Source organism: Impatiens glandulifera, chromosome 9 (genome assembly GCF_907164915.1).
Source record: "Impatiens glandulifera chromosome 9, dImpGla2.1, whole genome shotgun sequence".
Classification (NCBI taxonomy): Eukaryota; Viridiplantae; Streptophyta; class Magnoliopsida; order Ericales; family Balsaminaceae; genus Impatiens; species Impatiens glandulifera.
Window position 1 is genome coordinate 7,865,213 of NC_061870.1, and position 72,089 is coordinate 7,937,301.

The window sequence follows — 72,089 nt, forward strand, 5'->3', positions numbered from 1 at the left end:
ACTTCAGCAATCTCACCAAGGACAAAATCAAAATGATAAACGGTCTGTTGGAAGGAAAAGAGGTCAACTGGACAAGATCAGTGTTCGGTAACCTCATGGACATGGTGAGACCGGATTCAGCCCGGTCGTGGGGATATGCCGTGCAACTCGGTAAGATCTTCCTCCACTTGAAGCTCAACGTCGGTCCCGGTGTTGAGTTATTAAAACGTTGCCTCATTAGATCGAGGCAATTTCTTCCAAGAACGCAGACGGCCTCCAGTTCCACAGGTGGCCGAAAGAAGAAAGCCGCAAAGAAAGATGCCCCGGCAAAAGCAAAGACCGGAGGAAAGAGGAAAGAAAAGATAACTTTCGTAGACCCACCACAACAAGCGGAAGATGAGGAGTGGGCCCCTGAGGAAACCGACACGGAGAGGACCGAAGATAGAACGGCCCATGACGACGATCATTCGGCTCGGAGTCCGAACGATGCCGAACAAAGCGCTAATCCTGAGACCACCGAGGGTGAAGAAGGGGTTGATACAGGAGCCAATGATGAAGGCTTCGACAAGGAAGAGGCCGACGAAGCCGAGGCCGAAAGATTAGCCCAGAATATCTTTCAGGGCATTAACAAGCGAGACGAGGACGTCATAGACTTATATTTGGAGTGGCATGAGTACCGGTTCAGTACAAAGTATAAAGATATCCTACCGAACTTCCCGCAACAGGATTGCATCGCCAGATTGGAGGAAGTAGAGGACATGATCTTACGCCTCACAAAATCCAATACGATTCAGGAGGTACAATGCCGAACTTGTCTACTGATACCGAGAAGTCATCTTCGGAAACTAAGAAGGCGCATCCGGAAAATTAAGGAGGAATATGCCGAAGGGGGATCGGTGTGTACCGTAGCGCCGCGAGTATTAACAAAGCTTGAAAAAGGCAAACTGGAAATACGTCAAGAGATAGAGCGGCTGGAAGCAATATGCGATCAAAAACAAGTTCCGGTATATACCGCTCCGGTAATCGAAGAATTTCCACTTGACTGTCCAACACCTCCAAGGGAGGAAGTTGAGGCACCGATATCAGAGGGTGTTGAGGCACCGGCACCAGAAGATGTTGAAGCACCAGAGGAGGTTGGGGGACCGATGCTAGAAGATGTTGAAGTACAGATTTTGGAAATTGCGGTAACGAACTTGGAGGATGCGGCAACATTAAAACTTCCAAATGAGAATGCTGCACCGATAGACTCGGGTGAGAGAGCCGATCCAGATCCCACCGAGCAATCAACACCTCCTCCACCACCGGAAGTCACCGCTTCAGTCCCTTCTAAAGAATGGATTGATGACCGACTTCAAAAGTTTGAAGCATCAGTTTCGGAGCGGGTTGAGGACCGACTTCAGCAGCTTGACGCATCCATATCAGAGCGGATCAGTGACCGCGTACAAGTACACGAAGTATCCAAGTTTCAACCGCTCAAGGATAGATGCGAGAACATATTTGATTCGGCACTGAAGTTCACCGACGCGACAAAGCAGCTTCTGGACCAACATCAAGCACGCCTAGCAGAACTCAGCACCGGACTGTGGGAAGAGGCCGGTGAGCGCGAAAAATGGGCTCAGCGAACCGCAACTCTGGAAAGTATAACCTCGGACTTAAAGAAGGACTTCGAACAAGTCGACACGACAATGAACCGGGTCTCAGAACTCGAAAAGTCGAACGAGGATCTCGTGGCCGAAGTAAAGGCACTTACTGCACAGATGGCCGAAATTCTGAAAGCCAAGGAGAATGCGGACGCCGCGGCTATAGAGGCTGATGCTCAGGTTGCTAAAAGGGTCCAGGATGCGCTGGACGCCGACGCTAGTAAAGATAAAGAGGCGCCGCGATCGTCTCAACTAACCGAAGCGGAATTGGAAGCCGAAAGAATAAGAAGAGCAGAGGTCTTATATCCAGGGTATGCTGAGAAAGTGGCCAGTCTGGCTGCGGAGGATGCCGCACGACTGGAAAGAGAATCACGAAGGCTGGAGGGCTTTGCAAAGGAACACGAGAAGAAGAAGAAAGCGGCCGCCCCCGTTTCCGCACCGAAGAAGAGACAGAGGCCGGCTCCTAAGAAAGTTCAGATTGCGGAGATGTTCAATGAAATCTCGGAACCAATCACTGCGGGTACTTCGCAGCAAGCCGACCCAGTCGAAGACGAAGTCGAAGAACAGCTGCGGTCCCGATCTAAAAGACAAAGATCCTCCCAACAGACCAGGCAACCGCAACCGATACCGAAGAAAAAGAAGAGTGCCTATGAATTCACAGACTCTGAATAGGGACCATCCTTCCTTTTCTTATTTGCCTTAGTATTTATATATGCTTTGTCTTTTCCGGTCATCTATAAATATATAAAGTTATTTTTGAATCCGGCCTTATTTTGCATTTCTACTTGGTTTTGATAATTTTAAATAAAATAATCAAAAAGGGAGAAATTGTTAGATAAAAGATAAAGACTCTTCCAAAACTCCTCCCTCAAAATTTTTCGAAAAATTCTCTAAGTCTTTTTCAAAAACCGGCCAAACAAAACAACCGGCCTACGGTTGCAAACTTACATGATTTTGATAATTTTAAATAAAATAATCAAAAAGGGAGAAATTGTTAGATAAATTCAGACCGGTTCAAATAAACCTAACTTAAACAAACTTCCCATGCAGGAACAAGGAACCGGACCGGATGAACAAAAGAAAAACCAACTGAAGAAACCGAACCGGTCAAGTCACCATACCGATCAAAAGCATTCTGAACGTGACCGCACAAAGGATCGGCCAAAGCTCAAAACCGGAACCATCAAACAGCCGATCATCCACAAGACAAGAATAACCGGAAGAAGTCCGGTTACTTCACTATCAAAAGACATTCGGCCAAGTCAAGTGGCCGATCAGTACAAGAAGACATTTCGGGTATCTATTGAGAATGATACCAAAGGAACAGACTGAATACTTCCATATCCATGCAAGTCTGAGGAAAGACTGTAGGCTGCAGAAAACCGTACTACCGAATCCTTCTACTTCGGGATAAGCCAGAAAGGAAATCTTCAAAGTACAGACAACTGTCCAAACAGACAGTGCCTACATCAAGTAAAAGACAAATCCGGCAGGTTTGCCTTACAGACCGGCAGGTCTGAAACAGGATACCAGGTCTGAGATTGACCGTCAGGTCTGAGGAGACGACCGGCAGGTCTGAGACACTGAATCACTGCACCTCTGATCAGCCAATCAGATTCAAGGCAGTGAAATATGACCGTTGGCATATTTCACCTATAAAAGGAGGCAGTTGAAGAAGAGTAAATGTGTGATACTGGGGACAAACATTGGGACATCTAAGAGCATTTACTACAAGTGATAACAGTGTACTATTCTAGAAAGCCTAAGTGTTGAAAGTTAAAGTGTGTTCTACAATTTCGGTGTAAATTGTAAGAGTGTTATCGAGCAGGAAATAAGTCTCGATCGGATTGTACTTGTATTCCTTAGTGAATATCCTTCTCGCGGTTTCGAGAGGAAGGGGTGACGTAGGAGTTTTATCTCCGAACATCCATAAAACCTTTTGTGTTATTTACTTTCTGTTGGCTTCACTACATAACCGACTAACTAACCTATACCGCTCCAAACCGAATCTATACTAACCATACCGAACATCCAGATTACCGAAACCGACCCACCATCTCCAAACCTTCATCATCCGAAACCGACTCCGCCTATCATACAAGTGTGCGCTTCAACTTGAAAGCAAACCTCTTCCGCGCTTGAACCTAGTTCAAGGGTTTGTGACAGGTTGTGTAGTATTGAAACCCCGGTGTTAATCTCTAACCGGATTAACCACCACCCTACGAGTGAGAACCGCTAACCGGTCCAACCCCCGGTCCACCAGCGGCGACCTAGATCCTAACAATCTTCTCAACTGTATAACCGGTGTTTGCTGATTTACCTCTGGGGCCACGCTCTCAACGATTTCATCTTCAACAACACATTGTTCTTCTTCGACAATCGGTATATATTCAGCTGAAAATTCTCTCAAATCGACTGTACCAGTCTCTTTCAACTTGGAATCACCACCTGATGTCTTCCCAACACAATCTTTGTAGAGAACCTGTTCATTGAAGATAACATTTCTGCTACGAATGATCTTCCGATTTTGATTATCCCGGAAACGATAACCAAACTCGATATCACCATAACCAATGAAAAAACATTTATTAGACTTTGGATCAAGCTTGCTCCTATCACATTCATTAATATGAACATATGATAAACATCCAAACACTTTCAAATAAGAAAGGTTTACCTTTTTATTGCTCCAAGCTTCTTCAGGAATTCTGAATTCAAGAGGAACAGAGGGTCCCCTGTTTATCAAATAGGCAACAGTATTAATAGCTTCTGCCCAGAAGGTTTTAGGCAGCCCTGCATGCAATCTCATGCTTCTAGCACGCTCGTTCAATGTTCGATTCATTCTTTCAGCTACTCCATTCTCTTGAGGCGTTCGGGGAACAGTCTTCACCATACTGATCTCATTCTCAGCACAATACTCTTTGAAATCTGAATTGATATATTCACCTCCGTTGTCGGATCTCAAGCACTTAACTTTCTAATTTGTTTCATTTTCAATCAAGGCCTTCCACTTCTTGAAAATAACAAATACTTCAGACGTGTGCTTCATAAAGTAAACTCATACTTTTCTTGTTGAATCATCTATAAAAGTCACATAGTAGTATGATCCGCCAATAGAAGAAACAGGTGCAGGTCCCCACACATTAGTGTGTACCAACTCTAGTCTTTCTTTCTTGAGCTCCTTCCCAGTTTTTAAGAAACTCACCCGTTTTTGTTTTCCAAGAACGCAGGTTTCACATAACTGATGTTCAACAGACTTCAGTTCTGGAATCGGCCCATTCTTCAAAAGAATTTTCATCCTTTTTTCGCTCATATGGCCCAACCTGCAATGCCACAGCTCACTGTTCTTCGACTCATCAACTACAGCAGCCACTGATTCTCTGCAAGTTGAAGTCGTATATAACGTTCCAGTTTTGTGACCTCGAGCAACAACAATTGCTCCTTTAGTCACCTTCCATGCACCATTTCCACAACTGAAATTGCGACCTTCTTCATCAAGTTGTGTAACAGAGATCAAATTGCGCATTAAACTTGCAATGTGTCTCACCTTATTAATCTTCCAAACAGAACCATTTGCCATCTTCAATTTGATGTCACCAATGCCAACAATATCCAGTGGCTCACCATCTGCGAGATAAACTTTCCCACAGTTTCCAGCCACATAATTCTCCATTAATTCTTTGTGAGCAGTGGTGTGGAAAGACGCTCCTGAGTCCAAAACCCATGAATCTATCGGGCTATCAACAGACAGAAGTAACGCATCAGTGACAGATTCTGTAACAACGTTGGCTGCATCATTTTTATCATCACCATTTTTCTTCGGTGCTTTGCAGTTCCTCTTTAAATGACCCTGTTTACCGCAATTCCAACACTCAAATGTCCGCCCAAACTTGGACTGACTCCTCCTGCTCCTTGACATAGATCTGCTCTTACATCGGTTGAAATTTCTATCATTACCTCTTCCCCTGTTTTCCACATTCAGAGCAGAACCTTTGAATGTTTCACTAGAATCAATTTTACGAACCTCTTCAGCAAGAATACGATCTCTAACTTCAACAAATTTCAGTTTAACATTTCCAACTGAATTACTAATTGCTGCCCTCATAGGTTCCCAGCTATTTGGTAGAGATGCTAACAAAATTAGGGCACTAACTTCATCCCCAAAATCAATCTCAACAGATAGCAATTGATTCACAATTGTATTGAATTCATTCAAATGAGTAGTGACAGAAGTACCATCAACCATTCTTAAGTAAAAGAGTCTTTTCATTAAGTGTACCTTGTTGTTAGCAGATGGTTTCTCATACATATCAGAAAGAGCTTTCATCAGACCCATGGTGATCTTTTCCTTTGCTACATTGTGAGCAACTGTCTTGGCTAGCGTCAATCGGACAACTCCCAAAACCTGTCTATCAAGGAGTTTCCATTCAGCTTCATCCATCTTCTCTAGTTTCTCACTCAAAGGAACATGAAGCTTCTTTCCATAGAGATCATCTTCAATCTGCATTCTCCAGAAGGCATAATCTGTCCCATCAAATCTTCCAATCCCATGTCCTATCCTATTCTCACTTGCCATTATTTCCAATTCTCAGATCTAGCCTAGCTGCTCTGATACCAGTTGTTAGGATTTGTATCTCCCAAATCCTACCAGCTTGAAAACAATCTGTAAAAACACAAGAAAGAAGAACACAATAACACACAGATTTATAGTGGTTCACTCAAATTGAGCTACATCCACTTCAGCCACCACCAGATTTACTATGAAGAAGAAAAAGGAATACAGAGTTTTTGCCTCACACTTTATCTCTCTAGAATTCTGTCTACCAATGTAAACCCTTAATAATTACATATTTATAGGGTAAACATTCAGGTAATAAACCTAAATAACTTTGGTCAGGCCCAAGCCCAAAACCAAAAAAGATAAACCCAATAAACTCTAATTAACAATGTAGAGTTTATTATAAGTGTAGGCTCCATAACTCAACAATTAAGTGTCTATAAGTACAAACCATTGTCCTAGGTGATGCCCACCGACCAGGGAACATAATCATATTGTCTTCAAAAGTATACAAGACACATTATTGGATGTAGCATATAATTCTTTTAATTACCTATAAAAAATTATCGTTAAGGAACGACAATTTGGATGTAGCATATAATTATCTTTTAATTAGATTCTTTTAATTACCTATACAATTTGTTATTAAAACTCTATCTCTTGATAGTTAGAAAGCCTATCTCTCGATAAGTATTAAAACTCTATCCCTTGATAGGTACAAAACCCTATATCTTTCCCCTCAATTTCATAACAAAGATAAGTATTTATGTTGATAGTACTACGATCATTCATATATAATCGCTCGAACATGTTACTCGTTAAGTAACTCATGTGAACAAGTTTTTTTAATTTATTTATTTGGTTTGGTTTATTTAATTTGTCAGTTTATTTATATTTATATTTATTATATTATATTTTATTTATTTAAATAGTTCGCAATTTAATCATTTTAGAATTCGGTTGATACAACACCATTTTTTAAATGAATTTTTTTTATTTTAATCCCGTGTAATGAGCCCGTATAGGAATTTTAGAAATTAATTTCGTTGGCTCAGAATTATTTAAAATTATAAATTGGGGTAAAAAAATTAGTGTCTACAATTACATGTATTATCATTTAAATATTGTTTATACAATTTTTAAAATAGAAAAAACTTGTGGAGGTTTAGGATCTAAAAAATAATTGGTTAAAATAAAACGTTATAAAAATAATGTTTTAAAAGCCAATATTTTATAAAGTAGAGATCGTTTTTAATTGGTACAAATGATATAACACGAAAGCCCTTTTCAAATATCTTCAAACTACGATTCAAAAAAAACTTTAATTAAAAATACGTTTGTATATACATATATTTTTTTTTATTGATATCTATATATATATATATATATATATATATATATATATATATATATAATGATGCTTAGTTTTTAAAGTGTCCGGATTGTCGGATCGAGAGCTGTGATTAATTTGGATATATGTAAGAGTAAATGGATACTTGGGTCGGATTGTGGGCTGACCCGCCCATAAACTTAAAACGGTTAAAAATAAAATTAAAAATGCTATAAGTATGGTTCGAACTTGCAACCTAACAAAACAAGTACAACCTTTTAACCAACTAGGCTAATAACACTTTATAAATTCAACCCAAAATTTGATAAACGCGTCACATTTTAACAATATAAGTTCAACTTTTTAACTAACTAATCTATATATATATAATGATGCTTAATTTTTAAAGTGTCCGGATTGCCGGGTCGAGAGCTGTGGTTAATTTGGATATATGTGAGAGTAAATGGATACTTAGGTCGAATTGTGGGTTGAACCGCCCATAAACTTAAAACGGTTAAAAATAAAATTAAAAATGCTATAAGTATGGTTCGAACTTGCAACCTAACAAAACAAATATAACCTTTTAACCAACTAGGCTAATAACAATTTATATTTTAAATTCAACCCAAATTTTGATAAACGCGTGACATTTTAACAATCTAAGTTCAATTTTTTAACTAACTAATCTATATATATATTAATGCTTAATTTTTAAAGTGTCTGGATTGCCGGGTCGAGAGCTGTGGTTAATTTGGATATATGTGAGAGTAAATGGATACTTGGGTCGGATTGTGGGTTGACCCGCCCATAAGAATTTTACCGTAATATTTTTTCACGGTTTTTTATATTATTACTCGTGTAAATGCACGGGATACATGTTAGTTAAACTAAAAATAAAAAATTGAGAATACTTTATCAAATAAATAATATTTTAAATTAAATTAAGTAAAGATTTTCTTATCAAATTTTTATTTAATTAATTCAAATCTAAATAATTGTTTAAATTTAATAATTTTAAATTAATATTATATCTAAAAATTATAACATTTTCCTTCATCTTTCCTATTATTTTATCTTTATCTTAGTGATGCAAATAGCCTAGTCGTAATGAAGTTCAAAGTAGAAGTGGTGATATAGTGCTTCCTTTCACAAGTTGAATACAACCAACCTACTTAACCATAGTGAACTTGTAGATGGAATCTTGAAACTGTCACTGCCGGCCGGCTGTTTTCGTTACATCCCAACAATCCCCTACACATTCGGCCTTTAACTGCACTACCTCTGCCATGGCTACTCGCCTAGCAGCTATCATACGCAACTCTTTAAACGATGACGATTTCCTCCTCCTTAAGCAAACGCCCCCGCCTAAGTTCGGTGACGACGAGTATGATTCCTACGTGGATTCCGATATCTGGGATTTGCCTTCTACACAATTGTCCCTGCTAGAAGGGCGATCCACATCTACAATCTCGATTCAAGGCCAGGAGTTGTGTTCCGACAAGCTTAATTTGAACATATTTGACTTCAATCTGTCTCTCAACCAGGTATTATTGCGACCGCCCACCATAAATAATTTTCGATATCGGAACTAAAGTTGTTCTTTTCTTTTGTTTTTGTTTAGGTTTTGACTCAAACAGGATTGTTGACCTTAACAGGAGTTGAGTGGAAATTCTATATGTTGGTAGAGGAACCTGAATTCGGGCCAGGATTACCCTTGCAAACAGTTTTTATTACCGGAAGATTGGCTCCTGGAAATGAAGATTTTGAAGGTTTTTGACTGTACACATGTCTTTCTCATGTTTGACTGATTAGTGATAATATTATGGGAATATGCTTGCTCAATCAGATAAAAACTGCATAACTATTTATAGTCTTCAGCTTTTGCATGTACTCTGTGTAATGACATATTATTATAACGTGTAGGATTATGCAAATGGGTGTCAATCCAGAGTTGTCTGAGCTCTCTTCTTCAAGTAGAACCAGGCAGTGAGCGTGTTGGACCTTTGGTTGTCACTGGTCTTCTGAATCACACAATCAAATCTGGAATGTGGAAAGTGCCTAACACCTTAAATTTTCAGGTTCGTTCTTCTTTTTCACCAGTTACCTTCTGGCTCTCAATGTTGTTTGAACATAAAGAATCAATCAGTAAATGGGTAAAGAAAATTTTACAAAGTATGGTGAATATAGGGATAAACAAACAAATAGGCTCCAATGATTGGACATTCTTCGTTTCCTACCATTTGCAATATAAAATCCACATTCCCTTTCTGTTAACCAAGAAAAGACCCTCCTACTGTGCGATTTTGTATAGGAATGCATTATTGGCGTGTGTTTTTGCAGGAGAAATTTTCTATTATCACTGGGAACTACTAATCTTTGCATCTTGGGAAATAAAATATCCTTGTCTTATTATCTCATTGCAGGAATATCCACCTGGTGTGAAAGTCATACCTATGAAAAGCAGAACAGGAAAACCATTCCATACTACTAATTTAGTTGTATTTGCTCCAGATCGTGTTCCTCATATGTCTGGAGATAATGGTTTTGTTGCTTCAGGAGATGCATTAATAGTCGATCCAGGTTGCCTAACTCAATTCCATGAACAGGTAAAACTAAAAATGCTCAACAACATAAGCTGACCAAAGTAGTTTGTACTAAGAGTCTTAAATTTATTTGAATTTAAGAGGTCGAAATCTTAAATTTGATTCTCACTAAGAGAACCTTGATTCTAGTGTCATAACATTGGGATGTTGTGCGAGCCTCTTCTAGAGAAAAAAAACATGGGTCTCAAAAAAAGAAAAGGTAAAAACACAGCAGTGTATTATAGCTCTAATGCTTATTCTTTTCCCTAAAAAAGCTAAAGCTTATTCGAATCCTCAGTCTTTGTTAATGGACAATTAGCTCCTTGGGTCTCTTCCATACAAGTTAGTTAGATAGTTTTTGGTTGAAAATAATAGGGTGAATAAGCAATGATGTTTCATAAATCATGTTGGCCTCTTGGTTGGATTTTTTTTTTTTAAATTCTCACGTGTTCTTATGTTTTGTTTTTGCTGAACAAAATAATAGCTTCAGGAGATAATAGTTTCTTTGCCTAGAAAGCTACTTGTCTTCATCACTCATCACCACAACGATCATGTGGATGGTAAGTTCTTCATTATGACATGTTTCATATGCCAATTGTTATTTGATTATGGTTTGAACAATTATGATCTTGTAAGGAATGGTTTTGTGCAGGCCTTTCAGTGATCCAAAAGAACAATCCTGATGCCATACTTTTAGCCCATGAAAATACCATGCAGCGCATTAAAAAAGGTTTGAGTATCTTTACATTATCTATAGAAACAATAATCACCATGATCTAACCCTTCTTACTCTGGTTTTAATGTGGAGCTTTACTTTTTATTTTTTATATTTAAATTCATTGTGGTGCTTTTCTCTTTCACCTAGACTTCTGCTTCTGCTTACTAAGAACATCATGCAGATAGTTGGTCCAATGGATACACGAAGGTTACTGGTGATGATGAAATATGTGTTGGTGATCAGCGATTGAAAGCTATTTTTGCTCCGGTAATTTCTTTTCCAAGGTTGCTTATGTTATACTCTGTTAGAAAAAATATTGATGTGGCATCACAAAGCAGCCATATCAACCAAACAACGACTCAACGAGTTTAATTAAATTTATTATTATACTTTTTATATTTAAATAAATTAACTAGGAAAAGGATAGATATTTACTTTTTAATTAGGACTATTATAAATAATTTTTTAAAAATTCATTCTAATAAAATTATTTTCTTCAACTCCTCCTCTTATTCAAGGTTCTGATTAATTTTATACTTCATCTTGGTATGAGAGCCTCTTGGAAAATTCCAATACTTGTCCATGTTGTTGAAGTTCCAAATTCTCCCCGTTATTAGAGGATGCACTCTTCTCAAACATATTCGGTGAAGAAAATCCTCCGTCAACATTCATCAATTCAATTGTAACACATGGAATATTCACACAAGTCAACAACCCAACATTCCAAGGATGAGAAATACATGATTAAAGATTCTTGGATGACTAATTTCTACTGTACCAGAGAACGTGTTTTCTCAATTTGCAAGTGAAGTGTGCGACACAAAAAAAAAATTGTGTAGCGATAGAAATAACAATTTCCATCCAATAAACGACAAAACTCTTACATTTATGACATCATATTCAAATCCAGAAGTGAGTAAGTTCAACCACTAGAACCTACCTGCAAGTCTTAATCAAACTCTTGCTCCTGCAAGTCTTAATCAAACTCTTCCATTTCGCTCCGAAACGCATCTTGCCAAGGATAAGAAGAAGAAAATCCCAGTTAACGTGATCAAAAGCTTTCTCAGATGCAACCTCTCCCCTTCCTGCAGTGGATAGAATCAATGTATTCGTTGGCGATGAAGGTCGCGTCTATAATCTGTCTGCCTTGCACGAAAACCATTTGGTTTGGAGAGATATGATTTGTCAGGGTAACCTTAAATCTATTTGCAAGAGTTTTTGCCAGAATTTTGTAGAAGCTAAGTATTTGAGCTCCCTTGCCCCTTGAATCTTCTTCACGAGGAGAATAAAACTAGAATTCTAACACTTCACAAAGGAGACCGTTGTTTGAAAGTGCCTAAAGGAATTGAGAAAGTCATTTTTTAAAATGTCCCAGAATTCTGTAATGAAAGCAATTGTGTATCTGTCTGGTCCGGGGACTGTCTCCATCACAGCTAGCAATGGCCTCCCAAATTTCCAAAATAGTAGTCTTTTTAGATAGAGTTTTTTTTTTCTCATTGCTAATCTTCATGTATTCCACCCCTCCAAGAGTTGGTCTATCCCTATATTATTTCGTGAGGAGGTCCTGGTAGAAAGTGAGAATAAAGTCCTTAATGGCGATATTAGAAATCTAGTTTGTCTTCCTACGAGAGTTTGTAAAATTATAGAAAAATTTGGTGTTCCCTCCTTGAACCAAATACAGCGGAATCTTTGTCTAGCATTGTCTTTTTCCACTTATACAGGAAATCTAGTCTTTCCATCAGATTGGTCTTACTCTATGTTGCACGGATACGGGTATCGGATACGGCGATACGGCAAATTTTGAAAGTATAGGATACGATACGTTTAGGATACAACAAATTATATATATATATATATATGAATCATCTGAGATACACTTGGTAATACACTATTAAATTTATTTCAATATTAAATTATCATGATTCATATTATATATATATATATTAATAGTGTATCTCTACAACACTTCTTCAGCAATATAATATATATATATATATATTAAATGAAGATAGATAGGGAAAAGATGATTAGGCGGGGATCTCGACCGTCTGCGGCGGGCGGCGGATCTCGATTGACGGCGGCGGAAGAGGACTAATGGAGAAGAGTTAAAATAATATGTTATCAGTTTAGAGTTTTACTTAGGAGGCGGCCGAGAAGAGGTAAAAAGGGTTAATATTGATACCTTAAATTTTTTTTTTATTCAGTTTCATACTTAAACTTTTTTTTGTTAAACTTTTACCCAAAACGTATCCGATACACGTATCGGAGCCGTATCCAAACCGTATCGAATTGGTCAACTCTACCTAAAGTCAACGATACGTGTTTTTCCGTATCCCATACGCGTATCGCCGTATCATATCCGTATCCGATACTCCAAATTTTTTTTTGGAGTACCGTGCAACATAGGTCTTACTAGTAGCCTCTACATCTGTGAGAGTACGGTCCTCTTCCAACCTGTCAATAAGGTCATAATCATTCGAAACATTAGCAACCGAAGTTGACTTTCCTTCATTCCTTGATAAAAAATTTAAGATTTTTAAACTTTTGTGAAAGTATATAAGATGGTCTCTCTAAAATCGCTTGTTGAGCATCCCATAACATCCCCGCTTCAAACACAAAGATGTAATCAAAGAGGAGCGTTTTCAAATCTGAAGGGTGGATGGAAATGCCACAGGTAAAGATACTAGGCTTATGATTAGAGAGACGCCTATGTGTTCTGGAAAATTGATTCTTTAATCAGAGTTGTAAAGGAATCTATCAATACGGGACATGCTTCCATTGATATTATCCCTCCTACGAGTGAATTTAGCTCCTTCCAGAATGGGGTCGATGAGAAATGAGTTATTAATGAATGAGTTGAACAAATCCATCTCTCGAGTGAATCCGTTCGAGTTTCTCCTTTCACTTTCGCCACAGATGCACCAATGAAGGGCCCAAAGCGATATCAACTCCTTCAGCTCTTTATTGAAACATGTTTTTTTTTTTATTATAGTCCACTAGTCCATAAACAACGCTAAAAGCCCATATGTTGCCACTAGAGAGGCAACAAAATTTAATGAATATAGTTTTCCATAAACAACGCTAAAAGCTCCTTCAAGACTTTCTTTTTCCTATTTTGTATTTGTTCTTATATTTTCGGAATTTAGTTTCTCTAGTTATTAGCTATGTTGCACGGATACGGATACAAGTATCGTATCCGATACAGATTCGGTGATACGACAATTTTGAAAATATATGATACGATACATTTAGAATACACAAATTATATATATTTTTTAATATTAAAATAAATAAAATTATAACTTCATATTTCTTATGCATACATATATAATACTAATACTGTTTATTAAATATATATATATATATAACCCAATAGAAGTAGTTAAATAGGATAAAAGTAGACCAAATCATATACTGATTTGTATCCGTATAAGAAATAGGCAGTTAAATAGTCTCATAGGAAAACACTATATCATGATATAGAAATATCATGAAAACTAGAAAGTGAAGTACTGATTTGTATCCGTATAAGAAATAGGCAGTTAAATAGTCTCATAGGAAAACACTATATCATGATATAGAAATATCATGAAAACTAGAAAGTGAAGTCTGTACCAAAGACAGACAAGGCTATCGATCGCGGGAGGCAGCGACTTTCGATTGCATGCAGAACTTGTCGATCGCAGGCGGCGACAGAGGCAGCTGTTGATCGAGTACGGCGACAGAGGCAGCTGTTGATCGAGTACGGCGGCAGACTTTGATAAATGACGATGGTAGAATGAGAGAGAACAAAAGAAATGGGTTACTGCAAGGGAGAAATGGAGGTATCTGGTTCAAAATAATTGAATTGAAGTCCTTCAAATAATATATTTTTTAAAATATACCCCAAAACGGATTCAGAAACGTATCCAAGCCGTATCCAAACCGTATCAGATCGGTCAAACTTACAAAAAAAAAGTCAACGATACTTGTTTTACCGTATCCGTGCTACACAGGTTATTATTTATAAATAGGATAATTCAATTATAGTGTATTATTAGTTATAAATAGGATAATTCAATTATAGTGTAATCAATTCATCAATAATATTCATAATATCAATTAATAATATTAAGAACAAAGAGACGTATTGCTCTTTGTCTTGTCTTTCTTTATTTACAATCTTTTAATTCTTTCTTGTTAAGAGACATGGAAATAAAAATAATCAATAAGGAAGTAAAAATAATCAACAAGGAAATAAAAATAATCGCCGAAATGGAGGTCGTAGCACTTCAAGTTCTTATTTATTATATTTTTCAGGACAAACAGAAAAATATAGTAATTGAAATGGATTAAAAAGTGGGCATTCTAACGGTAGTAGACATTTTACAAACAAGATTGCTCCAAATGCAAATCATAATAGCGCTAATCGTCCTAAATGTACCATTTGTAATAGATTAAGACATACTAATGTCAATTGTCGAGCATATATTTTCTGTCAGATCTGCAATAAAAATGGGCATAAAGCGATGAATTGTTATCAGTGTTAAAATGAGAAACAGTCTTCTCCAATAATTATGATGACTTCTCCTCCTTCAAGTTAGATTCAGCATGGTATCCCGACTCCGGTGCATTTGAATATTTTACATCAGATTTAGGTAAACTTTAAACTCACTCCTTATACATGTGACAATTAGCAACTCAACTATTTCGAGCATGCAAAGGTCACTACATCTTCAAAATATTTTTCACGAACCAAATATTTCAAAATATTTACTGAGTGTAACTCGTTTTACAACCGACAACAATGTCTTTTTTGAATTTCACCCTACATTTTGTATTGTGAAGGACCGGGTTCAAAGGTTGAGCTTCTAAGAGGATCACTTAGAGGAGGTATATATTGTCTTGACAATTTACCTAACAATGTAAGGCATCAAGAGGTTTTATTGCAACACGCTCTAATGTTGATACATGACATCATCGTTTGAGTCATCCCACTTCAGCAACAACATCTTTTATTATTTCTCGTTTTAAACTATCAAAATTATGTAAAAATAAACTCTCATTTTGTGAATCGTGTAACATTGAAAAAGTTTACAAACTTTCATTTTCAATTTCTTATTCACGAACTCGTGCTTCTCTTGATTTGGTACATTCTAATGTTTGGGGACCCGCCCCAGTTGCTTCTTCAGATGGTAATCGATACTTTGTTTTGTTTGTGGATGATTATAGTCGATTTACGTGGTTATATCCGCTTACACAAAAATATTGAATGTTTATACCAAATTCAAGAATTTAGTTAAAAATTAATTTAACAGGAAAATTAAAATTCTACAAACAGACGGGGAGGAGAATATCACAATCTTAAATCAATTACAAATCTACATGGTATACAACACCAACTCTCTTGCCCACACACTAGTGAGCAAAATGGCGTTGCTAAAAGAAAAATTTGTCATCTAACTGAAACAAGTCAGTCTGTTAACACACTACCCTCGAAAGATTTCTGAACGGTGTATGAGATGTCGTATTTCGAGATCATTATCATCATCTATTTGGTCAATCTCGGGAACAAGAAACGAATCGGGTCCAATCACGATAGAAGTTTAATTGGATGAGCCTGTATATAAAGTCTCGGTTGTTTGGTCATCCATGCCGAGGCCTAACACATTTTCTCTACTTGTGAATACTTAAGCTCGTAGTTTGTCATTCCTTTGCTTACATAATAAAGAACTACTTCCACTTTGTACTTGTTTTCTTGAACTAGCAAACTTCTCATTGTGGTCTTGGTTCTACCCACAAGGGATTGAAGAATTAAATTCAACTAATCCCATTAAGAATGTGACTAATCTCAAATTCATTGGAAATCAGGATATATGAAATACATATTCCTGTCAAAGAGACCCCTTAGCTTTTCGTGAACATCAAAACTTCTAATCAAGATATATCTTATCAATCAATAGAACAAGTACTTATTTGACTTTATAATAATTATTGTAATTATTTTTATATTTATAAATGAAAAGTAGTGTAAATATATTCTACGACAAATTTACATTAAAAATTATAATAACAAAATCTTTCTCTTTCTTTGTTTCTATCTGTTAACTTAATTTTCATTTCTTCTCTTTATTTGTTTTTATCTGTTGACTTAATTATCAGTTTCCTTAAAATCTTTTATTCCAGTTCTATGACTCTAGCATATCTCATATTCCAACAAAATTGAACAATGAAAAACTGTTGTGATGACCACATCTCTTCTTAAATAACATTTTGTATGATCCCCGTTACTGAAACATTGCAAACCCTCGCTACTATATCATATTTATCTACGCATATCTTGCCTTCTAAGGCCATTGGAGAGTTCAAGCACTATTCTATATTTTTAAGCATTGAAATGTGTAAATATAAGCATCCTTGTTCCTGAAAAAAAGGACAATAATTTTCAAGTCAGAGCCTAAATCTGTACCTTGTTCTTCTGCTAAAGCTATATACTTCATCGGTCATGTGATTTAAGATCTCTGGCTAAACAAGGTTTTTAACTTTTCTGTACAGGGTCACACAGATGGGCATATGGCGCTACTGCACAAGAGCACTCATTCACTAATTGTAGGTGATCATTGTGTAGGGTAAGCCTTACTCTAATGGTACATGGTACTCTCACTATGCTTTTGAGATGAAAATCTACCATTTTTTATGTATGTGTGTTACACCTTGCAGTCAGGGGAGTGCAGTGCTGGATGTTACTTCTGGTGGAAATATGTCTGTATGTTTAATTCTCAATTCTTGGTTGTTGCATATATATTCTACAACATCGGATATATGTTATTTAATTCTCAATTCTTGGTTGTAGTATATATTCTACAACTGGAATATATGTTACACATTTTCTTATTTAGAATTTTGATCTCGTCCTTTAAAACATCATTTCAGTACTTAAAACTTGTGTTTGCAGGAATACTTCGAAACAACTTACAAATTTATGCAGATTTCTCCACATGTTTTAATTCCCATGCATGGGAGGCTTAACCTATGGCCAAAGCAGATGCTTTGTTCATATCTCAAGTAAGACAAAGATATGTGCTCTCTAATACCATCATCATCTCACTGTCTATGTATATTGGAAGTTGCTCAATCAAATGTATAACTCCTATTCCTTTGTGTGTCCTTCCTTAGATATCTCTGCTAGAATTTTAGAACATAAACAAAAGTACTCTGATTATGATAATCAATCAATTGGAAGAGTACCTTTAAAAGGTATGCTCTTGCCATTGGGTTTGGGCATTCTAATCTACGGGCTATCACAAACCTTATGACTTTTCATTTCTTTATATAACCTAATTATTCTTGCTTCTTTATCTATTAAATAAACTCCTAATTTCCTTCATTGATTCTAGTAATGCGGCAATAGTATTGTTTATTATGCTTTTGTTTGTACTTGTTAAGACTTTTTCATTTAATAAAATAAAGCTCGATATCATTCTTCACGTCACCCCTTCCTTTGTGCGTGGATTTTGTTTATGGCGTTCACAATTCTGACTGCTTCTTTGACTTCTGGAATGGAGCGAATTCAATGAAGTGAACTTGATTGTTGTTCCATGGGTATTGGAAGAAAGAAAACATTTAAGGACATGACTTAGGGATTCAATTTTTTACTGATACATGGGTGTGAACACTAACCCATGAACGTATGGGCAAAATGCACCTAGTGTAGAAGACTTGATTGCTTTTGCTATTTCTTTTTATTTTTTATATAGATAGAGTGTTTACTAACAACATGAAGTGACAAATATTTATACTACAACTAGTTATTGAAGTGATATGTAGAAAGACATGGAAATAAATTTCACATTAAAGTACGTTTTCTATTTCAGAAATAGGAGAGGTAGAGAAACTACAATCTTGGAAGCAATTGAAGACGGAGCTAGAACATTGTTTGACATTGTTGCATATACATATGCTGAGGTTGATCGTAGTGTATGGATTTTTGCTGCATCAAATGTGAGACTTCATGTGGATTACCTCGCTCAACAAAATAGGTTACCAACGGTAAGCACTTATGTTTAAATTATCCATATCCTATTCCTATATATGGCCGTAATCAATGGTACATTACAACAATTGAGTGTAGAGTAGTTGTAATTTCTTTCTTGTGTTTGTGGATATTATTGTTGTTATGCAGATGAATGACAATTGTGTTATATTAGTTTAAACTCCAGGTTTCCTTTTTTTAAAACGGTGCAGGATTTCTCTTTAGAAACTTTTAAGAGCAGCATCACTTCATTTGGTGATATGGTTGGTAAGAATTAGGCAGGGAAAGGGAAAGGAAAGAAGGGGAATATAATACTATGACTTTATCAGGTTTGTTAACAATAGCTGGCATAGATAGCTGTTGTTGTTATTAACATGACTATTAGAATCCACAGCCAGAGAAGTAGTCTCTTAGTTTAATTACTCTAATAAATTGATTATGGCTATAATTCATTCATTCCTAACCGAGTGGCTCTATTTTTTCTTCTACTTAGGATTTTTCAGTTGACAAGTTCAAGAGAAGCTGTGGAGTTTGTTTCTTTTTACGGTGGATATGGGGCTACATAAGTAGTAATATGTTTCATTTCAAATACTCAAAACTGACTATCACTGGCTTGCTACTGTGTTGTTCTCTGTCTGTGCTAATCTTTTCCTTGACTCTGAGTAAGAGTGACAACTGAAATAGAAGAGAAGTATGAAAAGGGAGGGAGAGAGGGAGGGAGGAGAAAGATAATATGCTAAGGGTGTTTTTTTTTTAAACTTTTTTATTTATTTTACTTTTGTAGTAGTTATCGTTAATGAACTATATAACACATTTTGGACATTCATTTTTCACCCCAATTTCATTGTTTATTTTTTTAAAATTAGCAATTCATTTTTGAAGCAAATAAGATTTTAAGAATAATTATTTTCGATTTTGTAATAAGTTAATGTGATAATTGATTTAAGTAAAAATATTTAAGACTATTATTATATTTAAGTTATTTAATATTTTTAATTAATTAAAATTAACTTAAATATTCAATTAAAAAAAATGAAATTTTGTTTTTTATTATAAATTCTGTTAATTAATTTTTTTTAATGAGTTTAGTTTTAATTAGTTTATTTAATTAGATTAAGTTAATTAAAGAAAATGAAATTATAAATGTGGAGTGGTGACTTTTTTTTTTTTTTTTTTATCATTTATTCAATTATAAATGTTAAAAATTGTTAGAAAAGTTAACTAGATTAATTAGAAAATTAATTATTATTTTTTTATATTTAATTTTTATTAACATTGTTTCATTTTTATAGGGATTTTGAGAGGAAACTGATAAATGGAAGTTATTCATCCAGAAAAATCATAATTAGGGGTGTTCATCGGTTCGGTTTCGGGTTATTCGAGTTCCTCAATTCGGTTTCTTCGAATTTTTTGTTTTTTTTTGTCAATTCGAAAACCGAACCAAATTCGAATAAATTCTAATTAAACCGAACCGAATTCGAATTTTATATTCGGTTTGAACATTTGAATAATTCAAATTCAAACCGAATTCAATTTTCTTTTATTTTAAACTCAAAATAAAATATACCAACCAAGAATTAAACCCGGGGTCTATAGCATGGTAGGGTACTATTCTACCACTAGATCACTAGTGTTTTTGTTTTATTTTTTCTTTTATTATAAATCTTAATTCAAAATATTCTAGTTGGATTATTTTGAACTTATTCTTAAGTTAAGTTTGGAAGAATAAATAATAAAAAATGAATTCGGTTTTCGGTTTGGTTTTCGAGTTGAAACCTAAACTCGAAAACCAATTCGAAAACCGTATTTGAATTCGAATTGGTTTGAAATTCGATTTGAAAACCGAAAATGAAATTCGAATTCGGTTTATTCGAATTCGGTGAATTCGAATTCGGTCGGATATTCGGTTCAGACCAAATATTGAACACCCCTAATCATAATCCATAAAGAAATGTCAAGATCCACTTAAAAGATAAAAAAATGCAAGAAAGGCTAATTTCTACCAAAGAAGAAAACCATTTTTTAAATTTAAGTCAACGTTAAGATCAATGTCAAGTCAAAGTTAGGTCAAGGCATGAGAGTCCAACCAAGGGACCCAACTAGTGACCCAATCCAAAATCCGACCCAAGATCCAATAAAAAAGAAACACATGGAGCCTCCTAGAACCTTCTTGTCGTGAGCCATAAAGAAGGATGGAAAACACTTGACAAAATTCAAATGTCTAAGTCATAATGTCATGACCATGGAATGCTTGATTCCTATTGACCGAAACATTACACCACACATCATTGAATGACATGTCAAGAGGAGAAAGCATCAACCTCCTCAATTTTGATGACATGTCAAAAAGAGAACCATTGCTTTGGGAGTTGCCAACATATTACTCTCGTTTCAAATTTGAAAATGGATTACTCTCATTTTAAATTTGAAAATCTCACTACTTTCCTCCCCAATGATTGGTAACGTAGTTTTAAATGGGCTTAGGGTGATCCTAGATATTTTAGGGTTTTCCTAGATATTTCCTATCTAAACTAACCTTAGATCAACATGCTAAGAACATTATTTTTCATTGAATCACGCCCCTAGCCTGCCCGTGTAATTTTTTGTTGTTGATGCCCTTAGGCTGCCCAAGTTTTTCCATCTCCAAACCTAAGTAAGATCACCAAGCTAATGTGCTTGGTCTAAAATGCCTTACCTAGGGTGATTTCGGCTAGCCTCCCTCTAAGGATAAACAAATTCCAATTCTATGTAACTTTTTTGATCCCCTTTATTTTGTGTCTTTGCCCATTACAATTCAATAAAAGCATGTTTTGCCTTTTTTCTTTTCATTAATATTTTCGTGTTTACATAACCTTATTGCTTTGATTTAATTTTCTGCATCATAAACATGTAAATAATGTAAAACACACCTAAAATGTAAATAATATCAGAAAAAATGAAAATCTAATACAAATAAAAATAAGAAACCAAAAACCAAATAAAAAATTAACCAAAAGGGTCAATTTAGTCTCAATCGTTCAAATTTCGTGTTTAAATAGTGTTTTGAACCTTTGAGCTTGGAAAAAAAAGGCCTTCACCGATATTGCTTAAAAATAGCCAAGAACCATCCTAAAAACTAGCCCAAATCATAAATGGTCATTCTAGTTAAAATGAGTTTTAATCTTGGATTTTTCTACACTCATATGTAGTATATTGAATATTAATAACTTGAGCCCAGATGAATTTTATTTTTAAGTTAAATAAAATGCATTGGACCGAAATGTTTTAAGATAAACCTTATAATTGGCTAAAAATTCAGTTTCTGCATTGTTCTTGATCATTCTTGATTTTTTCCGATCAATGTTTGGATTTTTTTGGGTATATTGTTGTAATATAATGTTTTATTAATGTTGGAATGCAAAAATAAGTGAAATAGTGTCATTAATTCTATCAAAATGTAAGATCTTAGGCTGCTTGGTGGTCCGACCGACAATAAATTAAGAAGAACATGTTGTTTTTTACTATAGTGACGCTTCTTCAAGGATTCCCAACGCTTGTTCTTCAGCTTCTTGATGCTTCTAGCACACTTACTATTTGCGACGCTTTTGACCGAGAGTTTTGTCCAGGCCGCTACTGCTACTTTCTATCCGACCGAGGGCACTGCTGAGCTTTCCTTCCGACACTTGCAGTTGTTCTTCATTCTTTTGCCTTTTGCTTGCAGGTTTTTATTTATTTATAGTTGTAGGTTTTCTTTTCTTTCTTCTTTGGTTTTGTGGTTCTGTATGTTTATTTCTTACTTGATCCTAGGTTAGATTAAACATAAAACTCAATCAAAATCAAAATATAAAATTAAAAAATTAAAAAATTCTTAAAAATCAAATACAAAAATAAAAAACTCTAAAAATCTAAAATATAAAGTTTTCTCTACGAGTTTGTTTGAGCTCAAAATATTTATCCTTAAAATATAAACATTCACTTCAATAATCCTAAAAAATAAATAGACTTAGAATAATCTTATACATTAATTTTTAAATTCTTAGTGTCTTGAACTTTGGGATAATTTTATGTGTGAATTTATATATTTAGGCCTTTGTTTTTCATTTTATACATTTAATTTCTTTTATATTATTGTACATAAACATATAAGAGTTTACATCAAAATTGAACAAATAAATCACCCTTAGCTGTAGGGTATAATAATTGAAAAAATATAAAAATAAAGCGTAATATATATTTTAATAATATCAAAATCTAATTAGTAGAGAGCTAAGGAGTGTTGTGGGACATATCTTGTCATTCCTTTGGGCCCTTTCACACACGTAACATGTTGAGTTATGGAGCTTACATTTATAATAAACTCTACATTGTTATAAATCAAATAACTTCTAACTAAAATTTGTATGTAGTGACAAGAAATACAGTAACTAGTCTTCCAGTCACTTAGATCACACAAACAGATATAAACTAGCAAATTCAACTTTCAGTTTGAAACGATAAAAACCAGATTACAAATATTTTTAGAACATGAGAAGAAGAATCAAAATATAAACCTTTTGCAATCTTTCTTTTCTTCACTCTATCTCTTTCGTCTTTTATTTGTTGGGCATAGAAGGCCCTTTTATAGGTAAACAAACTTCTGGAATCCATTTCTGCTGGACAATCCCATAATAACCAAAAAAAATTCTCTTATGGTCTTCCTTTTTGGCTTGGTAGAGCTAGGGGAAATGATGGCGACGTGAGGAAGATGACAAGGCAACGATCTCACCGGAAGGGATAAGGTGGGATGTGGTTGTTTTTTGGATCTGACAAAGGAACCATGGTGAGCCAAAAAGGAAGACCGGAAAGGATAAGACTATGGTTTTTTGTGGGAGGAGAGAGAGAAAGAGAAAGGGGATAGATCTTTTGTCACTAGTAAAAAAAGAGTCTATAGTGATTGGTCTCCCAATCGCTATTAGCCTCGAATCCAATCGCCGTAGACATAAAGCGATTGGATATAACACAATCGCCATCAATCGGTAGAGGTTCCTTCGCCGTTGTCTTAATTGGAAGCGGCGATTGGTATAATACCAATCGCTACAATCTTATGGCGATTGGATTAAAACCAATCGCAATTAACCTATAGTCTCTGGCGATTGGTAGAAGACCAATCGCAACTTCCATGTTGTCTTTGGCGATTGGTAGAAGACCAATCGCAACTTCCATGTCTCTGGCGATTGATAGAAGACCAATCGCAACTTCCATGTTGTCTCTGGCGATTGATAGAAGACCAATCGCAACTTCCATGATGTCTCTGGCGATTGGTAGAAAACCAATCGCAACTTACCTATACTCTTATGGCGATTGGATAAAACCAATCGCAACCTCCTATATAAATAATAATATTACAAATACCTGTAAAACCGAAAATATAACTACTACATACCAAACCAAATGGCAAATACACACAATTGAACCAATATTAACCAAAATCATCATAAACAATATTAACCAAAATCATCATAACCAATATTAACCAAAATCATAATATTACCAAAATCATAACAAAAGAAGTTTCTTAACACCAATATTTAAAATTAAAGTAGTATTACACCAACATTAACTAACACAAATTCTTACTTAATTCGCGTCTTCCCTAGAATTATCGTCGTCTTGTTGCACCGGTGGCATTGCGGTTGATGACCCTTGACCCGATGATTGACCGCCAAAATTAGTAAATTGGGCAAATAATGTAGGATCTATTAATGCACCGCCGGGTATAAACTATGACATAAAACGCATAATCTCGGCTCTCTCTATCCTTAAACCTCTCTTCAGTTTTAGCTTTCTCTATCCTCAACCTCTCTTCCATTCTTCTTTCTATATCATCGAATTTACGAACCTCTAGTTCGTGAATGACGACATGAGCCCTGAGAAAATTTTCAAGGCCTGGAACTTTTGAAGAGTCGAACATCGTAACCATTTCAGGAATGATTACGGTAGACACAAAATCGAAGTCTATCTAAAGAGTAGATGGCGCAAGAAAACCCATTTCGATGAGTTGAAAGAGAACTAGGGATTTAGAATATTAAGAGGCACAAAAGGATTTCTTAGAGAGAGAGAGAGAGCAAAGAATCACACGAGAGATATTAAGACTGACGTATGATCATTAAACATGAGTATATGAACCGTCAAAAACATATAAACATGTTCCATAGAGACGTGTCATTTAAAATAAGTAACATTTAAAGATATAATCATCAAAGTCTGTCATTAATGCAATACGTGTAGTGACAGCACATTAGAGATTTTAGTCATTCTTTTAACATTGAGAGACACGTGTCTTTTTGGCGGAAATAGTACATAGACAGATAACATATTAGTGGACAACTGTCACACTAGCCTGAAGATGAACAGTCTAAGTACACACGTAGATAGACATTTAACTTACTGTCTACATTCTTTGCCTCTAAGCTGGATAAGCGTTTATTAGACGTCGACGTCTAATCACGCTTGTCTTATAGACATCCAAAAATCTATTAAACTTCAGACGTCTAATTACGCATAAACACCACGCGTTAGACGTGTGTCTGGTTAGACGTGAGCGTCTAACTATGCTAGTCTTATAAACGTCTAAACCTCTATTAGACTTCAACGTCTAACCGCGTAGGTTTTAAACCAAGACAATCCAACTCAGAAGCACAAACTTCTTAAGAACATATACGTCTAAGTAGGTACATTCTTTAGACTACTGATCTATTTGACAGATTGAGACCTCCGTCTACACAAGTTTGTCTAGTTATACTTAAACAACATGTTCCCCTCAATTTATGCATGATTAGTTCAAATAAATCAGTCAAGATCAACAAGCCCTAAAATATTTCTAAAGTAAAAAAACTTAGTCTCGGATAGTGGCTTTGTGAACACGTCTTCCACGTGTTGATCTGTAGGGACATATTCAAGGCGAATATGCTTCTAACTAACATGCTCTTGGATGAAATGATGTCTGATTTCTATATGCTTTGTCCGAGAGTGCAGAACTGGATTGTAGGTGATAACAATTGCACTTGTGTTGTCGTAGAAAATCAGAAATTCTTCTTCTTCAATTCCATAGTCCATTAGTTGTTGTTGAATCCACAAGAGCTGAGAACAACAACTTCCTACTATAAGATATTCAGCTTCAGATGTAGATGTGGCAACTGACGTCTACTTCTTTCTAAACCAAGAGATCAAACGATCACCAAGAAACTGGAAAGTTCCACTAGTGCTTTTTCGATCAATCTTGCAACCTACATAATCTGCATCTGAGAAATTCTTTAGATTGAAACTGGAATCCTTCGGATACCACAATCCCACATTTTGAGTACCCTTTAAATATTTCAAAATACGCTTAGCAGATTAAAGTGAGATAGTTTAGAATTAGCCTAGAATCTTCCATAGACGCCGACAACAAATTGGATGTCGGGCCGGCTGGTAGTAAGATAGAGCAAAAAGCCAATGAGTCCTCTATAGACAGTGATGTTAACGCTTTGTCCATCTTCATTTTTGTCTAACTTGCTGGAAGAGCTCATTAGAGTGGTTGCAGTCGAGCAACTCTCCATTCCAAACTTCTTTAACAGTTCCTTGGTATATTTGACTTGGTTGATGAGGGTCCCTGTTTCAAGTTGACGAACTTGAAGTCCGAGGAAAAAGGTTAATTCTCCCATCATACTCATATCGAATCTGTCTTGCATCAACTTGGAAAATTTCTCACATAATTTGAGATTAGTTGACCCAAATATAATATCATCAACATAGACTTGAACAAGCAGAATATGAAAGTCTTTAACAAATCTAAACAATGTTTTGTCAACTAAGCTAATAATAAAATCATGATCAAACAGAAACTTAGTCAAAGTATCATACCAAGCTCTTGTAGCTTGTTTCAAACAATATAAATCGTTGTCAAGTTTAAAAACATTATTTGGTAAATTATGATCTAGAAAACTAGGAGGTTGTTCAACATAAACATCTTCATTTAAATTACCATTTAAGAATTCACTTTTCACATCCATTTGAAAAACCTTGAAATTATTAAAAGTTGCATAAGTTAAGAAGATTCTGATTGCATCAAGTCTGGCCACAGGAACAAATGACTCTTCAAAGTCAATTCTTTCCTCCTATCTATATTCTTGAGCAATCAACCGGGCTTTGTTTCTTACAACTAAGCCATCTTCACTAAGCTTGTCTCGAAAAACTCATCTTGTTCCAATGACCGATTGATCAGTCGGCCTTGGAGTTAAATGCCATACTTTATTTCTCACAAATTGGTTTAACTTCTCTTGTATGGAATTGATCCAATCTGGATCAAGCACCGCTTAACCAATTTTTTCTTAGGCTCAATTTGAGAAATAAAGGCAGAGTTGGCCATTTCATCCAACAATTAACGACTTGTCCTACGAGGAGAGTTAGGATTACCAATTATCAATTCTAGTGGATGATTTCTGTTCCATCTGAAGTTTGATCCAAAAGGATTAGACGTCGGATTGGATGGCTCCTCGACGTCCGAACTGTCATCAACCTTTTAAATTGGAGTTTGGATGTCTAGTTGATTTTCAACCGAATTAGCCACTTGATCAGACGAATAATTCCTTTGGATAAGAGCTTCCTCCACACTACCAAATTCAAGATTTGCTGTATTTAATCTGTTAGCAAGGTCAATGGGATCAATAAAATTGTTTTTAACAGATTCATCACAAACAACATGAAAGGATTCCTCAACAGTTTGTGTTCGGTTATTGTACACTCTAAAAGCCTTACTAACTGAGGAGTAACCTAACATGATTACAACATCTGTTTTAGCATCAAAAGCGGTCAAATATTCTTTCTCATTGTTATGAATGAAACACTTACACCTGAATACTTGAAAGTAAGAAACTGTATGAATTCTTCCATAAAATAGTTCATAAGGTGTTTTGTCAAAGCGTTTGTTGATTATTGACCAATTTTGTGTATATCATGCTGTGTTTTTGGCTTCTGTCTAGACGCTGCTTCCTTTAGTGTCCTGACTCTTCTCTTAGTAATATCATTGTGCTGTGGAGTTCTGGCACTATACAACTTGTGTCTAATACCAGATTTCTCGAGATATGAAGTTAGGCGTCTGTTGGTGAATTCGGTTCCCCGATCACTTATAATTTGAATAATACTTAAAGATTTTTGGTTTTGAATTCTTCTAAGGATCTTAATTAAATTCTCAGCCGTCTAATCCTTATATTGCACAAATACAACCCATGTAAATTGTGAGAAATCATCAATAATGACTAGGGTGAATCTCATTCTTCCAAAGCTCTTTATAGGAATTGGACCAAACAGATCCTATGTAAAAGTTCCAAGCACCAGTTAGACTGAGATTTCCCTTTATTTTTGAACGATGATTTGCTCTACTTGCCTAACTGGCAAGCAGGAAAAACCTTGTCCTTTAAGAACTTCAAATTTGGTAAATTGAAAACCAAGTTATGTGAATAAATGTTGTTGATGGTTTTAAAATTAAGATGATTTAATCTCTTATGTCATAACTAGTTTTGATCAGTTTTGGTAATCATGCATATTGGATTAGATATCTCATTTTTTTAGTTCATTTTATAAGAGTTTCCTACCCTACTTCCGGTCAATAGAGTGTTACCTTGTTGATCCTTAACTAGGCATGCATGAGTTTGAAAATAAACAGAAAATCCATTATCACATAATTGAGTAATGCTGATCAGGTTATAGCACAATTTTCAACAAGTAACACGTTATTGATGGTTAGATCACCATGGATAATCTTACTCTTACACATGGTCTTACCCTTGCGGTTATCCCCAAAAAGTGATCTTTAGGGCCTGAGCATTATGTTATTTCAATTAGAAGCCGTCTATCTCCAGTCATGTGTCTGGAACACCCATTGTCTAGGTACCAGACTGAATCCTCCAGGAAGTCAACCTACACAAAAACATATTTACAATGTTTTGGTACCCACATTCACCTGGGTCATCGGTCAATCAGTCCCTTAGGGATCAATATTTGAGTTATCTTGATGGATTTCCCATTTTGTGTTGTGATTAATGCGTATGATTTAGGATTAGCAGACGTCTTCCTGCTAGTAGTTATTCCCTAAACCTTAGAGGATAGTTTTTGTTTAAAACTCCTTGACTTCTTGTCATGTTTTAGTTTGCCAGACTTGCTGGCTGCTTTCTTCTTAAGTTTTAGCCAGCTAAAAATTGGCGGAATATGAATAATCTCATCCTTTAATGTTAGATCCTCACAACTTGGATCAATTCCATTATCAATTAAACTCCCTTTGATAAAGTTTATAGGCTTAAATTTGCCTGTTGTTGAGTTTAACTTCTTACAGGATTTGTCTGAGTCATTACTGTCAAACTCTAAACCGGATTTGCATCTGGCAGGCCTCAACATACAAATTTACTGTCTGATAGCGTCTCTAGACTTTGTCTAGGAACTGACCACATATGTCAAACGTTGGTTTTCAGAAAATAGGGTTTTAACCTTTTCTTTGAGCGTCTCATTCTCAAACGAGAGCTCAACTACTTTGTTTTCAAAAAAATTTGGTTTAGAAAAGGAGAGTTATTGGCCTCATATTTTAATTTCATTTCATTAAATGAGTCAGATAACTTTTTTTACTCAATGACCATGTCATTGAGTGCAATAGTAACTCATCTTTCGTAAAACATTTTGATGAGAAGTCGAATACCTTTGATTTGTCGTCTACCATCAAGCATATGACAACTTCGTTATCGCTTTCTCCAGATGAGTCCTCTGAGTCAATATCGATCCACTTGGACTTACTTTCAACACTTATAAGAACCTTCTTCTCTATTCGGTTCTTCTTCGTTTGAACATAACCGCCATAAATTTGAATTAGCTTCTCCCATATTTCTTTAACGGGGGAGCGAGACTTGATCTCACTAAATATGTTCATGTTGATCGACTTGAACAAGACATCTTTGGCAACATTATCCATGTTGTTCATCATCTTATCTTCAGTTGTCCAGCTACATCTTGGCTTCTCAATCTTTATGGGACCATTAGAGATGACATTCCACATGTCACAATCAAGGAAAGCCAAATGAGCTTGCATTCTCATCATCCAATAATCGTAGTTTTCTTTTGAGAGCACAGAAATTTGGTTTACAACAGACATGATTAAGGTTCTTGTTGCTTGAAAATAGAAAACGAGGCTCTAATACCACTTAATAGGATTGGTGTAACCAATAGAGACTAGGGTTCTGGCTATTGATAACAGCTTACGACATACGATTCGATTTTAACTTTATTAGAAGTTAAAATATGTTTTTATTCTTCACAAATCCTTCTAACTCTTGAAACGGTTTCAAGTACGGAAGTGTTCGTCGGATTTGAAGCTTTAAACCAATGAAAGATGAATGAAAGAAAGTAAAGCACACAAGGAGTTGTTTATGAATGTTCAGAGCAAACCCTCCTACGTCACCCATTCTTCCACAATAGAAAGAATTTCACTAAACTCTTTGAATCAAATACAGTTTACTAAACTAGTTAACACTCTACTGAACAGAATAATCTATGTTCAAGTTACAATATTATGAACAATATTATCATAGTTAGACAATGTTTTGATTCTTTCTCTCTTGAGCTTGAATGATGTAAAAAATCAGTAAGTGCAAGAGTAAGCTTGTAAGTTTTTGTCACCGGCAGATCAGTGATTCGCCTGTTCTCCTTAAGAATCTATTTGTAGTAAAAGGATATCAACGGTCGAATCTTCTTCATGGACACGTGAAAAGCATCCATTGGAAGCCACCCATAGTACAAGAGTACAACAGACTCTAAGCAAATGGATCACAGCCGTACCGAACTGCTAGTGCGCCGAATATCCTCTATGATATTGTCTTGTACTAGACAAACTGTTGGAAGGACATTTGCGTATTTGGCCTTCGTTCATTGGATATAATTAGCTAGCTTGTCAGACTATACAGGAGTGAGTGGAGCAGAGTAGCAGACAACTAGTTGATTGTGGGTAGACGTATGCTAACTTCAAACGGCTGCTGAAGCGATACATTAGACGTGCTCCATTAGACTGCCAAGTCTAAGAGAGTTAGACGTCAACGTCTAACTGCGTGTTGCATTAGACCACCAAGTCTAATGAAGTTAGACTACAACGTCTAACTACGCATCACTTCAGACTTGTCTGAAGGAGTTAGACTTCAACGTCTAACTACGTTACCCATTAGACTACCACGTCTAATGGAGTTAGAATTCAACGTCTAACTATGTATCTATTAGACTTCAACGTCTAACTACGTATCTGTTAGACTTCAACGTCTAACTACGTATCACTTCAGACTTGTCTGAAAGAGTTAGACGCCAACATCTAACTACGTTTTTTATTAGACTACCACGTCTAATGGAGTTAGACTTCAACGTCTAACTACGTATCTGTTAGACTACAACGTCTCACGACATTACCCATTAGACTACCACGTCTAATGGAGTTAGACTTCAACGTCTAACTACGTATCTATTAGACTGCTACGTCTAACTATGTTACCTATTAGACTACCACGTCTAATGGAGTTAGACTACAACGTTTAACTTCGCAACACGTCTATTTAGCCTACTTAGACCACGTCTAATATGGCATAGTCTTATGCACGTGCACAAAACAAATAGACAAACTTAGCTTCATTTTTAACTAAGTTTTAAACACAATTAAGTTTTAATCACATATCATTAAAATAAAGTTGGCATAAAATACGCTTATTATCTTAATAATTTTATTCAAAATAATTTGACCCAACAGAACGGTAAGTGGACACGAGAAGGACAAGAAGGACATTTCGCAGGACAAAAATGCCCTTTTTGCAAGGTTTATCAGCTGTGGTCCATTTTTGGAATTACACCCATCAGGGCCATTTCGTCAAATTTCCCTTTCATGGTGTAAAGAGGTTTTTCACTTTTTAAATATATATATATATATATTATAATAAAAATAACTAATTTAAAAAAAAAATTAAATATACATATTTAAATATAACCAACACGTTTATAAAAATAAAAATAATAATTGAAATGTATAAATATATATATTTAATAATGAGTTCTAATTGTTTAAATATAAATTAAATAAAAATATATATAAACCAAGTTCAAATTATCTTAATATTTTATCAACCAAAATTTTATTATTTTACAAAAACAAAAAAAAAAATATTATAAATAAATTTGATGTTAAAAAATAAAAATATTAATACTCTAAATCCACCTTAATAAAAAAACAATAAAAATTTAAATATGTTAGTTTTAAACGGCTTGGTCTGGTCTGTCTGCCCTGCACACTACCCATCCGTTCATTTAGTGACTGGTTCGGTCTGACCCCTCTGTCTCTCTCTCTCTCTCTCTTTGTTCCTTTGATGATTGCTCATCTCTTTTGACCTTCTCTTCCCCTTTCTTTCTTTAGATACGCATCTGATCCTCTTAATTGTTCAAACCATTTCTCTCCCTCTCTTGCGCCTCTATTCTATCTCCACTTTCTCCATCAGATTAACTCTAATTAGGATTGGAACTTCCTACTGAGATTTACGTGTTTTCCTGCCGCTTCATTCGATTCACCATTCTCATTGCTCATATCCACCAGAAGCTTTCACATTCTTTATTTTGAGACACTACTCCGTTGATTCTACAACACCACCATTACGGTTCCAGCTCGATACTTTCGACGCTGTGAACCTTGGAGATTTTCTTTCTTCCAGAGTTAAATACACCGCTCAAGTCTTTTTTATTTCTATTCGACCGAGACAATGTTGGGCCCTGGATTGCAGTTTGGAAGAAGTCGGGAAGATGATCGGTTCTACAATCCAGCTAAAACTCGCAGGAGTCATCACAATCAGATAGGTCAAGATAATCTTCTCAGAGCTAAGACCGATGTCACCGCTCATAGTCAATTTCAAAATTATTCGATCAAGGATAAGTTCCTGGTTTCTCCAGGAGTTAGAGAAAAGAAAATTAGTGACGAGCCTGAGAACCAAACTAGTGCAGAAGCTCCATCGCTTTGTAATCTTGAGAGGTTCATGGAATCGATCACTCCGACTGTTCCTGCTCAATATCACTCCAAGGTAGTTAAATATGTTCTCTTCATTTCAAGTTCCACAATTTGTTTCAATTATGTAATGTGTACCTGCCTGATGATGACAGACAACTACGAGGGATTGGAGATGCAGCAACGTGGATCCTCAAACGTACTTTGTGTTAGGTGATTTGTGGGAGTCATTTGGTGAATGGAGCGCATATGGCGTTGGTGTGCCATTAGCTATGAAAGATATAGATGGCGTAGTTCAGTATTATGTCCCCTATTTATCTGCTATACAGATATACTGTGACCCTTCAAAGAGCACGAGGAAATCAAGGTATACTTGATTTTCTTCTTGTTCGTGTCTTCAGTGAAGAATTAACAAATGTAGACCCCTTGATATTCACTATGATTGGCTTCTGTTTATAGTGTTTCTTTTTAATCTCAAATATAAACCAGAGCTTCTATATAGCCCTGAAATGTAAACAGCTGCCCAAGTGGCCCATTGGGAGAGAAACATTGATATTAGTGTATAAATCTTAGTTCCTCATAGGCAGTCAATCTATTCTGGATCAATGATTACTAACTCTCATTTGATTGGAGTAGTACAAATCCACCATTTGAGATATTTGTGGCTGGAATTTCATATGCATTTTTATTTTCTTCTTCCCTTAACTCACTTTTATCCTTTCCTTTTAGTCGAAGGTTTTGGACATTTTATATCTGATGATCATCTTCTCTAGAGGTGGTCGGTCTCTCTTTCCCCTCCTATGGTTTTTACCTTTCTGCATTGTCTTTCTTTTACTCTCTTTTCTGGTAGGCAACCAAACTTCTACAACTTAGCCTACTAATATTAATATGCAGTGCGCCAATCATCATTGTGAAGTTCCAACTGAACTTCTCTGGAGCAAAACATTACAGTTGAATGGTTTACTTGAGGATATATAACTTATTTCCCCCCATAACAATGATATATCCTAAGCAAAAGTTTCCATATCATGAAGTTCTGGCATAGTTGTTCAACATGTATATCAGTTTTTATTGTCAAGCTTCTTCTAGTAAATCTGCATTGCTTCTTATGGTTGCTAGATGTCCCATTCATTGTGGTAAATAAATAATCAATATGCACTATTCTTCTCACACATATAATGTCTATCAGGGATTAGCACAAGTGCGTGGTATTATTTGTAAGTCTAAAAAAAATGCTAAGAAAAAAAGTGTTCTTTTTGGTAGAAATGTGCTCCTAATGTGACAGTTTAAGATGGAGTTACCTGGATTTAAATGTCAGCTACAGCTTTCAAAGTCATGGTGAATATATATAAAAATATACATATATATTTTTTGAAATTAAAGTTTTGTAAAAGTATAGTTCTGGTGGTTTGTGACTTCATATAGTATAAACAGGAATGAAAGAGAGAAAAATATCTCATAGTACTCCAGTCCAGAAGAAAGGAGAAAATAGAGAAAGTAAAGGCTAAAGAGAAAACCACAAGATCCATCCTCAAGTTCCACAAAAGAAATTTCAATTAAAGAAACCCTGACCTTGTCCACCTTGGTGAATTTTGTTAGCGATTGATAATGTTCTAGGGTTTCATTGTCCTTCCTCTTAAATCGACTCTTCTTGCCTGCTTGACTCCTGGTTGTATCTGCCTTGTTTTGGCGAGTTCATCTGCTACTGATTAGCGAGATTTGTTCACTATGTATCTTAGTTGATCAGTGTTTCAATCGAGTTGTGAAGAGTTGATTTTTGCCCTGTTTCTACCATAACCTCAGGGGCCTTAATTTAGCTTTGATACCACTGTGGTGAAAGATTGATATTTAGGCAGACTTAGAATGAGTATGAGTCGGGAGGGTAAGGAGTATACCAGTTCAATCATACGTATGAAATGGGATCCAATCCTCTCCTATATAAGACATGGTGTAAAAACTATCATTTTAATTGACAAGAAAATAATCCAAACTGTTTTCCCAGAGGTTGTTATTGCAGCTACCATGGTTTGATCCTCTACCCTTAGTAGTTGGTATTCTCCTACATCTCTAGTTAGTCACGACAAAGTGATACTTGCTTCAATGAAAAAAGAAAACTAACATATTTTATTAAATCATAGAAATCATCTATTTTGACGCATGGTTATGTATTAGGTAAAGTATTTGTGCTCCCCCAGGGATTAGTCCAGGGCGCAAGCTAGCCCGGACACTATAGTCACACAAAAAAATATTAAGAAAATGCTATATTCATTTTTTGCCCTACATATATGCTAATGAAGTAATATTTATATTTTATTGCCTGAATATAAAAAGGCAAACCATTCAGGAATGTGACAGTGACTATTTTAGAGATTCGAGTAGTGATGGTAGCAGTGATTCAGAGCATGAAAGATGCTCGAATTTTGTGAGAGATCAAGGCAACTGTCATATAAATGGTGCTGGGATGGACAGGTTAACTCTAAGAGAACAACAACAGTCTACTCATCAAGATGGCGGTTTCTCAAGTGATGAGGGTGAATCCTGGAATAATCAAGAGTACCTACTTTTTGAGCATCTTGAACGGATACAGCCATATCATCGAGAGCCTTTAGCTGACAAGGCAAGTTCCCGTATTTTACTTATAATAATCTCATATAAATCCAAGTGATGTGGCGGTTATTATTTTGGTGATATAACAGATATTAGATCTTGCTCGTGGTTGCCCTGAGTTGAAGACGCTGAGAAGTTGTGATATATTACCTTCTAGTTGGATTTCTGTCGCCTGGTATGGTAGTTTCATATAAAATAATGTAGTTGTAGCTGTTGTGTTATATAAACCTTTAAAAATGTAATAATTAATAATGGGGGGTATTTATGTATTAGGTATCCTATATACCGAATTCCCACAGGCCCAACTCTGAAAGAACTGGATGCTTGCTTCTTAACCTTCCATTCTCTTCATACTCCTTCTCTGGCAGTTGCAGGTAATGAAAATAAGCACATTGCTTTCATCACGACTTTCATGGAAGTTCTAGTTTTGATTTATGTGGGTGTTGTTTTCTTTATTAACATTTGCAGGAGGGGCACAACAAAGTGCTTTTTCTCTTGGTGGTGATGTGCCTAAGATTTCATTACCAGCATTTGGTCTTGCCTCATACAAGTTCAAGGCATCATGGTGGGCACCATACAAAGAAGGAAAACTATCAAGCTCGCTTTTTCAGGCCGCCAGCAACTGGCTATCCTTGCATAAGGTCAATCATCCAGATTTTCTTTTCTTTTGCCGTAAATGAAAATCTGGAGACTTTTCAATCGTCCCCTCTGGGTTTAGGGTTTTGGAGGACTTTTCTTTTAGGGTGGATTTACATTTGCTTAGTGTTGATTATTAATGTGGGGACAAGTAAGTAGAGTGAATGAAAATTGCTGGAAATGAGAGAAAGCCAGAGGAGCAGGATTTATATAGAATCTGATTAACTACTGGATTTTGTAGATTATGTAGTAGGAATAGTAGTAGAAATTGTGGTAGTTTTGAGGTTTAGAGATATGTAGATGGCACACCATATTTATATTCCTCATGCCTTTTAGATGAACTAATAAGGTTTGGACGTGATATTACTTCTTTTCTAATACAACCATCATTCAAAATCCTCATAAATCAATAATGTCAAAATTTTACTCCCTTTTTATTTATTTTTCACAAAAAACAACGTAAAATGAAATGTAAAACACAATTATAGTTGATTTGACTAGTTTTGATTTTGTTTTAAAGTTGTCACCAGAATTTTTAATGAAAAATCAAGAAAAATATGTTGGGTTCAAAGATTAATCTGTGTTTTATCTTTCCATGTTTAAATGATGATCTCTTTTATTTAATTAACTTTGGATCTATAAATGCGTCTAAAGAGATAATTAATCATAAACATACCCCTAACTTTGTAACACTTTGTCCCTAGTCAATACATTCATGGTACATGCTAGAAAATAAACCTACATGTTAGCAAAAAGTCAATCCAAACGAGTAGAACTTAAAGCTATAACAATTGTGCGAGGATTTTTTAATACACGATTTCTTGGTCTACAATTGATCTCCCAAAATTTTTAAGGGATTTTCTAAAAAAACAAAACGTTTAGGGTCAAATTTGTCTTTTCCCCTTTATTTTATTTATAAATTTGTTAGGGTAAATTCGTCATTTCAATTTGTCTTTGGAATCTATGTGAAAGTGATCCCCCCTCATACCATGGAAGTGCTTCATTTTACGGAATTTGGATTTGGATCACAAAATCAAAAGCTGGCTTTAAAAAAAAACAGAAAAAGAACTAACTATGTGTGAAAGGGAAAAGAAGAATCTTCTACTTTCAATACACACAATTTTAAGCTTTTTTTAGCGCACTAAACAAAGTGACCGAAGCATCTATTTAGAAGTATGGCTACACTTGGTGGAATGAGAAAGAATCATCATTATATACTTAGACACTTCCAATGAGTGAGTCTCTTGGAAGGAGGCAATAATATTTGGGAGCTCATTGAAGTAGCAAAAGGTTGCAATCCAGATCTTCTGCTACCGATTGCCGTGTTCCCCTGTGGCGGATCAATCAGATTGCAGCATTATTATTTTAATAATAAAACAATCTGGATAGGAGACGGAGGGAGGGAGAATCCGGAATCCGGGTTTCATCCCGGGTTCACACAAAACGCCGTTAACGGCAGCGCCTGTTAACGCCAAGAAATTATATAATAATCATATGATACCCAGATAAGATATCTTCGCTCAGGGCACCGTGTCAGAGGGAAGGGTGAGATGCGATGGGAGCGAAGATTTCCACGCCCGTTGCCCTGACCCTCATGTAAACCCCCCATACCCAGCCATGAGAAGACCGTTTGCCTGCCATGAAAATACACTTACACGTCTATGTAAAGACCAAATTGACATGAATTTTATATTTCCGTTTATTAAATATTAATTTAATTTTTTGAAAATCACATGCAGCGATATAATATTCGCTTCAATTAATTCATTCAGATTCTTTTTGTTTTTTTGATTTAATTTTTTTTTGGCCTGGAGACCCTCAGGAGCGAAGATATATTTGATTCAATTAATTTTAATAATAACCTCATGTAAACCCCCCATACCCAGCCATGAGAAGACCGTTTGCCTGCCATGAAAATACACTTACCCGTGCATGTAAAGACCAAAATGACATGGATTTTATATTTCCGTTTATTAAATATTAATTCAATTTATTAAAGATCACATGCAGCGATATAATATTCGCTTCAATTAATTAATTCATAATCTTTTTGTTTTTTTTATTTAAATTTTTTGGCCTGGAGACCCTCAGGAGCGAAGATATATTTGCTTCAATTAATTTTAATAAAACTTCATGTAAACCCCCCAACCCACCCATGAGAAGACCGTTTGCCTGCCATGTGAATACACTTACCCGTGTATGTAAAGACCAAAATGACATGGATTTTATATTTCCGTTTATTAAATATTAATTTAATTTATTAAAGATCACATGAAGCAACCGAACAAATCTTCGCTTCAAGTACCATACTATTTTTTTTTATTAATTTAATATTTCCGTTTATTAATAAATGTTAATTCAATTAATTTAAAATGACATGCATGAAACGACCAAATATTCGCTTTAATTAGTTCACTCTCATTTTTTTTATTTTTTTTACGAGTAGACGATTGAAAGCGAATATTTCTTCGTTTCACACATTTTTAGGCTGACGTTCATGTAAAACCCCATTCCCTCCCATGAGAGGACCACTTGCCTGTCATGTAAATTCACTTACCCGTGCATTTACATCCCGCGAATAAATCTTCGCTTCGAATAATAGTTTTTATTTTCAATTTATTTTATGAATTTTTTTAAGAAGTTACGATATCGAACGAATATTTATTCGCTTCCATTACTTGTTGATATAATTTCAATTTCCCGCTACAATCCCACTCTCCATCATTTTCATTTTCCTAAGCAACTGTTCATATTCTTCTCTCTCTATCTCCCGGCGATCATCCAAACACTCAACGTCGAAACCCTAGAGATTTCTTTTATTCTACAAGGATTTCTTCTGAAGATGTCAGAGAACCAAGTCAACAACATGGAAGTGGATACCATCGACTCCCGAGAGGTCGTCTTACAAGTCTGTAGGAGCATAAACGAAAACGAAACTGCCCCCAATCCTGCATCCAACGTCAATCCCCGCAATAAACTAGAGACGTAGGTTAATCTTATTGTGTTTATACTAATTTTACACATGTTTATTCAATTTATTTAGTTGAATACTGATTTATGCTATCCCACCAAAAATAATCACATCGAGGTTTAATAACTTGGTTTATGAAAGGAAGAGGAAGAGAAATCCGAAGACGAATACGAAGTCGTCATCGACTGCTGAATCAGTTTCCACAGTTGCTGTCGAAGCTACTGATATTTCTGCAGGTACTCAACATTTTGATGAGATTATACCACCACCTTTTCCCCCTAAAAAAAACCCAATGTTATTCCTACCTCCACTCCAACAGTCGATCAAGAGTTACCAGAACCACCCCCAGAAACCACTAATCTTTCTCCGTGTACTACACCATTCGATGAAGAGTTACCACCATCTCCCTAAAAAAACAAAACCATGAAGAAACGTAAACTGACATTTCTAACAAGATCATCACCTCATGGCCTTGCTCAACTGATTCCTAAATTGAGCGTAGAACAGAGGGAAGCCGTGAAGCAAATCGGGTTTGGTTCTCTTCTTACAATGGGTGTCTCCAAGTGCTCTGCGCATTTTTCTAGACACGTAATCCAAGCTTTTGACCCGGATAAGAGTTCTCTGGTATTGGCCAACGGTGAGGAGATCCTTATCGATGAAGATCTCGTACAACTGGTGATGAACCTCCCTAGAGGGGCAATGAACGTAGTTGAGTCCGTTGGGGGGGACAAAACTAAGGACCCTGATTTTTATAATTTCTTGAGGGATTGGAAGACCAGATGGACCGGGGAAGACTCAAAAGCTCCCGAAACACTTTCTATGATCCCCAAGATATTAAGTAACACAAGTGCAGACAACGATTTCAAAATCGACTTCGTTGTCTTTATTGTCTCAAGTTTTTTATGTCCAGTTCAAAATTCACGAGCCAGGTAAACATGTATTCAAACCTATTATATATCTAATTGTATTTGTGAATACTGACACATGCATTTTTTTTCATTTCAGGTTCAAAATTCTCAAATCCTTAATGGATGTTGATAACATAAAGGAACTGAACTGGTGCCACTTCACACTTCAACGATTGCTTGACAGTGTAAGAAGTTGGAAAGAAAAAGCAAGTAAAGATAAAAATCCATATTTCGATGGACCTATAACCCTTTTATTGGTAAGTAATGTTGCCTCTCTTGTATATGATTTATAGATATCAAATATTTTCAAACATGTTTCCCATTCCTTTACTCCAGATTTGCTACCTAGATGGTGTTTTTGTGGAAGGTGAACGTCTGCCCTACGAAAAAAAATTTCCAATAATCTCTTGTTGGGATGACGTCACAGTGTTAGAGTTCACCAACTTAGAAGTTCGTGCCGGTGGTTTTGGGCTGGGCAGGGCAAGGGCGCGCCTAGCAGGTAAACAACCCGAGAATCCAGTTGACTCGGTTGAAGTAAAAGAAGACGATAATGAGGTATGTGGAAACAAGAAATTGACTCCCATTGTTCTTTATTATCCTGTTTTCAAGATTAATGAAATCTGTTTTTCATAATGTACAGATGTTGACATCCAAAATCCTGCAAACTTTTAAAGATACAGCCCAACAGCTGAATTACCTATCAGGGGAGTTGGAGAAACGCAACATCGATCCGAAGCCTTTTTTTGAGGCCGGTTTCCTGAACCTAAGAGAGTCTGAAGGGTTCATGAAACACTTGAAGGTGGTGAACGATGGTGAGGTTCGTGTAGGTGTGGAAGATCCTCCAAGTGAGGCACTTGGGGACACTTTACAGTGTGCGGGATTGAAAATCAATAGTCCCCCGGTTGAATACACCTGTGAGACTGCAGTGGAGGACAATGCAGACAATCCACCAGCATCGGTTGAACCGAATGATCTCGATGATGCCGTTCTGCCCAATGAAGCTCAGTCACTCCTTGTTCAACCGAAAGATCTTGAGGATGTAGGTCAGAACATTGAAGATCAATCTCTCCTTGTTGAACAGTAAGATGTAGACGCTGCATTTCAGCACATTGAAGCCAAGTCACCCCCTGCTCAACAAGACGAACCTGAGGATGCAGTTCTGCCCAACAAAGATGACTCACCCATTGTTGAACCAACTGATCATCATGGTGAAGGGAAGGAACCGGATGAGGTAGACAAAGTGCAGACACCCACTGTTGAAGACGATTATCAGGATGAAGGGAAGGAACAGGTTGAGGAACCTAAAGCTCAGCATGTTGAACCAAATGATCAGGGTGAAGGGAAGGAACATGTTGCGGAACCCCAAGCTCAGTCTGTTGCACCAAATGATCAGGGTGAAGGCAAGGAACATGTTGAGGCTTCTAAGGCCGTTGAATCTTCTGAAGATGAAGATGATGGGGGGGGGACGCATCAACATTAGAGAATATCCTAAGAGGAAGATCACGAAAATTCCTGTGCACCTTCGATCCCCTTACATGAAAGAGGTTGCGAATATGTTGGACCACAAAATAACCAACAAGGAACAGAGATTCGCCGATTTTGTGTTTGATGAAGACCTGCCTCCATTGTAAGTTACTTCGCATGCTTTTAGAAATTTGAAATATGAAATTAGTTAGTTATGGTCTTCTAAATGAATCTATTTTGCAGTGACGTTCTGTACGAAGGTGCACCGGGTAATATCACCCGTCATCTATTTCGTACAATGAAACTGGATGAAGAAATTGCAAGCGAAGTGGTGGACGCTTGGTCCATAATTGTGCACTCCAAATGCCGTAGGTTGCCAAGGCATGAACCACGAATAATTTGTTTTTCATCAATTTCACATGTAAGTGCTTCTCTTGTTTTGTGCTATGTATCCTTCAATGTTCATGACTTTGAGTATCCACCCTTATTTTGCAGGTTAATCTGCAGTATGATTGCACCTTATTTTGTCAATCCCTTGAAGAAGACATGATAAACTACCATGTCACAAAAGAAGACTTCATCTTCGCTGACCTGGTATGTACATATCCCTCAATTCTAAGTAACGAGAATGCCATAAAATAACAAATGTTTATGTTCTTTTTGCAGATATTCCTACCTGTCGTCATTTCCCGACATTTCTTTCTTGTGTGTGTGAATATCAAAGACTCCCACATCAATGTACTAGACAACTCCGGTCGTCCGCATCGAATGAAAATTTTGGACAAGTATGTACATTTGAGGAAACAAATAGATAGTTTTTCGACTTTCATGGAAATGCAAGGCATACAAAGAATTGCGGAAAAGGTTAAGAAATACAGGATAACGGCCCCAAAGCTGCCTTGGCAAGACCAAACAAACAAGACAGACTGTGGGGTATATTTAATGAGACATATGGAAACATATAGAGGAGTGACGAAGGGTTGGTCTATTGACATCAACGATAATAATGTAAGTGTTATACCATATGTTATTCTCTGACATTTAACAATTTGAAATGTTCTTATACTTTCTCTTGTTCTTTCGAAGGCCAAAGAAGCTTTGAGTACATTGAGAATAAAATATTTATACAGAATTCTTATGTCGGAGCACAATGTCAATAGGTTTAAGTTAAAGACTGCAATTAGATCAAGATATTATAGATTTGTATGTGTTATACAGAATTATACTTGTACAGTAATTCTTATGTTTACACAGGTCAATTGAGATATTTTTAATGTATGGATGTTTGATATGTAATTATAACTTATAATGTATTGATGTTTGATATGTCTTCTTGTACCCATACTTTTAAAATCATAAACGAGGTTAATTTTGTAAGTGTATGTTTTAAAATTCTTAAACGAAGATATATTCTTAACTACATGTTTTTCAAGTTTATAAACGAAGATATATTCTCATGTCTTCTTGTGCCCATATTTCTAAAACCATAAACGAAGATATATTCTTATGCCTTCTTGTGCTCCTATTCTTAACTATATATTTTCAAATTCCTAAACGAAGATATCTTCTTATGTTTGTTTTTGGTGCAATCCATATTTTGAAAATAAGAGACGACTATATCTTCTTCACTATATGTTTGCAAATCCTAAACGAAGATATCCTCTTAACTATAAATTTTCAAATTCCTAAACGAAGATATATTCTTATGTTCTTTTTTGGTGTAATCCATATTTTGAAAATAAGAGACGAAGATATCTTCTTCAATATATGTTTGCAAATTCCTAAACGAAGATATCCTCTTAACTATAAATTTTCAAATTCCTAAACGAAGATATCTTCTTATGTTCTTTTTTGGTGTAATCCATATTTTGAAAATAAGAGACGAAGATATCTTCTTCAATATATGTTTTTAAATTCCTAGACGAATATATATTCGTAACTACATGAACTAAAAATTATAATACGAAGATATCTTCGCAACATGTAATGCCCCTACCGGAGTTATGTATTGATGTCAATTCAAGAATGAAAACTCATTTATTACTTCAACTACTGCTGTATCAACATCATCACTCTCATACCCTCACTCTCACTCTCACCTCTCTCTCTCTGTTTTGACTCTTTCCTTCCCAAATCTCTATCTACCGGTGTCTTTCCTTCAGTCATTTAGTGTAAAACTCATAAGATGGATGTAGAGATGGATCCAGACATGCTGGTTCTATCGCAGCAACAACTGGAGCGATACTTAAGTCTGATCAACGATGACCCTGTCCCTTTTAGTGTCTATCATGTAGATGAGATTCTACCTCTTTTACGAATAAACGTTCACGACGGACTGATGGCCCACATGCAAAGCAGATGGAATACGGACTCTCGTTCTTTTGTTATTGGGGAAATGCACATATGCCCGACGATAGAGGACTTTGCTTCAATCCTTAGGTGTGGTAGTCTTGCACTCATGATTTTGCCTGTCAATCAAGATCCTCATAGAGCCTTCGACATTTGCAACAGCTTCTATGGATGTACAATGTTTGATGCTCTTTTGTTTACCCTCCAACATGGAGTTCTCAATATGACAAACATAGACGAGTACATTTGGCGTGTCCAGGGAGCTGAGAGGACCATCAACCACACACAAAGCAAACTGATCATGCTTGTGGTTTTGGCTCATTTTTTTTATGTCCGGCTGCAGGACGACGGCCTTCGGATAGGATCCTGCAGGTAGTTCCTGCACTGATGGGAAACGCCCCAAACATGGCTAGCCTTGTACTTGCTGAGACATTACTTAGTCTTAACGAATTTGTTCCAGAGGAAAACAACTATTCTCGCCGTGGATCACCTTTGGTTCTCTACCTCTGGTTGTTAGACAAGTTGCATTGGTTGCCCCGTCCTTCAATTCCCTACCCTTCCTTTTCCAATCTGCAAGTGCAAAGGGTCGCTGGAATCGTGCCTCAGAATTCTATTTCGGATATTCACCCAATTCGGTTCATTGTTCCGTGGTATCTCTTTACTATGATGATGTACGAGATGAGGGTTCTCCATTCATCATTGTGTTGGGCCTTGAGGGAACTACCTCCTACTGCACAACTGTCATATACAAACAATTTGGCCTACGGAATCCCCTACCTTCGAATGGACTCAATCCTCCGGAGGACTTCATGCTTACTCCTCACCATCTTTACCTAGAGTACGCATCAATAATTGAAAATTCTTTTACGGTTTCAATCCCCAACCGATGGATCAATGCTGTGAACGAAGCCATTCAGCTATACATTCCACCCGTCATCGAACATGAGATCGTGTCGATGACATGACCGATTGACGAGTCATCCTCTCATGAATCAGACTAGAGCTTCATTTGTATTTTTGAACCGCTATTTTGTTGGTTAATCTGTGTAGTACTTATGTAAACGGATTATGGAATGTTTTTGTGTATTCAATAATATTATGAAGTTATGTTTGATTATATTCTGAAGTTATATTTTACATTATGTAGTTAGTTTATTCAGGAGTGATATAAATCGAATCATTGTCGTTATGTTTGATTGTTTGATTGCAATTTGGATGTCATTATCAATTCAAAGTATAATGTAAAACAACTGATGTGTTCATGTAAACCCCTTACATTGATCCATCGATTGGTTGTTCGCTTCATAACACAATATCTAATCAGTAAATCGAACGGACATTTCTTCGTTTGTTTGTTAGTGTATTACTTTTAACCATGTGAATGAAAACGAATATGATGTCGCATTCTCTTTTAAGTTACATAATATTGTATTTGTGCCACTTTCATGTAATACTCTAATGGATCTGAAAACGAAGTATCATTCGCTTGTTAGTTTCTATATTAAACCCACCAGTGTTACGAAACGAAAATCAATTCGCTTGATAGTGATATTTGAGTTCGAGAACATTGAACGAATATGGATTCGCTTGTATATTTAATCTAATCAAGGGTTAAATGATTGAAGGAGCGCCAAAACATTTTACATTACATGTCACGTCAGATTACAATTATGACAATGATTTCACTTATGGGAAACGTATACTTAGCCAGAAGAGTAGATATTATAATACTTTATTATTTATAATAAATTCGTTATTTTATAAATGTTTAATGACATGTGCATGAAAATATAAATAACAAATAATTATTATAATTCGATGTACAAAATTTCATTACAAATTTCATAAACATTTCTACGTTTCATAAACATTTGTACATTTTAACAATATTCATCTGCATCTCCAGCTTCAATGCATCTCCATTGAAGCGACCATAGCGGATCTCTCACGCATAACTGTGGTCATACACCTGTTGAGATATCTCTTTAGATGTTTTCCATCCCAGAGAATCTCCTACAGTTGGCTCTTCCCACTAGCGGTGGACACGAATGATCTTCATTTGATCGGTAGTTTCTACTTGAGGTGTCAAGCATTCGTGGTAACTGAAGATGTTTTCCACCAGTTGATCTTCATTGTAGAAGTTTTCCATCACATAGAATCCCCCAAATGATACATCCCAACAAACTATCTGAAAAAAACACACACTCTCAACAACAACGCTCACGAAATATTTCATGCTGCCGACGAAGATTGTTTATGTAATCCCTACATTTATAGCAATCAGAAAATCTGTTTTCTTAATAAAATCTTTATATCTATTGATTCAGAAAAAGTAATTTTCCCGTGATCAAATATCAAATCGGATCAGTTTGCAGTCCTTTGGTCACATCATCAAAAAGTAATTTCACTAACGAAAAAGTAATAACACTTATATTAAATAAAACAAATAATTCAATATTGTCATTAACATTATATTAAATAATAACTTATTTCTATATTAATAAAAATATTTTCATAAATAATTATAAAATTATATTCAATATAATATTATTGCTATATGAAGAAAATTATGTTCAATATAAATAAGAATTAAAATATATTTTATTGAAAACATTAAGCGTGAAAACATTTTAATATCCCACAAATTACCAAAATTAACATGAATTTTTAAGTTCCGTGTATCATATAAAAAAATTAATTCGAACAGCGAAGAGATCTTAGCTAAAATAACTTCATGTTTATGTTTTAATTTTTTCAAACATCATTATTTACGGGGAGTCGTTCATAAGCGAAGAAATCTTCGCCTCATTTGTTTTTCACCTTTCCCCCGTGTACACCCCCCAACACAACCATGAGAAGCCCGCTTGTCTGTCATGGAAAGACACTAACCCGTGTATGTGAAGACCCAAAATTAAATGTATTTTAAATTTCCGTTTATTAAATATTATAGTAAATTATTAAAAATGACATGCAGTGAACAAATATTCGCTCAAATGACTTGGCGGAACAGTAGGGAGTCCTTTGTTTTGTCACATCATTAATAAATTATATTTCATCATTGAAAAAGTAGTGTGTTTTTGTATAAAACCCTATAAAGAAATCATTTCATATCTATGGATTCAGAAAAAGTAATAAGCCCGTGATCACATGTCAAATCGGAACAGTGTGCAGTCTTTTTGTCACATCACATAAATTATATTTCATTATTGATAAAGTATTGTTACAATAGTGTAATTAACATTATATTAAATATTATATTCGTTATCAAATCGTCTGCATCAAGTTGAAAAGCATTATAAAAACCAGGATCATTGGATTGTTTTTTCTGCAAATACTCTAATACACCCCCTGTTTCCCCAAAATTACACTCTCTCGTTCTTTTCGTTCGCAGGTAATTTTTGTAATCCTCAGGAAGAAAACCTAGATTCTCCCTTCCACCGATCTGTTTAGACATTAGAGCATGTGATGACTTAGGAGGAATTCCCACGTTAGTGGCCATCTCGATATGTAAGCCTGCAACTACAGAAATATTCCTATGGCATCTATACAGGTGAGTTTTCTTTGGACTTGCAAGAGGATGACTATGATCACTAATAAAATTTACCACTTGGAACTTTCCATTGTCTGCCCTCTTTATCCTCAATTTCGCTTCACAACAGAACCGCGTCACAGAATGTCTACGTCTCACATAGACATCACGTTTTTCTTTTCCCCGTTCACCCTGTGCACTACAACAAAAAACTCTATCCAGTATTTTACCCTCGTTGTCTACATGTTTTGAACTGCGCCTTATACCAAATCCTATTAGTTTAGCGTATGCTAAGTAGAATTCGTAGCCTTCTTCTTCACTCTCAAATTCCCTACCTAAATGTGGAATTAAGTTGGCTTTGATGTCCTCCAAAGGTTGGCCGTTTCCATCGAAATTCAATTGACGACGACAACTAGCAGATTCGCTGTTCAATTTGAACACGTGGAAAATAAAGCTTAAACTAACGAAAACTTGTAGATTATTGTAAAATTAAGACATTATAAGCGAAAAACGCTTCACTTCAACATTAATAACATTGTAATATGAGGCGAAGATAGTTTCGCTTTATAAGCTATTATCAAAAATCATATTAGTGAAGAGATCTTCGCTTACATATTAACGTAATAAATTAGAGAAGTTAAACAATATACCTTAAATCATTAATATCATTCTCGTTCATATCATTCTCGCTCATATGTGTTCCTTCCTGATAATCAACCAAAACAGAACATTTCATGTCGAGTATTCAAAAAATATAAAAAATGTTGGGACGAAAAGTAAAGAAGGTATAGATGACATTCAAAAACATACCATTTTAATTTAGGAAGATGGATTGATATTATAATGAAGTCTTCGGCGAAGGGGAGGTCGATGGTAGACAATGGAGTATAACTCCGGCGAAGAAATGGTCGTACAGGTGAGAGAGAGAACAGTACAAACTTTGTCTAGCTAAGCAGCATGGCTTGCTGCATGCAGCATTTAATAAAAAGGTGGCAGGTGTTAGGTGGCGGTGAGGTGACTTGATAAAAAAAATGGTTGATTATAATAATTAAATGACTAAAATTATTATGAATTAATATTAATAAATCAATCAATCAATCAGTAAGCGAAGATTGCTTCACATTATTATTTTGACAATTGTTTTAGAAATATTATTTTGACAATGGTTTTAAAACATATTAATTATTTATCACATTAAGGGCGATTAAGTTACATAGATTGCTATGTATTAATAAATGAATAAAAATTTATACTTCAAGTTATACATTATTTCTTCATGTTTCAAGATTTAGTTTAATAACACAATTCGAAGAACAAAAAAGATAAATCTGAAATCAAATATAATAGTAACAAATTCAAGAATGCAAAATATTCAAATATTCAGAAACAAATTCAACCAAAATATGTCTATTACAACAACAAAGGCTGCAAATCACAAGCAGCAATGGATTCTAGCAAGCTTGTGTGAGGAACACCAAACACATCCAAATATGTCTTCAAAGGATTCTCTGCCTCAAATACCCAAACAAGTTCATTAACATCGTGCCGAGACTTGTAGTATACAACTATAGTTTTGTCGTCCTCGGGCTCGACAAATGGTTTCTCCATTTCTTTAGTCTTACCTCCTCCAGCAATTACAAACCCCGTAAGATCCAGTTTGTAAGCTGGGATGAATTCACCTGCAAATATAAAGGTGTAACTGTCGAACAGTTTCGGCAGCTGAAAGAAAATACAAAACATTTTTAGTGATCATTGAGAATTGAATATCATATGGAGGAGGAGTAGGAATAAGACAAAACTTACATTGTTCAAATACCGCATTCTGCCAGCTCTTGGACCGCCCACAGTCCCATGATTATCTCGCTGCACCTCGTACGGTTCCTCGTCCACGTAATAGTTAAATCTGATTGATGATTTTATCCCTGTACAAAAGCAATAGGTGTTTTTAGTTTCATATATGTGAAAATGAATATTGAGTTAACAGTAAAGGGTTAAGAATAACAGAGTCTCACAATCAATGGTAAGGACCCAACTCCCGTTCAATATTGCCTTCAATACTTTGATAGTGCGACCGCATCCACCATTAGCATCGGTGGATGCTATGACGTGGGTCACATCGTCTCGCCACCTCATTGTCACCGTGGCACCACATGTGTTAGCATATTGTTGCATCAAGTGTTGTTTAAGAACAATCATAAATATTTCAGATACACATGATGAAAACTTAAACAATATGGAAAAAAAGGGAGATATGTCAAGAATAGTACTATCTCTTCACTTGTTAATTGATTTGGGCATAAAATCCAATCTTTGCCAAAGTTGTGGACGGATGCTGTGGCAGTTGCCTGCAGATGCATGGAAAAAAACGGTCTTTGTTAGTTTTCACTAGGGTTTCATGGAAATAATATCCTAAACCCTAACACTAGGTAAGTTTTCCTAAAATACGATAGATTTTCATTGAAGGTGACATTTTTAGAGTAGGGTTTCATAAAGATTAACTAGACAACGACATCACATAACATAATCTTGTTTAGTAGTTCCATAATCCTAAATATGAAAAGTTACTATTCAGGAATACGTACCATTGTGGAGACATGAAAATGTTACTTCTAGTTTGGTCGACGGGGAGCCGGTTGCGAATCGCCGTGAAAGGAGGGAGGAAGAGAGATAGATGAATCCGGCGGCAATGATTATAAAATAATCATATTAGGGGGTATATATATTCATGTAACCTGGGCGAACATGTCTTCTTTCGAAAAGCGACTATTCATTCCATTTTACATGACATTTGGACCAGGGGCGAATAAGTGTTCTCTCGATAAGCGACTATTCATCCATTTTACATGGAACATTGTCTAGGCGAACAAATATTCTCTCACAAAGCGTCTATTCATTCCATTGAATCTGGGCGAATGGGTATTCGATATGGAAATCAATTAATTGAAGCGGTGCTCTCATGGGAGGGGAGGGGGTTTTACATGAACGTTAGACTAAAAATATATGAAAAGAAGTAATATTCTCTTTCAATCGTCTCCTCGAAAAAAAAATAAAAAAATGAGAGTTCAATAATTATAGCGAATATTTGTTCGTTTCATGCATGTCATTTTAAAGTAATTGAATTAATATTTAATAAACGGATATAAACAAAAAAAATAAATTAATTAGTACAGTACTTGAAGCGAAGATTTGTTCGGTTGCTGCATGTCATCTTTAATTAATTGAATTAATATTTAATAAACGGAAATATAAAATCCATGTAATTTTGGTCTTTACATGCACGGGTAAGTGTATTCACATGGCAGGCAAACGGTCTTCTCATGGGTGGGTTGGGGGGTTTACATGAGGTTATTATTAAAATTAATTAAAGCAAATATATCTTCGCTCCTGAGGGTCTCCAGGCCAAAAAATTTAAATAAAAAAAACAAAAAGAATCTGAATGAATTAATAGAAGCGAACATTATATCGCTGCATGTGATCTTCAATAAATTAAATTAATATTTAATAAACGGAAATATAAAATCCATGTCATTTTGGTCTTTACATGCACGGGTAAGTGTATTCACATGGCAGACAGGCGGTCTTCTCATTGGTGGGTTGGGGGGTTTACATGAGGTTATTATTAAAATTAATTGAAGCAAATATATTTTCGCTCCTGAGGGTCTCCAGGCCAAAAAAATTTAATAAAAAAAACAAAAAAAATCTGAATGAATTAATTGAAGCGAATATTATATCGCTGCATTTGATTTTCAATAAATTAAATTAATATTTAATAAACGGAAATATAAAATCCATGTCAATTTGGTCTTTACATAGACGTGTAAGTGTATTTTCATGAAAGGCAAGCGATCTTCTCATGTCTGAGTATGGGTGGTTTACATGAGGGTCAGGGCAACGGGCGTGGAAATCTTCGCTCCCATCGCATCTCACCCTTCCCTCTTACACGGTGCCCTGAGCGAAGATATCTTATCTGGGTGCTATATGATTATTATATAATTTCCTGGCGTTAACAGGCGCTGCCGTTAACGGAAAACGACCGGTTGTCCGAAAAGATGGTTCCTTAGCGACTGGAGGATGAACCGCCTCTTTGCTTCTTCTTCCAAGCTTTCTCAAAGCGGTCGAAGAATGAGTCGACCGTATCTCCAGTCATGATTTGAAGTGGGCTTAATCCTACGCCCGGACAAAGAGGAACACCGAGATCAAAGAGGAGAGTGCTAATTTGGGGAATGAAGTCGGTGTGGCGAGTGAAAATCATCCAGATTAGGTTGTCAAAAAGCAACCTTGACCAGTTGACCGGAACTTTATTGGTGATGGCGGTCATGATGTCGAAGGACTTGGTACATAAAGTGTTGGTAACATCCTTTCCAAGGATTGATTTATCGACAATATCGTTGAGAAGCTGATATACAGCCCTCAATGAGGATCATGCCCCGTGATCATCAATAGGAAGGGGAGTGCGAGAAAATTGCTGGAACATTTCATTTTTCTATTCAGCCGATGGAGTTAGGTCGGTGAGACCTTCTTTTGGAAGATCATAACACCGAGCGAAATCTTTCTCGGTGAACTCAAAAACGGTGTCTCTTACCTTGGACTGAATAAGAGTGTCGAAGAAAGGAGTACCACGAAAAACTCTTGCGTTATAGAAGAATTCCATAACGGTATCAGGAAATATGATATGTCGGTCATCGAAGAAGTTTCTTAAACCGGAGTTCTCAATTGATTTGATCATTTTGTAGATCTCAAAATGATTTGTTCCGAGGACGGAATCAAACTCAATTTGAAAGATATTTTGGAAGGAAATGTGAGACATTTTCCTCGTGTAGGATAAGAGATTTCAGAGAGGTGTTGAGTATGTTAGATGTGTGATTATGCATCTATCTTATATAATAGGCAGTTGGCGATGTTAGCTAGTGGATAATGCACGTTGTATCCTTGTAACCGTTGGATAAAGTATCTTTCCAAAATATGGGGTGGTTACTACCCTATGAATGTGAGTCATAGGCCTAGACGGTGAGAGATATCATATCTTCACGTCTTTTGAGGCATGACTTCATTGTTTTGAAAAGGAATATTTTCAAAACAGATACGTCCAAACACAGTCAGTTATTCAAAATTTTGTTGGGAATCCAAATATTCCAAAGTAGAGTATATCCAAACCGGTTGGTTTTCAGTTATTAGTTCTGATGCAGTTATTTGGTAAGGTACTAAATAACTGGTCGGTTTACCGCAACCGAAAAACAATGCGGTTTTTCAATAAGTACAATGGAAATTTAATTTTCCAATATTTTGAGAAGAGCTAATGGTTTTGTCTGTCTGAACCGATATTTCCTTTTAATGAATTAAAAATTCGATTTAAGCGATAAGTTGATTTATATCGGTAAGACCGAGAATGTTTCTGAAAAAGGAGAACTTAGCTTCTTGCAGAGGCTTTGTGAATATGTTGGCTACTTGTTGATCGGTTGATACGTATTCCAACCGGATGTGCTTCTGCTGAACATATTCCCGGATGAAGTGGTGACTTATATCAATATGCTTGGTTCTTGAATGTAGGACCGGATTGTATGTGATTGCTATGGCACTTGTATTGTCGCAGAATATTGGAGATTCTTCGGCGGTGATACCGAAATCTCTCAGTTGCTATTGAATCCATAGAAGTTGAGCACAACAACTTCCGGCTGCCAGGTATTTAGCTTCTTCGGTTGATGTAGCAACCGATGTATGCTTTTTACAATACCATGAAACAAGCCGATCTCCTAAGAATTGACAAGTTCCACTTGTACTTTTTCTATCAACTTTACATCCTGCATAGTCTACATCAGAGTAGCTTGTTAGGATAAAACTTGATTCATTTGGATACCACAGTCCGACTTCCGGAGTTCCTTTTAGATATTTCAAAATTCGTTTAGCAGCTGTGTAGTGGGATTGTTTTGGATTAGCTTGGAATCTTCCACACACTCCGACCACAAATAATATGTCCGGTCGACTTGCTGTTAGGTAGAGAAGTGAACCGATGATTCCACGATAGGCTGTTAGGTCTACTCCCTAACCATCATCATCTTTATCCAACTTGATTGAGGAGCTCATTGGAGTGGAAGCAGAAGAGCAAGTTTCCATTCCAAATTTCTTAAGTAGCTCCTTGGCATATTTAGATTGGTTAATAAATGTTCCTCCTTCGAGTTGTCGGACCTGAAGACCTAGGAAGAAGCTCAATTCTCCCATCATACTCATTTCAAACTTGTTAGTCATTAGTGATGAAAATTTATCACACAACTTAGAATCAGTAGAACCGAAAATTATGTCATCCACATATATTTGAACAAGTAGGATATGTTCCTTCTTCTCGAATTTGAATAGTGTTTTATCTACTGAACCTATAGTGAAGTCATGCCCAATTAGGAAGTCTGTTAAGGTGTCATACCAGGCTCTAGGAGCTTGTTTTAGACCGTAAAGAGCTTTGTTCAGTCTATACACATGATCGGTCAGATCAGCATTTTTAAAACCGAGTGGTTGTTCAACATATACTTCTTCTCGTAAGTCACCATTTAAGAATGCACTTTTAACATTCATTTGAAAAACCTTAAAATTTTTGAAAGCAGTAAATGCTAGGAAAATTCTAATGGCTTCAATTCTAGCTACATGAGCAAATGATTCTTCAAAATCAATGTCTTCTTCCTATTTGTATCCTTGTGCCACTAAACTAGCTTTGTTCCTTGTAACCAAACCGTTTTCATTGAGTTTATTTTTGAATACCCATCTTGTTTCGATAACCGGTTGATCTTTCGGTCTAGGAACTAAGTACCAGACTTTATTACTCTCAAACTAGTTTAATTCTTCTTGCATAGCTAAAATCCAATCCGGATCCGACAATGCTTCATCCACTTTTTCAGCTCAATCTGGGATATGAAAGCGGAGTTTTCATATTGTTCTAGTATTTGTTGCCTAGTTCGGATGGGTAGTGAAGGGCTACCTATAACAAGCTCAGGAGGATGATTTTTGTTCCTTTTAAAATACTGATGTTTAGGGATGTCTACCAAATAACTGGTTACTTGATAAAGGCTAGACATATCAGTAGGCTGAACAATAATGTCAGACCGACTGATGTCCTCAGTTGACACTGAGGTGTCAGCTTCCTACTGTTTGGCAGCTTGATCTGCTTGATCCGCTGGGATTCAATAGTACCCATTTGGTCCTGGACAAATCGTCTAAGAACTGGAATTTCATGTTAACTGTCATAATGAATATTATGATTTTCCAATCTGTTGTGTAGATCAAAGGATGTTGTGGTGTTACTTTCAACCGATTCATCAAATACAACATGAAGAGATTCTTCCACGATTAATGTTCTAGTGTTGTATACTTCATATGCCTTACTTACCACTGAATATCCTAGTATTATCCCAACATCGGATTTTACATCAAACACATTTAAATAGGTTTTACCATTCATATGGATGTAACACTTACAGCCGAAAATTCGAAAATACCGAATGTTTAAAATTCTATCAAAATATACTTCGTATGGTGTTTTATTGCGATGCTTGTTAATCATAGATCGGTTTTGTGTATAACATGCAATGTTGATAGCTTCGGCCCAAAATTTTTTAGCAACACCCGAATCGGCTATCATAGACCTTGCGACTTCCTTGAGAGTTCGGTTTCTTCTCTCGGCCAGGCCATTCTGTTGAGGAGTTCTAGTACTTGATAACTCGTGTCTAATGTCGGATTCCTCAAGAAATGCATTTAAAGTGCTGTTTGTAAATTCGGTTTCTCTATCGCTTCTAACGGTTTTTATACGTGTTGATTTCTCATTTTGTAAATTTATAAGTAATGTAATCAAATTGGAGACAGTGTCGCTTTTGGATGCCAAAAATATGACCCATGTATATCTAGAGTAATCATCAATAACTACCAAAGTGTGATGCATACCGCCTAAGCTAGTGACCTTAATCGGTCCAAATAGATCCATGTGAAGAAGTTCAAGACATCGGTTAGACTGAATATATCCCTTGCTCTTAAAAGATGACTTAATTTATTTTCCCATTTAACAGGCTAAACATACTTTCTCTTTATTGAATCTTATATCAGGAATTCCTTCAACTAACCTATTTGTACGGATGTAGTTTATAGTTTTAAAGTTTAGATGATTTAATCTCTTATGCCACAACCAAGTTTGATCACTTCTAGCTACCATGCAAACAGGATGTTCAATTTCATTCCTCTAGTCTACCTTGTAGATATTTCCTAACCTATTTCCGGTTAGCAATGTGCTACCCTGAGAATTCTTAACTAAACATGCATGTTTATGAAATTCTACAGTATATCTAGCGTCACACATTTGACTTATACTTAGCATATTAAAGTGTAGGTTTTCAACAAGAAGTACATTATTGATTGTTAAGTTACCATGGACAATCTTACCCTTGCCCACAGTTTTACCTCTCGAGTTGTCACCGAAAACTATCATTGAACCGGCTTCTATTTTGATGTCGGTCAGAAGGTTACTGTTTCCAGTCATATGCCTGGAGCAACCGCTATCCAGATACCACTCAGAGTTTCCAAGCCGCTTCTTCATAACCTGTAAAATATACATATTTACAACTATTTGGTACCCACATTTACTTAGGTCCGTGGTTGATTAGTCCCTTAGGTATCCATACTTTGATTATTCGCATAATTTTCCCGGATATGGTTTTGATGGTTCTACATGCGTTCGGTTTGGTGTGTTTCTGTCTACTTAGTGTTACCTTGTGATGTTGAGGCGAGGTTTGATCGGTTTGGTATGGGCTCCTATCATAAGGTTGAGTAGTTTTCCTCTTAGTGAGAGACCATTTGACTGTATCGGATGGACCTACATACGTTAGCTCCTTAGCCAGTTTAGAATCATGAGATGATTCAGTATAGGTTGAAGAGCTCTTGACAAAGCTTATGAATGGAAGCTTGTCTTTAGTGAGATTCAGTCCTCTGGATGATTTGTGTTGGATGGGTGTGTTAATTTAATAATCGAGACCAAATTTACACTTATGGGGTCTCTTATAACTTGCTAATTTCCTAACTGCTTCACTAGATCTTTCCCATGCTGCCATCATATACTTAGTTCGCTCATCTTCTTCTTCGGTCAACTCTTGAACTAACTCCTCGAGTTGTTCACTATCAGAGGATAGTTGAGGTGTTACCTCGATTTCGTTGATCTCATCGGATTGAGCATTATCGATTTTAGGATTGGGCAGGACTGATGCTACGAGATCGGTTCTAAAGTTAAGCTGGGTTGGTACTAAGGTTGATAAGTGTTTTTATTCTACTACCATGTCATTTAATGCAGTAATTAAATCTTCTTTAGTGAATTCATCACAGGAAAAGTCAAATACCTGTTCTTCTTCATTTGCCATGAGACAGGAGATTTCATCATCACTATCACTGTGAGCCCATAGACTTTCTCCATCATCGGCTATCAATGCTTTCTGAATCTCCTTTCCTTCACCGGTTTGTGAATAATTGTTTCGTTGGTTCTGATCATCCGGTTTCCGGTCGTTCCTTCGTGGCTTTCTGCATTCCCACCTGTAATGTCCCAAACCATCACAATTATAGCATCTAACGTTAGATTTATCACCGTAGTTGTAGTTATAGTTGTTTGTCGGTTGGCTTTTCTTCATAAATCTACTGAATTTCTTTACAAGCATAGCTATTGCATCCTCAGAAAATTGTTCTGCTGATTTGATCGGTGCGGTGGTTGCTGGTACTATTGATGTTACTAGTGCCTTGGTTGCGGTTGATGATGATGCTTCATTTTCAATCCTGGATTTCATTTCAAATTCATATGCCTTTAGATCTTCAAACACATCATGTAGCTTCATCTTGTCTAGGCAGTTTGATTCCCTCATCACCATTGTTTTTATGTCCCATAAACTAGGAAGAGATCTTAAAGCTTTGATTATTGTTTCCTTGTTGTCATACTTCTTTCCAAGAACCGACAACTCATTTACCACATTTGTAAAACGATCACTAAACTCTTTCATAGTTTCACCTGGCCTCATCTTGATGTTTTCAAATTTCTGAGTGGCCACCATTATCTTATTTTATTTGGTTCTTTCATTTCCTTCATGGATTTAAATCACAGTTTCCCATGCCTCCTTTGCAGTTTTGCATTCTCTAACCTTATTGAAGGTGTTTCTGTCCAGAGACTTGAAAATGTGATTCCTGCAATGATTATCCAGATTGTTTCTCCTTTTATCTTCGGCTGTCCATTCCTTTCTGTCTTTTTCAATCTTGATCGGTCCTTCAGACAGAATGAATGTCATTTCATCATCCATAGTGATCAGGTGCAAGTGCATGCATATTTTCCAGTTGGCAAAATCGTCTCCTTCTAGCATTGGGGGTTTCTCGCCGAAAGTCATGCTTGCTTGCTTCGTGTTGCTTGAGTATTGAAACTAACTACTCTGATACCAATTGTTAAGATCTAGATCGCGGATGGCGGACCGGGATCCGGCGGATAGTACTCTCTAACAACACTTAACGGTTGGCGCTAATTCAGTTAAGAATTAACATCGGTTTCAATACTGCACAATCTGTCACAAACCCTTGAACCGAGTTCAAGTGCGGAAGTGGTTTGTTTCAGGTTGAAGCAACACACACACAGGATGAATAAAGGTGAGATTTGGAGAATATCGGTTTGGAGATTAGGAGGGCGGATAGAATAATATGAGTCGGTTGGAAAGATATGAGTCTGTTAGAAAATGGAACCGGTAGAAAGTAAAGCACAAGACAGGTTTTTATGCATGTTCGGAGATAAAACTCCTACGTCACCCCTTCTTCTCAAACCACGAGAAGGATATTCACTAAAGAATACACAAACACAATATATGATCGAGTCTTATTTACTGCTCGATAATCACTCTTACAATTCTCATAGTAATTGTAATACACCTCACAAACACACAGTTAAGCTTTGAATCTTAGAGAGATAATGGCTTTGATCACTTTGTAGTTTTTAGCTTTTTCTTTCTTTTGTTTGTGTCTTTTCTTGCTTCTTCAGCTTCTCCTTTTATAGGTGAAATGTGCCAACGGTCACATTTCTTCAACGGATAGCTTCAGAGATTCAGCATAGCATTAAATGCGGTTTAGGCTTCCGAGGCATGGAGCAGACTGGCTGAATTAGTCTTTGCTTGATTATGGCAACTGTCGGTTGGACAGTTCCTGCATCTGGGAGATTGCTCCTATGACTTGTACCAAAGTGGTAACTGTTTCTTCAGGCAATCTTCTACAGCCTGCAACATATCATCAGACTTGTACCAAAATAGTAATGTCATAGTCTGAACCTTTGATGTCATCTTTTGTATATACCCAAAGTGTCTGTTTGCACCAATTTGTAAATTGTTCTTTATTTGATATCTTTCACTTCTTTCTTTAAGTAGTCTTCTCGTTGAGTTTGTTCTTTGGATTTGGATTGAATACTTCATTCCAACTTATCAGGTTAGTCGGTTGTTCAATTCAACCGGGCAGCTTCCGGTTCTGGATTTGTCTGTTCTGGCCGGTTTAAGATCTTTACCGTTCAGGTTGTTCTGTTCAACCGGATAGCTTCAGTTTGTTCATCTGTTTCTTCTAGCCGGTTTGATTACTTAACTGGTTGAGATTTCTGACCGTTCCTGCACAATAGGTTTATTAAGTTAAGCTTTTTATTTGACCGGTCAATTTTATCTAACAGAATATATCTGGGGGAATCAATACGTTTTCCTCTTGCGATAGTCATCGGGATATCCACCCGAGTGAGCATAACTGATGCTTTCACCTCAACCTACACAGGAGAATATATTTGTTTTAGTTCCCGGGGTATATCTAGAGAATCAATATGTTTTTCTCTTGCGATAGTTATCAGGACATCCACCCGAGTTAGCATAAACGATGATTTCACCTCAACCTACATGGGAGCATAATATTTTATATATATTACATTTTTCGAAGCCTCGCATCTATCTCTCTTTGTTCTCTTGTACAAAGGGGAATGAGACGTCATTTCTCAATTTGCGGCTTTGGCTTGGATTTTGAGGGTTTATTTCAGTTCTTTGTTCAAAAGCCTTCCCTATAGGGTTAACTTCCTAGATAATCGCATTGCACGAAAATAAGCTTATTAAGAATGTCAATTGATTAATGTTTTCTGGAAACTCGGGGTCATATTTGAGTGATTAATCATTGTTTGATTAATAAAGCTGCAATTGGATTTTGCCCCAACTAATTTCCTAAAATCCTTGTCACCGATTGGTGGAAAGAACCAATGTTTCCACTGTCTTTAGACTTATGTGAGATAGAACTAGGAATTGTCGATTCCTTTTATTTATTTATTATTGAGACCGGACCTATATATAAGTTGTCTACGTAACTTCCTTTTTCCCTTTACATATTTTCTTTTTATTCCTTTGGAAGAATCATGTCTCACATAGTTCTCCCTTTATAATAATGTAGTTAAACAAAACTAGAGGTTGACTAGTCCATTTGAGGTTGAGGACTAAATCTATTTTAATCATAGTAAGGCTGGATTGTGAGCCATTGTAATCCTAGTAAGGCTGGATTGTGATCCATTATAATCCTAGTAAGGTTGGATTGTGAGCCGTCCTTTTCACTTGTTGATATTACACATAATATTGTTTTAGTACATCTAGATTACTTGGAGAAATAAACTCTTCACATTCAACTATAGATAGGCGAACTACACCTCCAAAGAGGTTTTTCTTAATTAGGTAGGGTCCTTTTCATCGTGGTTGGAATTTACCCCTAGGTTCTAATAGTTCCCGGGTTCATTTGAGTACCAAGTCACCTTGTTTTAGGTTCCTGGGCTTGACCTTCCTATTAAAGGTATAGACCATTCGTTTCTAGTAAACCTAGGTTTTGGATAACGCATCTAACCTATGGTCTTCCATTAATGTCAACTAGTCACATCGAGATGTTACCCAATCTTCTTCAATGACTTAGAATTCTAAAATGACTCTCAACGTAGGGATTTCAATCTTGATAGGATGTACGACATCCATAATGAGATCATTTTTTAAAAAACATTTTTTTGATCGACTAGTTAGAATGTTTTGGGACGCTCTTTAAAAATTTTGTTTTGAAAACGCGAGGGGAATTAATTTTAATGTTTGAAAAATTGATGTTTAAAAAAATGAGGCTTTATAGACAACTCCATATCTTACCTTCCCGTCGAATCTGGGAGAGATTAAGAGTTTTTAAGGATAAGTATGTCATAGGACTTTTTTTAAAACTTTTTTCAATATTAATTAATCCTCACGACTATAGAGTCACCACATAATTTCAAAAATTAGGAAATTAAGAGATGTGAGTTCGGCGTTTGGTTACGTGTGGGAATGTGTTTTCTAGACGCTATGTCCCACAACGCCCCTAAGCTCTCTACTAGTTAACAATTTTGATTTTATGATTGATGAAATGATTTTTGAAAATAAATGAATAAAACTAAGTTCAATAATTGTTAGTCTTATCAAATATATAAATATATACTTAGATATAAACATCTTAAATGGTGTAATTGTAAGTATGGTCGCCTGTCACACGGGTGACCTGGGTTGGAATCTCACTAGGTGCAGAATTAATAAATAGAGTTTTATTAATTTGCAGGCACAACTCAAAGTCAACGCGCGCGAGCAGACGTCTCAAAGTCAATGTGTATTTAGACGAGGGCGTCTAAGCATAGTTAGACGTGGTAGTTTAACTCCTTTAAACTTAGTCTAAAGGGAAACAAAGTTAGACGTGATAGTTTAACTCATTTAGACTTGGTCTAAAAGAGAACATAGTTAGACGTGGTAGTCTAACTCCTTTAAACTTGGTTTAAAAGGATTTGAAGTTAGACGTGCTAGTCTAACTCCTTTAGACTTGGTCTAAAGGGATACATAGTTAGACGTGCTAGTCTAACTCCTTTAGACTTGGTCTAAAGGGAAACAAAGTTTGACGTGGTAGTCTAACTCCTTTAGACTTGGTCTAAAGGGATACGTAGTTAGACGTGGTAGTCCAACTTTTTTAAACTTGGTCTAAAGGGAAACGAAATTAGACATGAACGTCTAACTCCTTTAGACTTGGTCTTAAGGGATGCGTAGTTAGACGATGACGTCTAATTCCTTTAGACTTGGTCTAAAAGGATGCGTAGTTAGACGAGGATGTCTAACTCCTTTAAACTTGGTCTAAAGGGACGCGCAGTTAGACGAGTACATCTAACTCCTTTAGACAGTTAGACTTAGTATAAAGGGATACGCAGTTAGACGTGGTAGTCTAACTCCTTTAGACTTGGTCTAAAGAGAAATGAAGTTATACGTGGTAGTCTAACTCCTTTAGAATTGGTCTAAAGGGATACGTAGTTAGACGTGGTATTTTTACTCCTTTAGACTTGGTCTAAAGGGAAACGAAGTTAAACATGAACGTCTAACTCCTTTAGACTTGGTCTTAAGGGATATGTAGTTAGAAGAGGACGTCTAACTCCTTTAGACTTGGTCTAAAGGGATGCGTAATTAGAGGAGGATGTTTAACTCCTTTAAACTTGGTTTAAAGGGACGCGTAGTTAGACGAGGACGTCTAACTCCTTTAGACAGTTAGACTTGGTCTAAAGGGATGCGTAGTTAGATGAGAACGTCTAACTCTTTTAGACTTGGTCTAAAGGGATTCGTAGTTAGATGTGGACGTCTAACTCCTTTAGACTTGGTCTAACAGAGCACGTATAATGCATTGCTTTAGCAGCCGTCTGAAGAAATCATACGTTTAACCACGATCAACTAGTCGTCTGCTACTTCTGCTATGCTCACTTCTATGCATTCTGACCAGCCATCTAATTGTATCAAATGAACGAATGCCACGTACGCACATATCCTTCCTACTGCCTGTCTAGTACAAGACAGTTTTAAAGGATATTCGGTGCATTACCAGTTCAATACGGCAACCATCCATTGTCTTAAAGTCTACTGTATTCTAGTACTATGGGCGGCCTTCCAACGGACACTTGCCACGTGTCCACAAAAAAGATTTGACCGTTGGTGTCCTTCTACTACAAATAGATTCTCAAGGACAACAGACGAATCACTGATCTTACGAACACATTACTGACTTGAAAATTTGCTTACTCATTCACTCTTGCCCTTACTGATTTCTATCATTCAAGCTCAAGAGAGAAAATCAATTACTATCTAGATGTGAGAATATTGTTGAGAATATTGTAAGTTGAACAGAAGTTATTCTGTTCAATAGAGAGTTAGCTAGCTCAGTAAATTGTATTTGATTCAGAGTATTTATTGGATATCCTTCCGGTTGTGGAAGAAGGGGTGATGTTGGAGTTTTATCTCCTAACATCCATAAAACTCACTGTGTTCTTTACTTTTTTTCATTAATAGTCCATCAGTTCAAAGCTTCAAATCCGACGAACACTTTCGCACTTGAATCCGTTTGAAGAGTTTGAAGGATTTGTGAAGAATAAAAAATATATTAATCCCTCAAAAGATTATTATCGAATCATTTATCATAAGTTGTTATTAATAGTTAGACCCTAGTCTCTATTGTTAGCACTGATCCTATCATAGTTAGACGAGGTGTAACTCCTTCATACGGAGTTTGAAGGGAAACGTAGTTAGACGAGGTCTAACTCCTTCAGACAAAGTCTAAAGGGAAGCATAGTTAGAAGAGGTCTAACTCCTTCAGACAGAGTCTGAAGAGAAACGTAGTTAGACAAGGTCTAACTTCTTTAGACAAGGTCTGAAGGGAAACATAGTTTGACGAGGTCTAACTCCTTCAGAAGGGGTCTGAAGGGATACGTAGTTAGACGAGGTCTAACTCCTTCAGACGCGATTTGAAGGGATACATAGTTAGATGAGGTCTAACTCCTTCAGACGCGGTTTGAAGAGATATGTAGTTAGACGAGGTCTAACTCCTTCAAACGCAGTCTAAAGGGATATATAGTTAGACGAGGTCTAACTCCTTCAGACGCGGTCAAAGGGATACATAGTTAGATGAGGTCTAACTCCTTCATACGCGGTCTGAAGGGATACGTAGTTAGACGGGGTTTAACTCCTTCAGACGCAGTCTGAATTGATACGTAGTTAGATAAGGTCTAACTCCTTCAAACACGGTCTAAAGGGAAACGTAGTTAGACGAGGTCTAATTCCTTCAGACGAGGTCTAATTCCTTCAGACGCGGTCTGAAAGGATATGTATATGACGAGGTCTAACTCCTTCAGACGTGGTCTGAAGGGATATATAGTTAAACGAGATCTAACTCCTTCCGACGCGGTCGAAGGGATACATAGTTAGACGAGGTCTAACTCCTTCATACGAGGTCTGAAGGGAAATGTAGTTACATGAGGTGTAACTCCTTCAGACGCGGTCTGAAGGGATACGTTGTTAGACAAGGTGTAACTCCTTCAAACGGGGTTTGAAGGGAAACATAGTTAGACGAGGTCTAACTCCTTCAACCGCGGTCTGAAGGGATACGTAGTTAGACGAGGTCTAACTCCTTTAGACGCGGTATGTAGAAATCATAGTTAGATGACGTCTAACCCTTTAGACATGGTCTAAGGAGAACGTCTGATGCCTTGCTTTAACAACTTTCTTAATGAATCATCCGTCTACCCACGATATATGAGCTCTACTCCACTTCCTTCTACTCCACTTCTTTTAGCAGTCTGACAAGCAAACTAATTCCATCAATGAATGAATGCTACGTATGCGAATATTTCTCAATCGTATTTCCAGTACAAGACAAGATCAGAGGATATTCGGCACACTATTGTTTAGTACGACCACAATCCAAACATTCAGAGCCTGTTGTACTGTCGTACTATAGGCGACCTTTCAACGGACACATGCCACGTTTCCTCAAAGAATATTCGACCATTGACGTATTTCAACAATATATGGAAGCCAAAGGACAACAGTTCAATTGCTACTTTTTACACACAAGTCTGAAACACACTCTACTTAATGCACACACTAAATTACTTAATGTCTATCTGTGAATACATTGTAAATACTTTCTTTTCTATGAGAAATTTCAGTGTTATAAGTTGAACAAAGATTGTTTTGTTCAACAGAGAGTTAGCTAGATTAGTAGCTATATTTGTTTCAAAGTATTTAGTGGATATCATTTCGATTGTGGAAGAAGGGGTGACATAGGAGTTTTACCTCCAAAGATCCATAAAAATCCTTGTGTTCTTTACTTTCTGCCATTTGCATTCAGTTTTCTAAAGCTTCAAATCCAACGAAAACTTCCGCACTTGAATCCGTTTCAAGAGTTTGGAGGATTTACGAAGAATAGAAATAAATACTAACCCCTCACAGGATTATTATCGAAGAGTTTATCATAAGTTGTTAACAATAGTTAGACCCTAGTCTCTATTGTTAACACTGATCCCAACACTAATATTTAGTCGAGGTGTAAATCTATATTGGTCGAAAAATTTCGCTTTTTGTCGGTCTTCGGTCCTCGGGTGCGAAAATCTTCGGTCTTATGATCAGTAGTAGCGGTCTTCAGTCTTTGGGTGAAGAAATCTTCGGTCTTTTTAATCAGTACTAGCCGTCCTCAGCCTTTAGGTGCGGAAATCTATAGTCTTTTGATCAGTAGTAGCGGTCCTCAGCCTTTGGGTACGGAAATATTTGATTATAGGTCTACAACAGCTTTCCCTTCCGGTCCTAAATGGGAAGTAGGTCCTCTTTGGGTGCAAATCACAATCCAAAGAGGCTAATAAAAGAAATAACATGTAAAAAGACACAAAATCCTAAGGAGGTCTTAAAGGAACGGGTATAAGAAAAAAAAATTAACTACAGGCTAGGATTTCTAGGTCAGAAAAATGTTTGGGTCAAGTTTCAGGGTCCTGAGCGGTACAAAACTATCATAGACGCGGATCTAGGCTAGTTTCCTCGGTCTTTATATACCCATAAGTATCCGGTAGTAGTAGAAACATCAGGAAGGCGTCGGATTTCGTATGTAGAGAGGATCCTTGTTCGGATGACGCCCGAGTATGCTTCAGGGTGCCGTTTTGCCGGTCAGATGCTATTCCAGGGCTAGGTTTTCCGGTCCTAAAGCATTTGGTGATGCAAATAGATCCCAAATTGCAAAAAAATAAATCCATAAAGGTTTAAAACATTAAACACTTATATACATACAAAAACCTAATCCTCACAATTATAAAATAAAAAAGATAAATCAAACAAAAGCTTATTATTTTTTTATGTGTTATATCTTTGTTTTTATTTAAAAAAAATGTTTTGGATCAAACAAAAGCAGATTTTTTTTCTGTTTCTTTTGTTGTTATGCTTTAATTATTTACAAAATCATTATTATTTTATATATTTACTTGATCTAATAAATAAAAGAAAACCCTAAGCTAGCAATATTATAAAAAAAAAATTACAAGTGGATCCTAGACCTCACATCATACAAACAATTTAAATCAAAATAGATTCTTCCTTTTTTAGCTTTTGAGTTTTGTTTTTTAAAAGGGTTAGAAAGTTTCTGTTTTTTATACTTACTGTATTTTTTTGTTTTACTTAAAAAAAGAGTTTAATATATACACTATGTACAAGTAGGAATAAAAAAAAATAAACTAGTAAACTCATGCAACTAATTGATTTATGCTATAGATAAACTAAAAAATAAAAATAAAAAGAGATCAAAGGTATCTTACAAAGAGGGGTTTTCTCTTTAGATCTTTACAAAAAAAAAAGATGTGAACTCTAAGCAAGAGACTAGTTGATGCTCTTGCTTAGGTTTTGAAAAATGAACAGATTTTTTTAGAGAAAGAAAAAGTGTAGCTTAAGGGCACATGAATGTGAAAGGAGGGATCCTTGTGTAATGTATTAAGAGGGGTATTTATAGGCAAAGCTATGAAACCCTATGGCCCAAAGGTCTATTTAACACACTTGAAATAGAAAGAGAAAAATATTTTAAACATTTTCAAATGTTTAAAAATAATGGAGCAATCTCTACTTGACATATCACTAAATAATAATGATGCAATACTTGGTCATTTTAATTTTTTTATAAAAAAATAACCAAGTCTTCAAGCGTTTCTTCAACACGGCTGAAACTTTCTCCTTGCAATTTCCTCCCTTTTTTAGCAACCTCTTTTTTTCTTCTTGGACCTAGGGCGCTTCTTTTTTCTTCTCACAATTGTGTAGACACCGTTATCTTTTATTTTTGCATCGTTATCCCTTTAACACATCCTTCATGCTAAAAAAAGATTTTGTTAAAAACAAGCAATTTTATTTTATTTTAATTATTCCTATTTCTAGGGAACAATTCTAAATAAAAAAAGAATGCAACTAATTCAAGAAATCAAATCGCAAAATCTAATCTAACTAATCTAACTAATGAAAACAAAATATACCTAACAAACTTTTATAAAAACGTTAATATATATTTTGAAAATTAATTTTTTTTAAATACTCAAAGTAATTAATTAAATAAACCTTAAATATTCTAAGTATAATAACTTCCCTAAGTGTTGTAACATATAAAAATTACTACCTTAACTTATTAAGAATCCAAAATCAATTATTTTCAAAAACTCAATTGTTCTAAAAAATAATCGTCTTTAAAATAAATCATGCAATGAGCCCGTGAATGAATTCGAGAAATTTGTATAGGCTCAGATTTATCAAAAGCATAAACTATAAAATTGGGGGGGGGTGAAAAATGAGTGTCTACACATACTGTATACTATAGAATAGGGAGTTTCGTTTGTCGAGGCACGAGCAGTTGTACGATATCCCCACAAGGCAAATGACAACTTCTCATGCCAATCCTTGTATGTGCTGGTCATTTTCTTGATGATCATAATTACCTTTTTGTTAACCGTTTCGACGCGCTGTTAGTTTGGGGTCGATAGGGCGAGAATTTGTGGTTCTCAATTTTGAATTCTTTGAGAAATGATAAAAACCTTTCTTTGGAAGTGTTTCCCGTTATCTAAAATAATGAAATGGGTACCCCATATCTAACGATATTATTAACACGAATGAATTTTACCACTTGAGTAGATTTTATAATTTTGTAAGATGCTGCCTCGACCCATTTAGAAAAATAATCATAACTACGAGTATGAACTCATGTCCATTTGACACATGGGGATAAATTTTCCAATGACATTAATATCCCATATAGAAAAAGGCCATGGTGATGTTATACTATAAATAAAATATGTTAGAGTATGTTTTAAGACAGCATAGATCTGACATTGGTAAAAGCTTTTTGCGTAGCTGACATATTCTTGCTCCATATTTTGCCAATAATACCCGAGACAGAGTATTTTCTTGGCAAGAGCTAGTCCATTCATATGTGGACTACGTACTCCCACGTGTACTTCCTCTATAATCTATCATGCTTCAGGACTATCGACGTAGATCATGTTTTGACCATTAAAAGATCGTATGTATAGTTTGTTAGCTATCCAAGCATAGTTAGTGAAATACTAGCGTAGGGATATTCGTTCCTTAGCTCAGAAATGGACTGGATATTCTCGATATTTAATGTATTTTTAATGGAATATCGAACCACGGTTTGGTGGGCACTTGAATAGAGGCTACCACTTCAATTTTAAAATTAGGATTCTATTTCTGCCAAATTTTGTTGATATTTAACAGAGGTTTGACCTTAATTCCAATAGGGATCTGGGTCATAGCGGCTAGCATAATCAAATCATTGGCAAAGAGATTTTGGCTTCTTAGCGTGTGAATAAAAGACACATGATCGAATTTGTCGATAAACTAGAGTAGACAAGTATGATAGGGTTTAAAATTTTCAACTCGTACTTGCCATGTTCCGTTGACCTGAGATATAATAAGGTTAGAGTTGCCAACTACGTCTAGTTTTGTAGTTCCTTGTTCATACGCGATTTTGATACCTAAGAAACATGCCTCATACTCGGCCTCATTGTTGATCACGAAATATTATAACTTAATAGAGACGAGGTTATATGTACCTTTGGAATCTATCAAGATAATTCCAATTTAATAGCCATGCTTGGATGAATCTCCATCAAAAATTAACTTCCACATGTCTGAAGTGACGGTCATTAAGTTGTCATCTGGAAAGTCGAGTTCATAGGAAGGCTCGATTGTGATGAGTTGATCTACTAGGAAATCTACAATAACGCTTCTTTTAACAAATTTCTGAACCGTATATGTAATATCGTATTTAGAAATCATCGTCATTCATTTAGGGAGTTTGAGTGATAGTAGCGTTCGTTGAAATAAATAATGGATTGGATCCAATCGGGATACCATCTTGATATGGTGGGATTGCATATAATGTCTCAATCTTTGGTGAACTATGCAAGTTCCCAACACACTTTTTCAGGTGCCAAATAGTTTAATTCCCATCCAATCATTCTATTTCTTAGATAGTAGACGACAATCTCAAGCTTATTCTCATTTTCTTGATCCAATAGGCTGTCCTCAGATGAATTTGTTACTATGAGGTAGAGAATTAAGAAAACGACGGGCCTTGGTGGCATAAGGACCGATGGTGACTTTAGATAGTCCTTGATTTTGTCAAATATTTGTTGACAAGTTTCATCACAATGGAATTTATGATACTTTTTTAATAACTTGAAAAGGGGATCACAAGTGAGAGTTAGTTTGCTAATAAACCGACTGATGAACTCAATTTTGCCGAGGAAACTCCGGACTTTTCTCTCATTTCGAGGGGTAGGCATAACCTTAATTGGCTTGACTTTTATTCCTCTTTGGGTAATACGAAGCCTAGAATCTTACTAGGAGTGAATCCGAACACATTTTTCGGGTTTAACGGAAGTCGGTATTTTCTAATTCTTTGCAAAAATTTGTCTAGGTTATGAATGTGTCCTTGGCGATCTTTATACTTCACGATCAGGTCGTCTATATAGACTTCCACTTCCTTGTGGATTATGTCGTGCAAGATTATAGTTATTACTCTTAAGTTAGTAACCCCGACTTTTTTAAAACATAAGTGCATGACCTAAAATAAAACGTGCATAGTTCTATTATAAAGGTAGTTTTTTCTTTGTCTTCTTCAGCAATTAGGATCTAGTTATATCTTGAAAATCCATTCATGAAAGAAAATAACTTGTTTCTGGTAGCATGATTACCTAGAATGTGGATATGAGGTATATGAAAACTATCCTTAGGGCTAACTATGTTCAAATCGCGTAAGTCTAAACACACGCGCATCCTTTTGTCTTTTTTAAAACAGGAACCACATTGTCTATACATGTGGGGTAGTTCATAGTTTCAAGGAGTCTTAATTCCAACTATTTTTGAATTTCTTCTTCTATTTTAGCTTACAACCTCAATTTTTATTTATCTTAACTTTTGTTTGACAGGTTAAGCCTCTGAATAGAGGGGAATATTATGTCGAACAATATCAGTATCTACGTCAGGCATATCCTTGTAAGACCAGGTGAGCACGTCTTTTTGAGCTTTTAAAAATTCTATTATTTGATGACGTTCGTCATCACTCATACTTTGTCCAATCAATACAATTTGATGACCGTCTGCCATATTAAGGTTTATTTCGATTGTTGTTTCAGCTGCAGAAACAATTTCGTCCTCATGTTCCAAAAAAAATTCATTTCGAAATTAATATAAAACTAAAAGGAAATATCATTATCTGAAATGTATTCAAAACTATACTCTAGGATTCTATATTGGACGCTTTCTTAAAAAAAATAAGAGGACATCCCATCAGGACTGTCTCTATAAACTTTTTTATTTATTACAACATCAGACACTTTTTTACAGCGAGAAAGGGGTGTGTTGTTGACATCAACTCTCAGGTTGATCACAAGGGCTTTATCAGCTACTTGTAAGTTTATGGAATCATTCTCACATGAACTTTCATCATTCGAGCCTTCTTCCGTTACTAAGGGATTTTTTTCTGACCAGATACTCCAAGGTTTCGTGCCAATAAGTAGTCATTTTCCTAATCATATCAATAGACGAATTAGGATTGTAAGAACAATCTAAAAAGATTTCGAAATCTGGAGAGAGAGTTTGCAACATTTGATTGAAAAATGGCTCGGAGAAATGACAACACGATGTGGTTCCCGTTCTCGCACAAAATATCCATTTAGGGTTGGAGGGATAGTTTTAAGTACACAAAAAAATTTCATACAAAATTCTTCTACAAATAAAGTTCTCCTTCAATCAAACTGTTTTTTTTCAGAAACCAGCCAAATAAATATAAGTTCTTTTAAAACCGGTCATCGATTATAGGATTTTTAATATTTAACTTAAATAATCAAAGGGAGAAATTATTAGAAAAATTAGATAAGTTAATTAATGAGTAATTAACTATCTAAAAGAACTTAATTAATTTTAACTCTATGTGCAGGTACATATTTTCTACCTGGCCGGTCAAAACTACTCTCACGAAACAGCATAAACAGCATATTCTCGGAAGTACGGCTCGGCTAGAATTCAAGACCGGTTAAGATTATCAATCGATATGTGTCCAGTTAAGATCAAATATAAGGCAATATATATTTTCACCGGACATTGTTAAATTAAAACAAGATCAAAATATGGATACAATGGCAGTTGACGTGTCAATACAAACATATATTTCTCAGAATATGTAGAGAAAGATCTTCAAAGGTTTAGACCGCGGCACTTGTATTCTGAAACAAGTCTGTTGATTAGACTGAAGGAAGTCGTCAGATGAATAGTTACTGGATTTAGTATAAATCCAGATGCAACCTTCAAGGAGCATGCAACTGACCAATGTACAGTTGCCAAGTGTACAAAAACACAAACGTACAAGCTACCTAATTTCAAGCTAGCACAGCATCATCATTTGGGAAGCTGTTAGGATCTAGGTCGCGGCTGGGGAACCGGGGTCTGGCCGTTCAGCGCGTCTCACTCAAAGGTGGTGATTAATCCGGTTAGATATTAATATCGGGGTTTCAATACTACACAAACTATCACAAACCCTTGAACCGAGTTCAAGCGCGGAAGTGGTTTGTTTCAGGTTGAAGCAGCACACACACGAGATAGGCAGAACCAGATTTGAATAAGATAGGTTTGGAGATTGCTGAGTCGGTTTTGCAGCTTAGTAATTCGGTTTAGGTGATGTTGAATCGATTGGAGTGGTATTAGTAGGTTAGTGCAGATCGGTTAGAATGTAAAGCAGGCGGAAAGTAAATAACAAGACAGGTTTTTATGGATGTTCGGAGATGAAACTCCTACGTCACCCCTTCCTCTCGAAACCGCGAGAAGGATATTCACTAAGGAATACACAAACACAATCCGATCGAGACTTATTTTCTGCTCGATAACAACCGTACAATTTTAACCGAAATTGTAATTACTCTTCAAATAAACGCTTAAGCTCTTTTTAGAGAGATAGAACACGATTTTTGACTTAGGATGTAGAAAACTCTTAGAACTTGTAACCGCATTTATTCCTCTTCAGCTCCTTCTTTTATAGGTGAAATGTGCCAACAGTCACATTTCATTTCCTTGAATCTGATTGGTTGAGCAGAGGTTCAGTGATTCAGACCTGGCGGTCTAGTCTTCTAGTGTGTAGGTCAAACTGACTAGGTTTGTCTTTTACTCAATATGGCAGTTGTGGGTTGGATAGCTGCCTATACTTGGAAGATTGCGTTTCTGATTTATCCTGAAGTAGAAAGATCATGCCGAACGAACTTCTACAGCCTGAAGACTGTCCTCAGACTTGTATGAATATGAAAATAGTAAAGTTTGTCCCTTCGGTATCATTCTCAACAGATACTCGAAGTATCTATTTGTACTGATCGGTTGTTTATGTTAACCAGATGACTTCCGGTTTTCCCATAGCT

General features: G+C 36.0%; 2 protein-coding genes across 3 annotated transcripts; both read left to right on the forward strand.

Moving 5' to 3' along the window:
- The first annotated feature begins 8,613 nt into the window (after window positions 1-8,613).
- Window positions 8,614-19,640, forward strand: LOC124915292. Of its 2 annotated transcripts, XM_047455986.1 has the most exons (13): window positions 8,616-9,051; window positions 9,129-9,276; window positions 9,431-9,585; window positions 9,931-10,113; window positions 10,574-10,649; window positions 10,742-10,819; window positions 10,989-11,074; window positions 17,342-17,415; window positions 17,507-17,552; window positions 17,742-17,851; window positions 18,661-18,835; window positions 19,031-19,147; window positions 19,312-19,474. In XM_047455986.1, the coding sequence occupies exons 1-12, from the start codon at window positions 8,794-8,796 to the stop codon at window positions 19,094-19,096; spliced, it is 1,455 nt and encodes a 484-aa protein (XP_047311942.1). In that variant the 5' UTR covers window positions 8,616-8,793; the 3' UTR covers window positions 19,097-19,147; window positions 19,312-19,474. The 2 variants fall into 2 exon arrangements, with proteins under 2 accessions (XP_047311941.1, XP_047311942.1); XM_047455985.1 differs by lacking the exon at window positions 19,031-19,147 and having other exon boundaries at window positions 8,614-9,051; window positions 19,312-19,640.
- A 12,500-nt stretch (window positions 19,641-32,140) lies between these two features.
- LOC124913810 lies at window positions 32,141-36,424 on the forward strand. Its single transcript, XM_047454223.1, has 6 exons — window positions 32,141-32,896; window positions 32,976-33,187; window positions 35,152-35,437; window positions 35,517-35,602; window positions 35,701-35,801; window positions 35,896-36,424. The coding sequence occupies exons 1-6, from the start codon at window positions 32,582-32,584 to the stop codon at window positions 36,105-36,107; spliced, it is 1,212 nt and encodes a 403-aa protein (XP_047310179.1). The 5' UTR covers window positions 32,141-32,581; the 3' UTR covers window positions 36,108-36,424.
- The last annotated feature ends 35,665 nt before the right edge of the window (window positions 36,425-72,089 follow it).

Bases quoted from the DNA above. Each gene is read 5' to 3' on its own strand.
- LOC124915292 (XM_047455985.1), top strand. From the start codon at position 8,794: ATGGCTACTCGCCTAGCAGCTATCATACGCAACTCTTTAAACGATGAC. The intron at 9,586-9,930 runs GTTCGTTCTTCT...ATCTCATTGCAG, and splicing joins CTAACACCTTAAATTTTCAG to GAATATCCACCTGGTGTGAA. The intron at 18,836-19,311 runs GTAAGCACTTAT...TCTTCTACTTAG, and splicing joins AACAAAATAGGTTACCAACG to GATTTTTCAGTTGACAAGTT.
- LOC124913810 (XM_047454223.1), top strand. From the start codon at position 32,582: ATGTTGGGCCCTGGATTGCAGTTTGGAAGAAGTCGGGAAGATGATCGG. The intron at 35,438-35,516 runs GCAAGTTCCCGT...GTGATATAACAG, and splicing joins GAGAGCCTTTAGCTGACAAG to ATATTAGATCTTGCTCGTGG. The intron at 35,802-35,895 runs GTAATGAAAATA...TAACATTTGCAG, and splicing joins TCCTTCTCTGGCAGTTGCAG to GAGGGGCACAACAAAGTGCT.